At 43.7% G+C, this 62,765-nt stretch overlaps 1 protein-coding gene across 3 annotated transcripts; it reads right to left on the reverse strand.

The window, feature by feature from the left end:
- Positions 1–7,852: 7,852 nt before the first annotated feature.
- HDAC8 (histone deacetylase 8) lies at positions 7,853–60,581 on the reverse strand. 3 transcript variants are annotated; one of them, XM_044306645.1, is made up of 11 exons: positions 60,438–60,581; positions 56,622–56,674; positions 50,771–50,901; positions 48,393–48,534; positions 48,084–48,196; positions 43,445–43,522; positions 41,538–41,646; positions 37,573–37,745; positions 28,276–28,370; positions 15,635–15,740; positions 7,853–8,052 (listed from the first exon to the last, which is right to left on the reverse strand). In XM_044306645.1, exons 1-11 carry the CDS (start codon positions 60,522–60,524, stop codon positions 8,030–8,032), a joined length of 1,110 nt encoding a protein of 369 aa, XP_044162580.1. In that variant the 5' UTR covers positions 60,525–60,581; the 3' UTR covers positions 7,853–8,029. The 3 variants fall into 3 exon arrangements, 2 of the variants coding, with proteins under 2 accessions (XP_044162580.1, XP_044162581.1); XM_044306646.1 differs by lacking the exons at positions 7,853–8,052; positions 15,635–15,740; positions 28,276–28,370; ... (1 more) ...; positions 41,538–41,646; positions 43,445–43,522 and having other exon boundaries at positions 48,371–48,534; XR_006391264.1 differs by lacking the exons at positions 7,853–8,052; positions 15,635–15,740; positions 28,276–28,370; ... (1 more) ...; positions 41,538–41,646; positions 43,445–43,522 and having other exon boundaries at positions 48,090–48,196; positions 48,280–48,534.
- Positions 60,582–62,765: the final 2,184 nt, after the last annotated feature.

Genomic DNA, 62,765 nt, shown 5'->3' on the forward strand with positions numbered 1-62,765 from the left:
CAGAGACCTAAGGTAACCCTGGAGGAGCTGCAGAGTTCCACAGCAGAGACTGGAGTGTCTGTATATAGGACGACAATAAGCCATACGCTCCATAGAGTTGAGTTTGGGAAAAGGCATGTGGGAGACTCCCAAAATGTATGGAGGAAGGTGCTCTGGTCTGCTGAGACTAAAATTGAACTTTTCAGCCAAAGAAAAACGCTATGTCTGGCGCAAACCCAACACATCACATCAGCCAAAGAACACAGTGAAACATGTTGGTGGAAGCATCATGCTGTGGGGATGTTTTTCAGCAGCTGGGACTGGGAAACTAGTCAGAGTTGAGGGAAAGATGGATGGTGCTAAATACAGGGATATTCTTGAGCAAAACCTGTACCACTCTGTGCGTGATTTGAGGCTAGGACAGAGGTTCACCTTCCAGCAGGACAATGACCCCAAACACACTGCTAAAGCAACACTTAACTGGTTTATGTAGAAACATGTAAATGTGTTGGTATGGCCTGGTCAAAGCCCAGATCTCAATCCAGTAGAAAATCTGTGGTCAGACTTAAAGATTGCTGTTCACAAGCGCAAACCATCCAACTTGAAGGAACTGGAGCAGTTTTGCAAGGAGGAATGGGCAAAAATGCCAGTGGTAAGATGTGGCAAGCTCATAGAGACTTATCCAAAGCGACTTGGAGCTGTGATTGCCGCAAAAGGTGGCTCTACAAAGTATTGACTTTCAGCTGCATTCACAGCATCCCGATTTCTATCAGTGATATCTTCCCCTGTACTGAACATATTGCTATCATTCTGGTATTGTCTGAAAGCCTAGAATGCATCTTTCGAAGCTACCATTCAGGAGATAGCAGCATCTAAAGCAGCCCTCCCCCTCCAGTTAGTTACTTTTCCCACTGCTGGGGCTGGACTGGGGCAAACAGTTAGGGCTCATGCACACAACGGTATGGCTTTTTCAGTGTTTTGTGGTCCGTTTTTTATGGATCCGTTGTTCCTTTTTTATTGTTTCCGTATGCTATATACAGTATACAATAATTACATAGAAAAAATTGGGCTGGGCATAACATTTTCAATAGATGGTTCTGCAAAAACAGAAAGGATACGGAAGACATACGGATGCATTTCCGTATGTGTTCCTTTTTTTTTTTTTGCGGACTCATTGACTTGAATGGAGCCAAGCACCGTGATTTGCGGACAAGGATAGGACATGTTCTATCTTTTCACGGGACGGAAATACTGAAACGGAATGCACACGGAGACACTTCAGTTTTTTATTTTTTTGCTGAACCATTGAAATGAATGGTTCAGTATATGTACCACATACTGAACTAAAAAAAACGGCCAGTATACTGAACGCAAAATACTGTCATGTGCATGAGCCCTTAGGTGGATAAACTGAAATTATTTCCAGATTTAGATTTTCTGTTAATCACTGAACTATTATTTAGCTGTATAACCTTTATTTCTGATCACTGCTTTACATCTGTGTGGCATGGCGTCAACTAACATCTGACACCTGCAAACAGATATTCCATACCAAGCTGACTGGACTACGTTCAACAGTTCTTCTGCATTTTTGGGTTTGGCATTAAAAATTGCATTTTTGATGTCACTCCACAATCGGATTGAGGTCTAGGGATTGTGCTGGCTACTTCATAACATCAATCTTGTTGGTCTGGAACCAGGACATTGCCTGCTTGCTGGGGTATTTGGGGTCATTGTCCTGCTGAAACACCCAGGTCATTTCTTCTTCAGCATAAGGCAACTTGAATTCAGTGCTTGTGGGTTGTCTCACAAACGGTCTGCGGCTTTACACCCAATAAGAACAATCTTGCTCTCATGTTTTCTTTTCACGAGGGTTTCTTGCAAACAGTTTAGCGTAAGCGTCTGATTGTTATAGTAATCCCAGGTAACTGAAGATCTTCTTTGCCATTCTTCTTATTCCATGATCTACACGGAGGGTAGTATTTATTTTTCTACCACGTGTTTCGGGTTTTGTTTGCCATTGCAGAGCACTGGTGATCATTTTAGCCATTTCTGCACTTCTTGATCAAAGTTCCTACTTCTTCGGTACAGTGTCTGGAACGACCCATTTTACTCACTGAGCAAGGGCTAAAACCAGCAGGTCCAACATTTGCTGCCCTACTACTTTAAAGGGTTCCTGTCACCAGGTTTAACTCTATTAAGCTAGATGACATTAGGGATGGGCTAATGTCAGCTAAACCTAACTAGCCTATTCCTACTTTTATCTATGCCCCCGTTACACCAAAATCTAACTTTTATAATATGCTAATTTTCCTCTAGGGGGGGGGGGGGTTGATCCTGCTCCTAGAGGCTCCGTTCTCCCACCTTTGTCGCCTCCCTCCAAGTCCTGATTGACAGGGCCAGGCAGCGCTCGCATCTGTCTGCCAGCCCTGTGCTCTGGTGAAATCTCGCGCCGTTGAGCATTCAGCGCAGGCACGCTGAGGGAAAGACGCTTAATAGGGTTAAATCTGGTGGCGACAGAATACCTTTAAATAAGGACCATAATTGACACGTTTCTTCACAGAATTACCTCACTAATTGAACTTCACGCTGCTATTAATTTGACCACCTTTTATTATATGAGCCAAGTACACCCAATTAGCAGTGTGTAGGTCATGACTGTTGATTCTGTTGGTTGCCCAAGTATTATCTTTTCTGACAAGTAAACACATTAATGCTGTTAAACTATTCTTTTGCACATACCTGTATAATATATATCATTCATCTGTATCTATCTATAATTCTCTACAGACCAAACTTTACAGATGCCGATAATTATCCATTGATTGGCTAGATTTCACCATATTATTGACACTATGCATTTTTGCAGTGATATCCTAATGAACCACTTACTATACATATATCACAAGGCATGGCATTAAATTAAAGCACAGACCCCTAAAATAAATAATCTACTAAACAGACAAATTGGCGGGACCAGAGGGCATACACCCCCCGTATCCTAAGAGAATTAAGTAATGTCATAGCCAGACCCTTTTTTCTGATATTTAAGGACTCTATACTGACAGTGTGTTCCACAGGATTGGCACATAGCAAATGTGGTGCCAATATTCAAAAAGGGTAAAAAATAAAAATAAAAAGAAGAGCCCGGAAACTATAGGCTGGTAAGTTTAACATGTCGTGGGTAAACTGTTTGAAGGTTTTCTAAGAGATGCTATCTTGGAGTACTTCAATGAAAATAAGCAAATAACGCTGTATCAGCATGGCTTCATGAAAGATCTGTCATGTCAAACTAATTGATCAGTTTCTATGAGGAGGTAAGTTCTAGATGTGACCGCGGCAAATCAATTTATGTTGTATATCTGGACTTTTCCAAAGCATTTGACACTATACCACATAAAAGGTTAGTATATAAAATGAGAATGCTTGGACTGAGGGAAAATGTCTGTATGTGGGTAAGTAACTGGCTCAGTGATATAAAACAGAGGGTGGTGATTAATAATACACACTCAGATTGGGTCACTGTCACTAGTGGGGTACCAAAGGGGTCAGTATTGGGCCCTATTCTCTTCCATATATTAATTATCCTGTAAAAGGCTTGCACAGTAAAATATCACTGTGCAGATGACACTAAACTGTGTAAAGTAATTAACATGGAAGAGGAAAGTATACTACTACAGATAGATCTGGATAGATTGGAGGCTTGGGCAAAGAAGTGGCAGATGAGGTTTAACACTGACAAATGTAAGGTTATGCACATGGGAAGGAATAATACAAGTCACCAGTACATACTAAATGGTAAAACACTGGGTAACCCTGACATGGAAAAGTACCTAGGAATTTCATTGAACAGCAAACTAAACTATAGAAACCAGTGTCAAGCAGCTGCTGCCAAAGCCAATAAGATAATGTGTTGCATCAAAAGGGGCATAGATATCCGTGATGAGAACATAGTCCTGCCACTTTACAAATCACTAGTCAGACCACACATGGAGTATTGTGTACAGTTCTGGGCTCCTGTGAACAAGGCAGACATAGTACAGAAACGGTTCAGAGGAGGGCAACTAAAAGTAATACCTGGAATGGGTGGACTACAGTACCCAGAAAAATGATAAAAATTAGGGTTATTCACTCTAGAAAAAAAAGATGACTGAGGGGAGATCTAATTACCATGTATAAATATATCAGGGGTCAGTACAGAGATCTCTACTGTAAGAGCAATGAGACTAGACTAGAGAATATGGAACTTTCTGCCTGAGGAAGTGGTGATAGCGAGTTCACTAAAAGAGTTCAAGAGGGGCTGGATGTATTTCTGGAGTGTAATAATATTACAGGCTATAACTACTAGAGTTGAGTCATTGATCCAGGGAGTTATTCCGATTGCCTGATTAGGGGGGGGAAACAAAAATTCCTTCCCAACTCAAAAGTGGGGAAAATTGGCTTCTATCTCAGAGTTTTTTTTCTCCCCAGGAAAATCCAGCCTATTAGAATTAAATACCGGCATTCCCAATCGCTGCACGCGTGCCCTTCAGGGTTTTTCACAGTTTAGATGCCGTGATCACAATTTTTCATTGTAAATGTACGACGCTGGCAGTAAAACCTGAAGTATAAAAACATCGTCACAGTTATGATCACAGTAAGTCTGCCTGAGACCAGAAGTGGACCAGCACCCTGCTACAACAATCCATCAGAGCAGGGTGCTGGTCCGCTTCTGGTCTCAGGCAGACTTACTGTGATCACAACTGTGACAACCATGCTTTCAAAAGCCTGCAGAGGAGAACTCTTCTTGATGTGAGAACGCCCCCTTGCTGGCTGTAAAATTGTTAAACAGCATTCTCTGAATTAACCCCTTCCTGTCCTGATTGTGGCAGAAAGGCGTTAATGCACTTTTTTCATAAAAATACACAAATGCACACATCTTTTCATTGGCTTGTAATGTTTTAGCGCTGTACAACATCTGTTCTGTAAGTACAGTGCCAAAGAAAATCCAAAATGCTCTCCAATTGTGTTGGGCCCATCCAGTATATAGATTACACCAATAGCGTCCATTTTCACAGTACAAACATACGGTAATTGTTATTGAAACCTTCTGTAACAGAAAAAAAATGACAAGAAAGGAAAAATAGAAACTTTTCATTGTTTTTCCTTAAATATTTTTAAATATATTTGTCATCTAAAGACACAAAAGTTATAAGGTGTCCAGTGAAAAATACTAACAAACACAGATAGATTGCCTCAGAAATCAAAGGGCTTCTGTCACCACCCAAAAATCTATTTTTTTCTAGGCTAATTAAAATCCTTGTAATAGATGTAAACTAGTACGAGACAAAAAATCCAAGAAAATACAAGTTAAAGGCACACTGACAGGCCCAATAAGTATATTTAGGTATATATATGACAGTACAGGTCTTATAAAGTGTATTAAAATCATCTAAGTATCCCCCCTGTCCACCTTATAAATACAGTAAACTGAAGTTTTATAACCTGCTTGAATCGTCTTCTTTCTGCCCAAGGGGCGGCGTTTTTTATCTCCACTTCTGCCCAGCCAGCCTCGCCCCAACTGTCGTTTTGAAGCGCCGCCCAGCTCATAAATATTCACTTTGCTGGGCGGCTTCTGCTGTCCCCGCTCTGAAGCGCTGCGCTGAACAATGCCTGGCGCATGCGCATAATGCAGAGGCTGAAGCGGCCTCGAAGATGCAGACTGTACGCAGGCGCGATGCTTCCGGACAGTGAGGGTGCCGGGCGCATGCGCTGAAGATGAGACGGAGGCCGATGCCCATAGGATTGTATTGGGCATGCGCCGGATCTTGTGAAGTCGGGACAGTAGTAGCCGCCCAGCGAAGTGAATATTGATGAGCTGGGCGGCGCTTCAAAGCGGCAGTTGGGGCGATGCTGGCTGGGCGCAAGTGGATATGAAACGCCGCCCCTTGGGCAGATTGAAGACGGTTAAAGCAAACTTCAGTTTTCTGTATTTATAAGGTGGACAGGGGGGGAAACTTAGATGATTTTAATACACTTTATAAGACCTGTACTGTCATATATATACCTAAATATACTTATTGGGCCTGTCAGTGTCCCTTTAAGGACAATACAATGGTGAATGGAGAACACACAGGAAAAATTAGGGCACCACTAGGCAATCAACACATCGAGGCTGGCAAAATCCTATAGATATAGTATAATTTATAGGTGACCCAGACTGGGTATCTAATATATATAGCCAGCCACGGCTATTAGAACAGAATTGAAGTCAAAATACAATACATGGATGTATAAAGTGCAAAATGCAAAGATTACAGAGTACATGAATAATACATACTAAACTGTTTACTAGAAAGCCATGGAGTAAATACCTGAGTAGTGGCTGGCTATATATATTAGATACCCAGTCTGGGTCACCTATAAATTATACTATATCTATAGGATTTTGCCAGCCTCGATTTGTTGATTGCCTAGTGGTGCCCTAATTTTTCCTGGGTGTTCTCTATTCACCATTGTATTGTCCTTAACTTGTATTTTATTGGATTTTTTGTCTCGTACTGAGACTATAATAAAGTTTACATCTATTACTATTTGTGCTAGCCTTTTTCTTTTTTTGGTGTTTTACTTTGCGTGCAGGCTTGGCACGGGCACCAACGTTTGTGAGTCATTTATTGGTGTATATATAATTAAAATCCTTATACTGCGATTTTTCAATATATAGTGCTCTTACCCTTTTCTGTTGGCTAGTTTCTTTGAAAACGGCACTTTGACAGGGCCAGCGAGTGCTCTCCTCCTCCGGCTGGCCCCGTCTGCAATTTAAATCCCGCGCCTGCACCCCATTCGGCGCCGGCGCTCTGAGAGAAGGACGCTCGCTTCCTAAGCACTTCCTCAGTGCGCCTGCGCCGATGACGTCTTCTCTTTCGGGTTTAGAGGTGACGTCATCGGCGCACTGAGGGAGTGCTGAGGAAGCGAGTGTCCTTCTCTCAGAGCGCCTGCGCCGAATGAGATGCAGGCGCGGGATTTGAATTGCAGACGGGGCCAGCCGGAGGAGGAGAGCCCTGTCAATCAGCAGGAGGAGGGGGCGTTTTTTTTAAAGGAGGATGCAGCAGCTACCAGCAAATAACCGCCCTACTTGCTGGTAGAGAGGTAATTTACATATTATAAAAGTGCTGTTTTTAAAGAAACTAGCCAACAGAAAAGGGTAAGAGCACTATATAGTGAAAAATCGCAGTATAAGGATTTTAATTAGCCTAAAAAAAAAATAAAATGACTTGGGAGGGGGGGGGGGGGGGGGGGTGACAGAAGCCCTTTAATTATTTGCATTTAGAAAGACCCACTGCTAAACTAAAATAAAAAATTGGCCTGGTAAGGAAGGGGGGTAACCATGAAGTGGTTAACTTTGTTTTGGACCACTCCAGTACTAGGCAAGAGCTATGACTTAATCTCAAGCATACCCTAAAATATATATTGTATGGTACCCATTTAATTTATATCTCCCAGCATATACATTAGAATGGAGGGCATAAATGTGATATGAACAGAGCCAAGAGGTTGTCTCACTCACTAGGATATGCCCCCAATGTCTGATAGGTGCAAGTCCCACCTCTCGGACCCGCACCAATCTTTAGAACGGAGCCCACAAAGTGAAGGAGGGTGCATTGCACCTGCACGGCTGCACTCTATTCATTCTTAAGGGAGCGGCAAATATAGCTGAGCTGGCTAGCAATATGTCCCCAATGTTTGAAGTTAGAGAACCCCTTTAAGGTCTTACACTGGGTCCTGTAAAGCAAACATTTTTAATTACATTGGATTAGAAAGATGGTTATAATGCAATTCCCTTATACAGTACAAAAAAAGCAATGAAGATGCAAAATAACATGAAAATATTTTGTAAACAAAGTTTAATATGCACAATATAAAAAAATCATTCAAAGAAAGCATGTAAAAAACTGTATATTCAACATATGGGATGACACCACAATCCTGCAATACTGCGCCTTAATACTGTACAGGGAACTCGACCACAGATGGAAACATGGCAGCAGGAAATGCATCTGTCAGGGACACGTTAAACCATACGCTTCAGGTTACCTGTACAAGGGGGGGAAACAAGTAAAAACTACAATGCTTAAGTTGCTTTAAAAGGGTATTTTTGGTTTTAGCAAATACAACGTATTTATTGAATAATGAAAAAGTATTAAAAAAGAAAAATCACAGAACTGTATGATTTTCTGGTTTTTAAAATCTCTGCTTGCCATCGTTGTATGGGATCACTCTTTGTTTACTTTACCCGTAGTCAGGTGATGGTCACACAGGTGCTCATCACATGACCAAGAGAGCAGCAGAGATCTTAACCCCTTAGTGACCAGCCTGTTTTGGGCCTTACTGACCTAGCGTTTTTCTTCCTTTTTTCATTGTTGCATTCCAAGACCTTTTTTATTTTTCTGTCTATATAGCTTTATGAGGGCTTCTTTTGCTGGACAAATTGTAGTTTTTAATTGCGCCATTTTTGGGTACACATAACTTTCTGATTAACTTTTGTTAACTCTTTCTGGGAGGGAGATGGAAACACCGGAATTAGAATTACCGGTAATTCAGTTTCCATGAAATCACCATGACGGCCACAAGGAGATTGACCCATGACCTCTGTGGGGGCAGGAAACAGAGAAGAGGTTAAATTGCCCCCTCCCACCACCGCACCTCAGTGTTCCAAAGATATCAAGTGCCAGAAGTGTCCTAGTATTTCCCAGTATTACACCATACCAGAAAAATACCGGTGAAAAACAAAATTTCAACAAAAGGGGGGGGAATGTATGGGCCGTCATGGTGATTTCATGGAAACTGAATTACCGGTAAGTCTAATTCCGGTTTTCCCATATCATCACCATGACGGCCACAAGGAGAGTTATAAAATTATTTTTTATGGGTGGGGGCAACCGCTTGGAGAACCTTCTGACCAAAGGAGAGGCCAGAGGTTCCAGACAAGTCCAAACGGTAATGTTTCACAAATGTGTGAATACTAGACCAGGAGGCGGCCCTGCATATATCATCCAGGGAGGCCCCCGCTCTTTCAGCAAAGGTAGTAGATACAGCTCTGGTAGAGTGAGCTCTAATATTGGAAGGAGGATCCAGATTCTGGTTCTTATAACATAAGGTAATAGTGTCCTTAATCCATCTTGCAATGGAGGATTTTGAGGCCCTGGATCCCTTATTCCTTCCAGCAAATTGGACAAGCAGACTGTCAGACTTCCTGAAGTCCCTAGTGGCTTCCAAGTATCTAATGACTGTACGCCTAACGTCAAGGAAATGAAATTTCTCTTCCTCCTGATCCTTGGGATTGTTGAAGAAGGATGGAAGTAGGATCTCCTGGCCTCTGTTGCGGTCTGAGGCCACCTTTGGCAGGAAACCTGGGTCTAGTTTAAGCACAATCTTATCCTCAGTGATGGTAAGGTATGGTTCCCTAATGGAGAGAGCCTGAATCTCTCCCAGTCTCTTGGCAGAGGTAATTGCTATAAGAAAGGCAGTCTTGAGTGAAAGCAACTTAATTGAACAATCCTCCAATGGCTCAAATGGGGAACACATAAGATTGTTGAGAACTAAATTTAAGTCCCAGGTTGGGCTGCGGGACCTAAGCGTGGGTCTCAGTCTACATGCAGCTCTAATGAATCGTTTGATCCATCTATGGTCTGCCAGGTCGGAATCAAAGAAGGCGCTCAATGCCGAAATTTGAACCTTTAAGGTGGATGGAGAAAGGCCCATGTCCAGGCCCCTTTGTAGAAATTCCAGAATTTTCTGGATACTGGGCCCCACAGAATTTGGATTCTCATCGCCCGACCATGAGCAGAATCTCTTCCAGATCTTCAGGTATATCGCGGAAGTGACTTTTTTCCTAGAACATCTCAGGGTGGCTATAACCTGGTCTGACAGGCCCTGAGACCTTAAGAGGGAGACCTCAGGATCCAAGCCGTGAGCTTCAGGAACTCCGGATGAGGATGTAGCAAAGGACCCTGGTATAGGATGTCCCCCCTGAGTGGGAGTCTCACTGGTTCGTCTATTGCTAGTTTTAATAGAGGGGTGAACAAACTCCTCTTGGGCCAGAACGGAGCGATCAATATTACCGTGGTTCTCCCCTCCTGAATCTTCTGAATGACCCTCGGGATGAGCGGCAATGGAGGGAATGCGTACCCTAGATCCCAGCACCATTTTAGGGAGAAGGCGTCTACTCTCCAGGGATGGTCCCCGGCATTTAGGGAGCAAAATGTTTGCACCTTCGTATTTCTCCTTGATGCGAACAGGTCTATTGTAGGAAGCCCCCATCTTTGGGTTAGCATATTGAAGACCTCTGGGTTCAGTGCCCACTCTGTATGATCTACTACCTGTCTGCTCAAAAAGTCCGCTTCTAGATTCAGGGATCCCTTCAGGTGCATTGCTGAGATGGACTTTAGTTCCTTTTCTGCAAAGGAGAAGATCTCCTCTGAGATATTCTGGAGTCTCCTTGATCGAGTACCCCCTTGGTGTTTTAGGTAGGAGACAACAGTCACGTTGTCCGATAGGACTTTCACGTGCTGATTTCGTATCAATTGCTTGGCGGCGAGAAGGGCTTCTCTTACTGCATACAGCTCCCTGAAATTTGAAGACTGAGCAGATATCAGACGCTTCCACGTTCCTTGGAAATAGGCTCTGTCGATTTTTGCTCCCCAACCGGATTGGCTGGCGTCCGTGAAGACGGTAATTGACGGTGATCTGATCCATGGGACTCCCTGGGACAGATTCCTCTCCTTCATCCACCATGAGAGGGACCTCTTTACTAATCCTGGGATTGGGAGCTTGGAGTCCAGAGAACCCTTCTTCTTGTTCCAGTGGGACAATAGCCAGGTCTGAATCACACGGCAGTGAGCCTGTGCCCACTCGACAGAGGGTATACAGGAGGTTAGGAGGCCGATTAGGCTCATTGCTTCCCTCACTGAGCATTTTTTCCCCCGCCTTTTATTCAAACTGCTCTGCTCCTGCGCTTTACTTCCGGGTTGCGGCCGAACCCGGAAGCGACGTCACCGACGTCGGCGTGCGCACACGCCGGCCGCTACCAGCCCGACCCACAGGGGAGGAGGAAGATTGCGGCCCGGGAGCAGGCTCCAGACCAGCCGGAGCAAGTCCTCCCGATACCCCCCAGCCCAGCATGAGCACGCGGCGGCCGGCGGACTGGGGGAGCTCCGACGAGCCTCAGGTAACCAGGAGGCCCCTGGAGACAACGAAAAAAATAATAAAACAAAATCCTATCTTCATCTCCCTGCCGCCGCAGGGAGACTCTTCTCTGACCCTGGCCACAGTGGGGACAGGAACACTGAGGTGCGGTGGTGGGAGGGGGCAATTTAACCTCTTCTCTGTTTCCTGCCCCCACAGAGGTCATGGGTCAATCTCCTTGTGGCCGTCATGGTGATGATATGGGAAAACAGCATTGCTGCTTCCCAAGACCCATAACTTTTTTATTTTTCCTTCTATGGAGTTTTGAGAGGACGACTTGTGTTTTTCATTGGTATCATTTTGGATTAAATGGCGCTTTTTGATTGCTTATTACCTTTTTTTGGTGGCAACTAAGAAAATAGCAATTCTGTATATTTTTTTTAATGGCGTTTACTGTAGGGAATAATTTACATTATATTCATGTAATCCAGGTGGTTACAGACGCAGCAATATGAAAAATATACGAAGGAGATTTTTTTGGGGGAATTTTTTTTCATTCAAAAGCGTATTTTCAATGAAAAAAAAAAAGTTCATTTTTTTAATGGGATTTTGTTTATTGAATGTTTTTTACCACTTAATATAGAAAGCTTTTTGATTGATTTTAAAATGCAATGCATCATCCCTATAGTGCAGCATTGCATTTTAATGTCAGTGCTATTCTGACATTGACCAGCAGGCTGAGCCAGAGAGGAGCAGCCTGTTGGAAGTTACTCAAGGTTGGTCTGGGGCCTACATCAGACCCCTGCCAGCCTTCACAGACATCGGCACCCCGCGATCGCATTTGCGGGGTGCCAATGCGAGACAGAGGTAGTCCGCTCCCTCTGTCAGCACTTTACGTGCCGCGGGCAATGGCGCCGGCTGCATGTAAAGTGTTCAACAGCACGGATCAGCACTCCTGCCGGTCCGGGCTGTTAGAGCAGGGTCGCTGCTCTCATGTGAGAATCGGGCCCCCGCTCCCCACGGAAACCTGTGCAGTACTTAGACTGGGCCGCCGTAAAAAAGCGGTGGCCCAGCCTAAGGCCCCTTAGTGACTGCCGTAAAAAGGCTTATGGGTGGTCACTAAGGGGTTGTCCAGTTTCAGGAGGAAAACAAACAAAAAACTGAGGATCTGCATGCAATAAAGAAATGGTCATTACCTACTACTACAGTTCCCCCACTCAAGCTCTGTTTATCATGATGTAGCAATAATGTCACATGGACAACATGTAACCGCTACAGCCAATCACTGGCCTCTTCAGTGCACTGCTGAGGCAATTGCCTGCAGTACTCACATGTTCCCGACATTACGTCACCTTCAGCCTGTAAACAGATCATGGCTGGGAGAATCTGATCAGTAGCGCAGGATCTGCCAGGTAGGTAATGATCACTTATTGCATGTGTATGTATATCTTAGGGTTACACTAGATATCGAAGTATCGATACTTTTAGACCCAGATACTGTGGACAGGACAACATTATTTGTATGCACTGATTGTATTTTCCCATATATATTGTTGCACTTGCACTTTATATGTATGAATTGTAATTGCCATACACCTGAAGTCTGACTAGAATTTTTAAATATTCTTAATTTCCGTGAGGCCAGAAATGGTTGTAACTCTGTGAGTACTAATAAAATTGATGATTATTTAAAATGCAATTGTTGATGGGGATACGATACTGGGTCTTACTATTTAACGATACTAGGCTGTGCTGCTGCGCAGCCTAGTTTCAGTTAGAGAACATGGCATGTGCCGCTCTCACTAGTGAAGAGATAGCAGGGAGGAGGAGGGGAGAGACTGTGGCACTGCGCCAATGAATGTAAAACACATAAATTCGAGTATAGGCAGCAGATGCAGGCGGCAGTATCACAGACCCGGCCTCAATAACAGGGCATGCGATCTGCTGAACAATTAATCCCTCATGTGCCACACTTTAGGGGTTAATTGCCATGGTTCAGCATATCGCATGCCCTGTTATTGAGGCCGGGTGCAGGTATGTGATACCGCCGCCGGCACCCGCTACCTCCTATACTTGAATTAATGTGTTAATTACAATTATTGGTGGCGCAGTGCGCCCCCCCCCCCCCCAAGTATTATAAAATTGTAATCATTGGCGGTGTAGTGCGCCCTCCCTCCCCAGTATTAGTATAATTGGTGGTGCAGTGGCTACAGGCGAATACCCCCCTACCTATTGTTATATTCATTGGTGGCAGTGGCCACAGGGTCACCTCCCCTACTCTTCATTGGTGGCAGTTCCGATCGGAGCCAAAGCAGTGTAATATCGGTGCTCCGATCGGTTACCATGGCAGCCAGGACTCTACTGAAGCCCTGGCTGCCATGGTAACATCCCTGCTGCTGTGTGCACAAAGCCCAGGGCAGCAGGGAGAGTGTGAAGTCCTATTCACCCTAATAGATCTCTATTAGGGTTAATAGGACAAGGGTTCTAGCCCCTAAGGGGGCTGTTAGTAAAACAATAAAAAAAATTGCCACCTTATTATCGGCCGCACATTCCATAAAACATGGAATGCGCACGGCTTTTGTGAAGTTTTATTTTTTTCGCGTGGTATCGAGTAAAAATTTCAGGAAAGACCAACTAGAGCAGCTGAACTGTATTTGGGGTTAATCAGAGGCACTTTAAATGATGTCAGGTGTATGCTGACTCCTATTTATCGATTTTGAATTGCTTAATTCTGAACACAGCTACATCCCCAGTTACACTTATGCAACCACATTATTTTTGTTTATTTTTCTTCCCTCCACCTAAAAGATTTCAGTTTGTTTTTCAATTGAGTGGTACAGTTTAGAGGTCACATTAAAAGGTGGGAAACGTTCTGAGATGATTTATCTTTGTCTCATTATATATATAAAATATAAAACTTGTCCTATTATATATTGGCTTGTGGGTGAAATTTCAGGATGAACCTAAACTGCACTCTAATCTTTACAGGTGAACTTAATGTGACTTTCTCTAAACTTTTGAATGCACATGTCCAACTGCTCAATATTTAAGTACTTGCTGTTAACTAACAAGGAGCTTAACAGCAAAATTCACAACAGGTGTTTGATCCATGAATCGCCCAATAAATTTTCTGGTTCAATTAGAATTGGTATGTACACAGTCCTCCTCATCATGTTGTTCAGATTTCTACATCATGAAACCAAGATGACACCTAACAATCGATCAACAGTACTTCACCATTGCGAGGCTTCTAGTAGGATTGTTCTCAGACGGAAGTGGACACCGAGTGTCACAGAGTGTCATCAGCAGTTTCCAACAAAGATACAGAGAGATTGTAAGAGTCAAAGAAAGACATAGAAGTGGATGTCCTTTGGCCACATAGCACACTGATGACCTCTTCATTGTGAACAATGCCCTGTGGAATCGGATGATGAATGCCACACAACTCCAGGCAAACTTAAGGTGAGAGGCACCCAAGTGTCACCTCAGACCATTTGAAAATGTTTACATTAGCGTAGTTTATGTGCCAGATGGCCTGCAAGGGTAGCTGACCACAGACGTCAAAGACTTGCATTGGCCAGGGAGCATCTACGCTGGATGAGGCACCTGTGGGCCTCAGTGCTGTTCACTGATGAAAGTCAATTCACGCTGAGCAGAAATGATGGCAGCCAACGATGTTGGAGACATCAGGGAGAGCACTATGCATAAGCCATTGTTGTCCACAGATGAGCATTTGGTGGTGGTGTTAGTGTGGGGAGGTGTGTCTAGTCAATACAGAACTGTCCTACACTTTGTGAATGGTACAGTGAAAAGCCCAACTACTTGAATAACATCAATAATCCAGTCATTGTGCCTCTGCATGAACAACACAGGCCTAATTTCATCTTCATGGACGACAATGTGCCAGCTCATCGAGGTTGCATCATTAGGGAACTGCTGCTGGAGACTGGGGTACCTCAATTGGAGTGGCCTGCACTTTCTCCAGACCTGAATCCCATTAAAAACCTATAGGATCAGCTGAGTCGCCGTGTAGAGGCTCGAAACTCTGTACCCTAGAACCTCAATGACCTAAGGGCCACCCTTCAGGAAGAGTGGGATGCCATGCCTCAGCAGACAATAAGTCGACTTGTGAACAACATGATGTCAATGTCAAGCTGTAATTGATGCTCAAGGCCACATGACAAGTTATTGAGACATTAATATTTTTTTGTAGGGGTATAACCATCACTGTTGTTGGCTTTTGTTTCAATAAACTGTTTAAGAAGAGGAAATCAACCCTGCATGCTTCAACTTAAATGCCCTACTTTCATGATATAATATCAGTGCATAAATTTCACCCAAAAGCCAAATATTCCTAACTTTGAGTAGAGTGTGTGTGTATATATATATATATATATATATATATATATATTTTATATTTATATTTTAGCGCAAATTAAAAGTGGAGGTGTTGCCCAAGTCAACCAAATTGCATGGTTTTCCTAACGGTTACCTTTGATTGATTCCAAAATCTCTTGTACTCTTGGAGCATCATTTCGGTCAGGCCGACAGCTAGGTGTAATCTCCAGCACATAATCTGGCCCATACTCTGTAAAGAACTAAAGAAAAAAAATCTAATCAGGCCCACTGCAACCTCTCATCTTGCCTAACAGTTTAATTCCCTATGGTATACAAATTATACAGCATACTGTTTATCATAGAAAGCCAAATAACCTATGTAAATGCTTTTGGAAAACACAGGCACCCACAAGAAATTTGAACAAATATGGGAAGAACATACAAGCTCCAGGTGAAAGTAAACCCCGGCAGAATTTAAAGGGGTTTGCTCTCTTCAGCAAATGGTATTTACCCTGTAGACAAAGTTAATACAAGGCACTAAGGCTGGTTTCACACCATGTTTTTGTCACTATGGGGGACATTATTAAAGCTGGTGGCCACTAAGGGGGACATTATGTATACTGCAGGGGTTGGAAATTATACATACACACATATATATATGCCAATGGAATCCATCCATTTTTAAACGGCCGGATGGCCTGACAATAAATGCAAAAATGCGCGGAGGCGCAGTGCAGTGGTACTGCGCTTCCGCAGAGGCGCACACCCCCGGCAGTCACGTAGGGTAAGGAAATCTGACGAGTTAAGGTTTTCTGACAGAACACCGGCAAACAGAAAAGCCAGCACTTTTTCCAACAGTGAGCAAGCACGACGACCGCTGCTGGATTGCAGAGTGGTCATAACCATGGAAAAAAGATGTGTATAATGTGATGGTAAAATGAATAAAGCCAGCAAAGGAAACAATATGGACAATCACAATACATTGATACCGGTAACTGATTTGTATTCACTTTCTCTATATGATAAATGCAATTTGCTGAAGTGAGCCAACCCCTTTAAAATCCAGGACTAAGTGCTGCAAAGCAGCAAAGTATACCACTGAGCTACCATGCTGTCCAATATTAATGGCAGAGTTGTAAAATTAACAGGAGGAGAAGATGATCAGTAGTTGTGTATTACAGAACAGAAAATGCTAAAAGGGTTTTCAAAATTGTTGGTACCAGTCTGTTAAAAAAAAAACGCACAATGGTCACTGTAATAGCCTGACACTGTCAAAAGTAATAATAAATACTTGGCCTGCAGGCCGTTGCCATATTACAGTATCTATAGATCACCAGAGACTTGATTTGCAAACCATTTGTATTTTAGGTACTATTTTTGATTGAGTGGCTTAAATTTTATGTCTTTGTATCTGCTTCATTTGTTTTAATAAACATTTGAATGAGAAAAGTAATAAATACAATTTTCTGAAAATCAAACATTGCTTTTGAATTGTGTTTCAACAAAATACTTTTAAAGGCTGAAAGTAGTCTCTGTGCTGTTCGGTATCATGGTGTGTACTACACTGAACATGGACCAAAGAAAGTTAAAGGGAACCTGTCACCGCTACTATGCCACCCTCACTGAGCGTTTCTAAATGTTCATTGTGTTACCCTAAACATATAAATTACATTTTTCATTTCATTTGCAGACAAATTCAATAAGTATTATGCATTTTTGTACTTCCCGCCTTTTATGCAAATTACCATAACAGAGTCATATCTTACTTGTGTGACCAGAGAAGAGTCATATTTTCAAGCTCTGACTCATCTCAGGTTAATTTGCATATGTATCAAATAGTTTTTTTTACACAATAAAAGCACACAGAGCTATGGGGACTGGGTATTGCGGATGTGCTAGCGACCATCTAGCAACCCATGTCATCAGCTCTATACACAAAATCCAGGTGACAGGTTTCCTTTAAGGAGTTGTCTCAGGAGACTAGAAAGAACATTTTAGCCAAACTTGTGAAGGCTATAAGACCATCACCAAACAGCTTGATGTTGCTTGTACTACAGTTGCAAATATTATTCTCAAGTTTGTTGTGCTTTTTCATAGGTATATAGTATTTATATCTAAATATCATAATTATAGTGGATTTGATCTATATATATATATATATATATATATATATATATATATATATATATATATATATATGAATATATGAGAGAGAGAGAGAGAGAGAGAGAGAGCAGCACTCCGAATAAATTCAAGAAAATGGTGGTTTATTGGACCCAAAGTCAAGCGACGTTTCAACAGCTTGTTGCTGTCTTTATCAAGCACAGTGCACATGTGTTACAGACATACTTTAAATAAGGACATCAATCCACAATAGATTAACATCAATTGAAGAATATATGATCAAAATACAGTGATTGAACAGTGCATGTGGTTACAAAAATACATATGTCAGACTGCCAACATATGGCAAATACAGTGCATCAGCAAAATATAAAACATTAATTCAGCATCTCATGCTTTCTGTGAAATAGATCATAATGAGATCCAGTGATTACCCTAATAGAGTGAATTAAAAACACTCACTGTCAGGTGGGCAGCTGTATGTAGCGTTGATCGTGCTCCTTGGCGTCCCCATTCACTATCCGCGCATGTGCGAGAGGGCCAAATCTCGCGATACCTCCGGCATCAGGAGACTGAATAGCGACCACAACTAAGATGGCCGAAGGTATCGCGAGATTTGGCCCTCTCACGCATGCGCGGATAGTGAATGGGGACGCCAAGGAGCACGATCAACGCTACATACAGCTGCCCACCTGACAGTGAGTTTTTTTATTCACTTTATTAGGGTAATCACTGGCACTCATTATGATCTATTTCACAGAAAGCATGAGATGCTGAATTAATGTTTTATATTTTGCTGATGCACTGTATTTGCCATATGTTGGCAGTCTGACATATGTATTTTTGTAACCACATGCACTGTTCAATCACTGTATTTTGATCATATATTCTTCAATTGATGTTAATCTATTGTGGATTGATGTCCTTATTTAAAGTATGTCTGTAACACATGTGCACTGTGCTTGATAAAGACAGCAACAAGCTGTTGAAACTTCGCTTGACTTTGGGTCCAATAAACCACCATTTTCTTGAATTTATTCGGAGTGCTGCTGGCTGTTTTCCTATTTCTAGTTCACTGGACCTAGGTGCTGGTCCACATTGGCCAGATGTGCACCCCTCGTTTACATAGTGTGCTGCTTCCTTATTTTCTCAAGGCTATATATATATATATATATATATATATATATATATATATATATATATATATATATGGCCATATTGTGATATATTCACAATTTTTGTATGTATTTTTAAAGTTGCTGGAAATAGGTTGGAAAGGACACTGTTCATAAGGTTTCTTCTCTATAGATGTACCAGTCTGAGAGGAGTCATTCTTGTCTCCTTATAGATTTATGAGTGAGATAAGGATATTCTCCAGACGTATCTAGTACTAATTACCTCTAGATGATATCTATTGGTGAAGCAGAAAATCTGTGGTGTCTGTATACACATATAATGAACCTTCGTTTTTTTAGCATAAGATAATCAATAGGACATATGTATTGTTTTATATTGTTAAATATTATGAAGGACGTCAATGCATCTATTATCTTATATATTTCTCACTAGGAACGCATGTACTCCTAAAATATGATGAGAAGAATTTTAAGTATAGACTTTGTTAATGAGTCTCCATTCAGGGAAGGCGGTGTTATTTTAACTAACAATCACCCGTTGAATTGACAGAGGAGACACACATGTCTGTGAAAGTACAAGGTCTATTATATTCTTATCAAAACCATAAATTTGATAGTTTGGGAGATGTCTGACTTGGTACCTTAATGTCTATGCTTTAATTGGTACATGTGTCAAAGTTAATCCCTGTAGCTCTGATTTAGGATTCCATATTATATGGGTATGGAATGTACAATGAAGTCAGACCTGGACATTTAACCCTTACTGGTAATGATGCTCATAGCTTATGCAATAGTGCCACCTAGGTATAAATAAGTAACATTACATCAACAGCAGAAATGCATTCTGGTTAATACAGTTACATCACAGTCATTATCATATGTACACGCCTAACCGACAATGACTGGAAAACTCCAAGTTGGGAAAGTGTGTGTAACTGATAAGTTTTTGATAATAAACCACACACAAGAGAGAGAAAGAAAGAAAGACCCCAGGAGAAAAATCCCAATGATCAGAATGGACTTTAGAGCTGACTTCCTTTAGACTCTGCATATCATCTGCATTCTCAGGTAACGTATAACTATTTTATTTTTTATTTTTTTCAATATCTCTTTATTGGAACAAGAAATCACTCGTACAACAATCAATGACAAGACAGTGCATTGTACAAGAAAGCAGCAAAGCATAATGTACATTCAATACTGATGAAAATGTGATTTCTTAATTCACCTTTGTACAATTTTATACCCCCCCCCCCATCAACCCATACCCGCCCCCCCCCCCCCCCCCCCCATCCCTGAACACCAATCTAACACCACCGGACATGAAAAAGGGCACGGCCCACGACGCCTATCACCTCCTCCAATGGTGCACTCGGCCCAGCGCCAGCTCATAGATCCAATCGCCCTAACTTGCCTGCCAGTTGAGCCTGTAAATACCAACTCGTGAGCTTGAATGGGGCTATGAGTTCCTGAATTTCAGCATCAGACAATTGCTTCTCTACAAATCTCCTCCATTTTTTAATGAACTTCTCGACCAAACGCTCCTTATCCTGTTCTACCTCCAACCTTTCCATATAGAGAACATTTTTCATCGTCCCTATGACCTCTTCCCACACTGGTGCTTCCTTCCCTAGCCAATGTCGCAAGAGAGATTTCTTCACCGACATTAGCAGGAGATGAATACCCGGCTTAGCGACTAATGACCCCATCTCCTCACCCTGGTTCTTAGTAACATAGTGGAATATACATTGCTGCGGCGAGAAACCCACCACATCACCCCAAACGGCTTCTATAAATTCCACGGCCTGTTTCCATACCGGTTGCACTGTTGGGCATTCCCATATGGCATGTAATAATCCTGCCTTCGAGAGGCCACACTTAGGACATTCCCGTAGGTAATGAGCCGGGGCATCTGCATAGGAAAGATTAAAGGCGTACGTCGCTCTATGTAGAAGTCTTAGTTGCGTCTCTCTCCACTGTTCATTATACGTCGCACGCCTAACCAATTCCATCCCTTCCCTCAACTTCTTTGCTATATTTGGGTCGGATAATTCCCTTTCCCAGGGTTTGTATGCCCCTTTTACCAAACCTATTGTCTGAATGTTATGAAGTCTACGGTGCAGCTCAGAGAGGGGCATGTGAGAGCCATCTTTGCCCAACAAAGCCGCAAACCATGCTAACCTATCCGGGTCGCCCACGGAAGTCGCCTGTGCATTACAGTAACTTTTAATCTGCTGAAAGGGAAGATAATGGGCATCCTGTAATTCAAACTGCGCCTTTACCTGGTCCCAAGTCAACCATTGGAGACTAGGGGTGTGTAGTAGGTCTTGAAGAATCCTGATATTCTTTTCCCTCCATACCTGGAACATGCTACTCTCCCTGCCCTGAGAGAACGCCGGCAGTGCCCATAATGGTAATCTGGGTGACAAATAGTAGGGAAGCCCATAAATCTTCCTAATCGCCCTCCACGCCAATACGGTATCCTTTAATAGAATAGACTGCCTAATTGACACCGGTATGTCTTTCATCCTGGAGTGTAATAGGGCCTCTAGATTTTCCCCCTCCGCTAATTCCCTTTTTAATAGTAATCGCCGAATAGTGCCCTGTGCCCCACACCCAATCACGCACATGTCTGAACAGCGATGCCAGATTATAGTGACGAATGTTCGGCAATTGCAACCCCCCTTCATCCTTCAATAAAGTCAATTTAGCGTAGGCAATACGAGGCCTCTTAGTCTTCCAGAGGAAACGGTTAAACGCTCTCTGCACCCTGACTACATCAGTGTGCTTCAGCAACACAGGAATAGTCTGAAGTGGGTAGAGTAGCTTCGGGAAACTTACCATTTTGATTAAATGCGCCCTCCCACACACCGATAAGGGTAAGTCCTGCCATTTCTCCAATTCATTTTCTATTTTGAGGAATAGAGGGGGGTAATTCAACTTGTATATTGACGCAGGGGTGCGACCTATCCTAATGCCCAAATAGGTCAGATAGTCTCTCCGGACTTCCACCCTATTTTGTAGCCGTTGCGCTGCAGGCGACCGTTGGTCCAGGAAAAGGAGCTGGCTTTTCCCCACGTTAATCCTATACCCTGTAGCTCTGCCATACATATTCAAAGCCTCCAGAGTCCCGTCCAGCTGAAGTTCCGGAGAACCCAGATATAGCAAGATGTCGTCCGCAAAGCAACTAACTTTCAGCTCTCTTGTCCCTATCTTGATGCCCTCAAAGATGTCCGAATTAATCAGCAATCTCGCTAAGGGTTCCATCGCTAAGTTGAAAAGCAACGGGGACAAGGGACATCCCTGCCGCGTACCCTTCTCCAGCGTTATTGGTTTGGACAGAAAGCCCGGAACACTCACACGTGCCTGAGGGTTACCATAGAGTGCCCTCAGGAAATTCCGGAAGCTCCCCGTGATGTTGACTCTATCCAGAACCATATCCAACCATTGCCAATCGACATTATCGAATGCCTTCTCAGCATCTACTGCCAATAACGCTGGAGAAGGCCCACTTTTAGGACCCCCATATCTACTTAGGACTGCTAGGACCTTACGTATATTAGTCACCGCAGATCTACCCTTCATGAACCCTACCTGATGTGGGCCAATTAGGTCAGGTATACAATTGGCCAATCTATTGGCTAGAATTTTTGACAGGATCTTGACATCCTGATTTATCAGGGAAATCGGTCTATATGCGCTTGGCTGCGTCAAGTCTCTACCCGGCTTCGGGAGGACCTTAATATAGGCCATTTTGCCCGAATCGGGTAAGCTACCCCCGGCCATGATGTTATTATACAGACCAATCAGCGTTGAGGAAAGTTCCGGGGTCATGGCTTTATAGAATTCCGCCGGGAATCCATCCGGACCCGGGGCCTTACAATTTGACAGGGATTTGATTGTCGTCCCTAGCTCCTCCTCAGTGACGTCTCGACAGAGCGTGTCCACCGCCTCGTTTGACAATCGTGGCAAATCTACCCTCCCTAAGAGATCCCTTGCTTCTTGGGACCGGGGAGGATCCCCTGCATATAAAGCTCGGAAATAGTCTCCTAGTATCTCCACAATATCCTTCGGCTGAGAGCACAACTTTCCGGATTTGTCTTTTAGGGGGTGTAGGGCCGATTGTTTAACGAATGGGCGTGTCAAATTAGCCAATAGCCGACCAGCTTTATTGCCTACCCGAAAAAACTTAGCTTTTTGGTAGTCTCCAAACCACTTCTCCTTACTTTCCTGACAATAGTCAAAATTATGCTTGGCCGTAACCCATAAAACCTTGTTGGGGGTAGTGGGATTTTGTAAGAACTGAGTGTATGACTCCCGTACTCTCCGAGTGGCATCCTCAAACTTCTGTCTCGCCTCCCTCTTCTTCCCTATCGAATAGGACATTATACGGCCCCTAAGTACCGCCTTTGCCGCATCCCAGAACAGGTTTTGATTGGTCGCGTGCTCTGCATTATCCTGAGAGTATTCCCACCACCACCCCTTCAGCTTATCTAAAAATTCCTTGTCCCCAGATAAGTGCTGAGGCATCCTCCATGTAAAATCCTGTCCCCTAGGGACTGTATCCACTAGTTCCATTACTACTGGGGCATGGTCCGAGACTAACAGATCCAGGATCTCAACTAGTTTAACTCTGGACAACAGCCCCGGTGATGCCAGGAGATAATCAATCCGGGACCATGACCCCTGAGCATGGGAAAAGTGGGTGTACTCACGATCCATTGGGTGATGGTATCGCCAAGTATCGCAAAGACCAGTATTCTGTAACAAAGGGAGCAACGTCTGGGTCCGTCTGGGCTGAGTAGACTCCTCAAGGGCTCCACGCTTCCTATCCTCCTGCTCATTGTGCACCCTATTGAAATCTCCCGCCACTAATAGCATTGATGAATCCTCTCCCAGGATGTCCTTCTCCAAGGACTTGTAAAAGGCAGTCTGGGAGGCATTAGGGGCATAGACATTATGTACGACTATCTGTCCCACTGGGGAATCCATACATATTTGCATCCATCTCCCTAGATTGTCAGTGGATATGGAAGAAATATCATAACGTAAACGCTTGTGAAACAGGACCATAACGCCCGCCTTCCTACCCACTGAAGGAGAACCCACTACCTGACCCACCCATAGTCTACTCATCCTAGAAAAATCAGCCTCCTCCAAATGGGTCTCCTGCAGGAACGCCACATCTATATTGAGTTTTTTTAGGTGGCGCAGTACCGCCATTCGCTTCGTAGGGGATCGCAACCCCTTAACATTCCACGAGGCTACCCGCATACTAGTGTCACTTTGTTTGCGTTCTCTGCAGGAGAAGCCACCAGGAGCAGGTCAAAAACTTGCGTTGCATATTGGCACCAAGGCATCCGTAACCTAACCCCTTCAAGATTGGTGATCAAACTCCCCCCCCCCCCCCTAACCCCCCTACCCAACCCCACAACTTTAATAACTCAATTATCGACTTCACTTTTTTCGCACATCTAGCGGTGTAGTAGTTGTCACTACCCATTGCGGACCGCAACATTAACTCTCCCCTACAGTACCCCATTCACCGACCCTTAAACTTCGGCATAATCATAGGAATCGACACATTAACATAAACGAACTATAAGTCCAAAGGTATCTCACGTGACCCTCCAGGGCGAACTAGGTAATCAAGGATAAAACTCGGGACTGTCTATGTTCAACTCGGATCTCCTTCCCTAGGATCCAATTCAGCTGATCTGGGCTCCGGTCTCCCCGACCTCTGGTTAGCTCCTCTACCTCTGCCCGAGGAAGTGGAACGCAGGGAGGATGACGGCATAAAGTCGGCGAACAAGGGGTCCGACTCCAGCACCCCCATTGCTTCTCCTGGCGACAGGAAAGTGTCCACCGTCCCATCTTGACGAAAAACCCTCAGGGTTGCAGGGTAATGCAAGGCGAACTTGACCTTATTTCGAGCAAGAGCCGAGCAAACTTGCGAGAATTCCCTCCTGCGCTTGGCTACCTCTGCAGAGTAATCGCTGAATAGGAGAATCCTGTTACCCCGAATCATTAAGGGCCGCGCATTGCGTCGGAATTTCGCCAGAATAGCTTCCTTTGCGGCATAGTTCAAGTATTTTACAATCGCGGCTCTAGGTCTGGTGTTACTGTTCCTCTGTCCCGAGGATAATGGCGGCCCTAAGCGATGAGCTCTCTCCACCGTGCAAGTGCCCCGCAGACCCAGCGCTTGTGGGATCTCTACCTCACATATATCCGCCAGTTGCGTCGGAGGGATCGATTCTGGGAGGCCTATAATACGCAAATTGCTCCTCCTGGACCTGTTCTCTAGGTCGTCCAACTTCTCCTTCAGGTATTGGTTGTCACGCAGGAGGTCTCGGACGCTACTCTGGGTCTTTGCCAGATCATCTTCCACTACTGCCACTCTCTGTTCCACCTCTGCAATCTGTGAGGTATGTTGCGCAACATCAGACTGCAATTGCTGCAGGGCCGACGAGACTGTGGCTTCCAGCGAAGCTTTAATGTCTGGGGCGAGAAGTTTAGCCACTTCTATGGCCATAGACTTGCACGAGGCTGTTAACTCCTCAGCCGAAGTGAGACAGCACTCCCCATCTTCCTCCTCTGATCCTGATGCCTCTGCACTCTTCTGGGTCGACTGAGAGGATGATCGGGTGAACCTATGCCGTTTCTCAGTCGCCGGCGCCATCTTGCCCCTGACTTTCAAGTCGTCCCCTGGCGGGAGCGGTGTCCGCGGCTCCTTCTGAGAACCGCCTCTGACCACGAACTTCTCCATAAGTGACCCCTACAACTCTAGGGGAATCTATGGGTACCTTCCGGCCCCGAAGTACGGCGGTTCTCAAGGTGTTCGGGCCGGTCAAACGGAGAGCTCCTTACACGCGTCTCTCCATGTGCGCGCCGGAACCGGAAGTCCGTATAACTTTATTATGTGTAGAATTGATTGAACTAATTGGCCTGATATTTATTAACTCCCCACTTTAGTGCGGATGTATAATGTTAAAAGTGCTACATCAATATTATCACTATTCAGTAAAGATGCATATTACTGAATAAAAGATCTAATATTGATATCGGAGAAACTCTGATTGGAATATTCACATTCCATAGTCAATATCAGGCCTGATAATTTATAAGTTGTGTCACAATACTACACGATATCCGAGATTGGTCAAAGTGTGAGCAGAGCAAGGGTTCGTATCTACCCTAATCACTATTGAGTTTACTGTGTCAACTGATAGTATGTCTCATAATTGTGGTCGAGACGGTTATATTACATTTTATGTTTGAGAGGTAATAAGGAACGCTGGTATTTGTGTTAGAGCTATCTAGTGGCGAATTTAGGGCACCACATATTACTGCGTGTTATTGCATATTATAGAATTTTATATTAATTAAGCTTTGATTGTATTCTAAGTTATTGTATAATAAATCATTTATTTTTGCACAGACGCTTGTACTATGTTTTACTGATTGCACAATATAATTAAATTAACGACAAACTCTTTTTGAGGTGTTTTATATGTCCACCTCTAGGATCAATTCTCTTTAAAAAAAATTCCTTTGATCCTTTCTTTTATATAAAGCATTTGCTTGATATCCCTGACAAGTTTAAGGTCTACGGGACTGTAGCCAAACTCCATGCACGTGACCGCAAGAGAAAAATTGATGACAAATTGAAGAGACAGATAATAGGAATGGTAACCAAAGAGCCCAGAACAACTTCCAAAGAAATTAGGGATGAACTCCAGGTACATCAGTGTCAGATCACACCATCCTTCACTGTCTTAGCCAAAGTGGACTTAACGGAAGAAGACTGACCAAATCATAAAAAAGACTGGAATTTGACAAAATGCATATTGACAAGCCACAAAGCTTCTGGGAGAATGAAACAAAAGTGGACCTTTTTGGCAAGTCACATCAGCTCTATGTTCACAGATGCAAAAATGAAGCATACAAAGAAAAGAACAATGTACCTACTGTGAAACATGAAGGAAGTTTGGTTATGTTTTGGGGCTGCTTTGCTGCAGCTAGCACTGGGCATTTTGAATCTCTGCATGATACAATGAAATCTCAAGACTACCAATGCACCCTGGAGCAAAACGTTCTGCCTAGTGTAAGAAAGCTTGGTCTCAGTCGCAGGTCATGGGTCCTCTAACAGGATAACAACTCAAAACACACAGCTAAAGTACACAAGAATGGCTAAGAGCAAATAATTGGACTATTCTGAAGTGGCCTTCTATGAACCATGATATAAATCCTATCGATCACCTGTGGAAGGAGCTTAAACATGCAGTCTGGAGAAGGCACCCTTCAAACCTGAAACAACTGGAGTACTTTGCTCTCAAGATACCTGTGGACAGGTGCAGAATTCTCATTCAGAGTTACAGATCGCTTGATGGCAGTGATCGCCTCAAAAGGTTGGCCACAAAATATTAAGTTCAGGGTACTATCATTTTTGTCCACGCCAATTTTATTAGTGTGTTTTTTAAATGATTCTGTTGAACCAAAATTCAAAATTGATGTCCGATTTTCAGTAAATTTTTTATTTATTATTAATTTTGTCAGTTTCAAGTTATTTCGATGACCACTGTGTTTTTTTTCTTTTTTTTAAGGGCTCTTGCACACAAACGTATTTTCTTTCCGTGTCTGTTCTGTTTTTTTTTTTTTTTTGCAGAGTGTATGTGGAACCATTCATTTCAATTGGTCCGTTTCCGTATTTCCGTTCCGCAAAAAATTAGAACATGTCTTATTATTGTCCACATTACGGACAAGGATAGTACTGTTCTATTGGGGGCCAGCTGTTCCGTTCTGCAAAATACGGAATACACACAGATGTTATCCATATTTTTTGCGGACTGCAAAATACATACGGTCGTGTGCAAGAGGCCTAACGGAAGGGTACCAACAATTGTGTCCACATGTGTAGCTTCTTACTTGGCCACACAATTTTGCACGCAATTGGATGGTGTCACAAATTTGCTGTTTTTAGATGCATTTGTTGAAGAGATTGATTTAAAGTTGCATAACATTGTAAAATAAAAACATTCTTAGGGAACGCTTTTGTATTGCATTTGAGTGTTCTTACTGTAGTCTTGATGATAGAAATACAGCAAACAAAAAAAGCTAGAAGAAGCATGCAATTTTTAGAATCTAAAAAATAATGGCTAAAAAATTGTGTGAACACTGTGAAGAAAGCCATACTGCAGTTTTACAAGCCTCTTTCAATAGAGATGCGAAACTAATACCAGTTTGCAATTAAGAAAGAATCCACAGGTTTATTAGATTAAGAAAGACTTTGTAAAAAATGTAAAATGCAAGGAAGGCAGCCAGCAGATATGATGAAGAGGTAGATTACCAAGCCAGGAGAACAAGAAGTCAGTATGTAAGTCACATACAGAGGAGTCTTTGTTTTATAGTGTCTACTAACAAAACAAGCATTCACAGGCTTCGAAGGGCTAAAGTAATTCAAGATAAAATGTTTATCATTCAGGTCTCTCCCACCCCAAATGTTTGAAAGTTGGCCTACAAATACCGTGTACAGTACCTCATGGTCTGGGATTTCAGAAGATAAGGTACGGCCTAGGATTACTGCAGTCAAGTATGTCCAGCAGCGAGCTGTATTGGGAAGATGGTATCCCCCTAAAATGCAGAATAATAGTTAATCTAGTAGGTGCTAAGACATAAGTGATCTAATTAATAAACATATGACAAAGAATTCAAGCATTAAACCAAATAAAGATTTTCTAAAATATTAACTCCTAGAGTCGCAAAGGATTTTTCATGTTTGCGTTTCATTTTCCCTCCTGGCCTTCCAGGAGCCATAACTTTTTTTTTTTTTTCACATAATTATATAACTCTTTTTTTGTAGGACAAGTTGTGGAATTGAAAAAATATATATGCAATTCCACCACAGTTTGGTCTTTACCGTGTTCTTTATGCGCTAAAACTGACTTGTGCCCTTCATTCTGTGGGTTGGTACGATCTTTTCATATTCTGACTCACAATAACTTTCTTACAGTTTTGTCTACAGAGCTGTATGGAGTGTGTGTGACTTTTTGATCACATTTTATTCAATTTGTTGAATGAGCCATATTTTTTTTCCCATTACTCCATTTGCTGTATAGGCTAAATATTTTTATATTTTAATAGTTCAAGCATCATGGGGCGCAGTGATGCCCATGATAGTTATGTTTTTTTTAAATTGTTTTTTATTGTAATTCTGAGGAAAGGAATTTTTTATTTATTTTTTTTACCTTTTTTTTTTTTAGCCCTGCTAGAAGGCTAGAATATGTGATCTTTAGACTGGTTCTGGCTTCAGACTGCTTCTGGCTTAGATAAAAACAATCTACGCTTCATTTGTTTTTATCCTATGGAGCCCTGCCACTTGCAGGCCTCTATAGGAACTACAGCTCTGATACGCTAGGTCTCTTCAAACCCAGGTGACCGGTCTCACTGTCCAAGCCGTAGGAAAAAAACACTCCCACAGTACAATGCTACAGCTGCCATGCTCCATTGTAGGGATGGTATAGGGCAGCTTATGAGCATGGTTTCCTCCAGACATGACATTGAGAATTGAGGCCACAAAGTTTAATCTTGGTTTTATCAGACCAGAGAATTTTGTTTCTCACAGTCTGGTAGTCCTTTAGGTGCTATTTTCACACTCCAGGTTGGCTTACATGTGTTTTTTTTACTGGGGTGAGTCTACTTTCTTGCCACCCTGCCATAATGCCCAGATTAGTGGAGTGCTACCATAAGGGATCATACACATTGTATTTTCGTTCCGTGGCCATTCTGTTTTTTTTGTGGATCGTATGTGCAACCATTAATTTCAAAAGTTCTGCAAAAAAAAAAAAAAAAAAAAAGGGAACTACTCCGTATGCATTCCGTTTCCGTATCTCCGTTCTGCAAAAAAAAATAGAACATGTCCTATTATTATCTGCATTATGGACAAGGTTAGTACTGTTCTATTAGGGGCTAGCTGTTCCGTTGTGCAAAATACGGAATGCACACAAACATCATTTGTATTTTTGTGGATCCCTTTTTTGCGGACAACAAAATACATACGTTGTGTGCATGAGTCCTAAGGGTCATGTTTCTCCCTTCTACAAACGGGATCGTTGGAGCTTACCATTGGGTTGTTGGTCTTACTAAGGTCCTTCCCCCCAGATTATTTAATTTGATGGAGTGGAGAGCTCTATGAAGAGGTTGCTTCAAACTTCTTCCATTTAAGAATTATGGGGGCCACGGTTCTGTTAAGTGCAGTAGAAATTATTTTGTACCCTTCTCGAGCAGGGTTGCACTGGGTATTGAAGTCTCGATACTTTTTCGATACTCTGATACCCGATTCGATGTTATACCGGGGATTGGCATTTTTTCAATACTTGTAATGAACAGGAAGCGTCGCTCGCATGAAGCGCCGCATCCTCTAAAAACAGCTGATCGGCGAGTATGTCGGACCCCTGCCAATCAGATATTTATGACCTATCCTGAGGGTAGGCCATCAATATAAATCGCTGCACAACCTCTAACTTTATTTTGTGGCTCAATAAGAAAACGTATTGGTTTTGTTTTTCCTCTAGCCATTTAACCCCTTAGATACCATGGTCAACAGTGTCCACGGCACATAACTGGGGATTTACAGAGGGAGGCGCTCCTTCTTTACATCATTGGGCCCCTCCTGATAAGAATGCAGGGACCCAATGCCCGTTATGGAAGCTGGAGGCCTTACAAAGTGGAAGACTATTATGCCCTACCCTGGATCTTAGAATATTGCAATGCAAAACAACACTGATTTTTAATGTAAAAAATACATAGATTACACTTACTGGTAATCCATTTTCCATGAGCCCATGACAGCACCTGTGAGAGACTCTCCCCCTTTCAGACAGGAAACAGGAACTTCCTAGATCTTTAAAAAGGATCCTCCTCTCTCCACTCCTCAGTTTGTGACAAGACCCATAGGACTGAAATAATTCTATATACAGTGAAACCTTCACGCTATTACATACATATGTGCGCCTATATCTACATGCTTTATATTTACAGGGGATATAAAAAGTCTACACACCCCTGTTATAATGTCAGGTTTCTGTTCTTTAAAAAAAATGAAATATTTTAGGTGGAGGGAATAAAAAATTAAATAAAAGTGGTTGCATAAGTGTGCACACCCTCTTATAACTGGGGATGTAGCTGTGTTCAGAATTAAGCAATCATATTCAAAATCATGTTAAATAGGAGTCAGCATACACCTGCCATCATTTAAAGCGCCTCTGATTAACCCCAAATAAAGTTCAGCTGCTCTAGTTGGTCTTTCCTGAAATTTTCTTAGTCGTATCCCACAGCAAAAGCCATGGTCCACAGAGAGCTTCCAAAGCATCAGAGGGATCTCATTGTTAAAAGGTATCAGTCAGGAGAAGGGTACAAAAGAATTTCCAAGGCATTAGATATACCATGGAACACAGTGAAGACAGTTATCATAAAGTGGAGAAAATATGGCACGACAGTGACATTACCAAGAACTGGACGTGCCTCCAAAATTGATGAAAAGACAAGAAGAAAACTGGTCTGGGAGGCTACCAAGAGGCCTACAGCAACATTAAAGGAGCTGCAGGAATATCTCGCAAGTACTGGCTGTGTGGTACATGTGACAACAATCTCCTGTATTGCTATGGGGTAGAGTGGAAGAAAAACATCCAAGCCAGGCTACATTTTGCAAAAACACATCTGAAGTCTCCCAAAAGCATGTGGGAAAAGGTGTTATGGTCTGATGAAACCAAGGTTGAACTTTTTGGCTATAATTTCAAAATATATGTTTGGCGCAAAAACACTGCACATCACCACAGTGAAGCATGGTGGTGGCAGAATCATGCTTTGGGGCTGTTGATCTTCAGCTGGAACTGGGGCCTTAGTTAAGCTAGAGGGAATTATGAACAGTTCCAAATACCAGTCAATATTGGCACAAAACCTTCAGGCTTCTGCTAGAAAGCTGAACATGAGGAACTTCATCTTTCAGCATGACAACGACCCAAAGCATACATCCAAATCAACATAGGAATGGCTTCACCAGAAGTAAATTACATTTTTGGAATGGCCCAGCCAGAGCCCTCACCTGAATCCGATTGAAAATCTGTGGGGTGATCTGAAGAGGGCTGTGCACAGGAGATGCCCTCGCAATCTGACAGATTTGGAGTGTTTTTGCACAGAAGAGTGGGCAAATCTTGCCAAGTCAAAATGTGCCATGCTGATAGACTCATAACCAAAAAAGACTGAGTGCTGTAATAAAATCAAAAGGTGCTTCTACAAAGTATTAGTTTAAGGGTGTGCACACTTATGAAACAATATTATTTTATTTTCATATTTTTTCTTCCCTCTACCTAAAAGATTTCAGTTTGTTTTTCAATTGAGTTGTACAGTTTATAGGTCACATTAAAAAGGTGGAAAAAGTTCTGAAATGATTCATCTTTGTCTAATTTTTTTACATCACAGAAACCTGACATTTTAACAGGGGTGTGTAGACTTTTTATATCCACTGTATAAGTATAAAATTACCTTCAAATGAAGGGACCCCTCTTTACCTTCATTTTTTGGGATTCTAATGGAATGAAGGTATAATGATCTATGAAAAGCCGAAACTACCTTTGGTAGAAAATCTGGATCTGGCTTAAATTTGATCCTGTCATCCAACACAGAGGTATAATGAGGAAAGGCAGATAAGGGGGAAATCTCCCCCACACGTCTAGCTGAAGTAATTGCTACTAGGAAGGCTGTCTTGTATGATAACATTCTTACAGGGATGGAATCTACTAGAAAGGACCACATTAAGATCCCAAGCGAATGATCTGGGCCTAATGGACGATTCAGTCTGGAGGATGCTCTTATAAACCTCTTTATCCAGGGATGAACTGCCAATCTAACCTCAAACAAAACTAAGTGCAGAAACCTTAACTTTTTACAACAGGCTTTGGGGTAAGATGGGCTTAACTTCTTTTTGCAAATCCCATGCTCTCTGCCTTTTGTCTTGTGGGTGACCTTCTTTGGGGGCTCCTTAACCAGCATTAACACATAGCCCAAAGTGAATAAGATAAGAAACAATAATCTCCTAACCAGGAGATAGTGGGGTACAACCCCTCTTACCCCGCAGGTGTACCATGCCAGATTCAGAGTGCTGCTCCTGCCTTCGGTGCGCTGTGGTCCACCCCCCTCTTCCTGCAACATCATCAGTGGAATTACAGTGGGACTCTGGAAGGGCAGTGGTCACCACCGTACAGCAACCTGCCACACTGCTGCTGCTCCCTTCCATGATGGCTGGCCGGCGTTTCCTTTTGAAGGGCGTGCACCACCCGCCATGTTTCTGGCTCCTCCCCGTCACTGCACCAGCGTGGAAAGCACGCGTCACATCCTACGCGCCAGCTCAAAGCGCGCCGGAAACAGGGACTGCTAGTACCTGCCGCTCCGACGTCCATGGCACCGAAAGGAGACAACCCTGGCTTCATAGTGGCTCCTAGTGGAGTTTTACGCCGTCAGGTACCCTCCACTAGGTATATAATTTAACCCTAGAGGTCCTGCAGCCTGCAGAAACTTTGATCCGGGAAAGATCCATACACCTGTCCTATGGACAGGAAACAGGAAGAAACTGAGGAGTGGAGAGAGGAGGATCCTTTTAAAGATCTGAGAAGTTCCCGTTTCCTGTCCGGAAGGGGGAGGATCTCTCACAGGTGCTGTCACGAGGCGATGGAAAAGTGATTTATGATGCAAATTGAAAACATAAAAAAAGAAACCTAAATAAATTTGGTATTGCCATAATCATACTAACACACCGAATAAAATTATGTAATTTATACAGCACGGTGAACCCCATAAATATTAATTAAAAAATACTAACAGAATAACGTGTATTAAACATATGGCACCTGCTGCTTATGGAGCATGTAGGCAGCAGTGCCAGACAGAGTCCAGGAGCGCATTTTAAAATCTTGCCCTGATCAATTAGCGGGAGTTTTACCAGTATATTAAATCTTTCACTTCAGTTGGAAATACGGTAGTCCCTGAATGTTTGACCATCCCTGTGCCCAAAAAGCAGGTTTAAATTATTGGGTGCTTGAATGATTATAGACCAGTGGCCTATGAAATGCTTTGAGACTTGTCCTGTCCCATACGAAGGCCAGTATTCCAGGTGAATTGGTTAGTTACCAGATTGCCTATAAGAGCGCAATAGATCAACAGAAGATGCAATTTCAATAGCATTCCATTCTGTCCTGTCTCATGTGGAAAAACCAAATACGCATGCAAGGATGTTATTGATTTTAGTTCTGCTTTCTATGCTATAATACCCGAGAAGTTCATTGAGAAGCCTAGGAAACTCTGCTAGTCTATGTTTGGGGATTTTGAATTTCCTCACAAATAGACCAAAGAAAGGAAAGAGGGGAGGGGGTGAGTCGGCTACTTTAATGCAGGTGCTCCACAAGCATGTGTCCTCAGTCCGGCTCTCTTTACATTGTTCATTCACGACCGTGTATCTACTTAGGCTACTTTCACACTAGCGTTCGGCTGTCCGCTCGTGAGCTCCGTTTGAAGGGGCTCACGAGCGGACCCGAACGCTTCCGTCCAGCCCTGATGCAGTCTGAATGGATGCAGATCCGCTCAGACTGCATCAGTCTGGCGGCGTTCAGCCTCCGCTCAGCAGGCGGACACCTGAACGCTGCTTGCAGCGTTCGGGTGTCCGCCTGGCCGTGCGGATCCGTCCAGACTTACAATGTAAGTCAATGGGGACGGATCCGTTTGAAGATGCCACAATATGGCTCAATCTTCAAGCGGATCCGTCCCCTATTGACTTTCAATGTAAAAGTCTGGACGGATCCGCTCAGGCTAATTTCACACTTAGCCTTTTTTTGCCAATTTAATGCAGACGGATCCGTCTGCATTAATATGATCGGATCCGTTCAGAACGGATCCGATCGAACGCTAGTGTGAAAGTAGCCTTACTCATCTAACACCATAGTGAAATTTGCCGACAACACTACAGTTATAGGATAGATATCAGGGAATGATGAGAGTTGTTGCAGGGAGGAAGTCCAGAATCTAGTTAGGTGGTGTTGAGAGAGTTGATTTAAGGAGGAAGGCTCCTTCTCCTCTCTATATAAATGGAGAGGAAGTACAAAGAGTGACTGACTTGAGGATTTTGAGGCTTTAGATCTAACAAAGACCTGACATGGAGTGTTAATACATCATATCTGGTAAAGAAGGCCCTACAAAGGCTGTTTCTGAAAAAATGTGATGGAGAATATCCTATCTTATTGTATTACGGTTTGGTACGGTACTATGGAAAATAGAAGAGATATAGGTAGGATCGTCAAGACTGAACAGAAAATTGTGGGTGGTCGAGCTCCCAAGTTTGGATATGGTGTATGCTGATCACCTTCACAAAAGGGGCAGGCAATATAAGTCGAGATCCAACTCGCTCCCGGAGCGTGATCTCTTTGTCCAGCAAAAATACAGGACCCTTAAAGGTAGTTTTACACGAGGCGATGATCAGTGCGATTGAGCGACAAACTAGTTGTATCTTGGTGTAGTGAACGGTTCAATAATAACCCTTTAGACGAACTGATTATTTCGATCACATATCGCACTGTTTGTAAAGCAGACTGTTGCATTGTGTTGTGGACAAACTAATGGTCTATAATCATGGAAATTCCGGTTTACATGTATTAAATCAATGTCAAATGATGAGTTTTGTGCCCACACAAACGATCCAACCAACGAGAAATCTAACGATTGTCGCTCTATCGTTCATTAGTTTTACACTGCTCGATAATAGTGCAGTTTTGCACGATTTAACAATATTTTACACAATAATCGTCTCAACAGTTTTTTCCCTAGGGCTTTTGTTTCAGCTATTACGGCTAGCCCGCTGACACTTTAAAGGGAACCTGTCACCGGGATTTTGGGTATAGAGCTGAGGACATGGGTTGCTAGATGGCCGCTAGCACATCCGCAATACCCAGTCCCCATAGCTCTGTGTGCTTTTATTGTGTAAAAAAAAAACACGATTTGATACATATGCAATTTAACCTGAGATGAGTCAGAGCTTGAAAATATGACTCTTCTCTGGTCACACAAGTAAGATATGACTCTTTAATGTTAATTTGCATATGTATCAAATCGTTTTTTTTTTACACAATAAAAGCACACAGAGCTATGGGGACTGGGTATTGCGGATGTGCTAGCGGCCATCTAGCAGACCATGTCCTCAGCTCTATACCCAAAATCCTGGAGACAGGTTCCTTTTAATGGGATTAGTGATAAAGAATATCTGGTTATTGCTGTTTACGTATACAATTTTTAGGCTTGGTATTGGATTGTAGGATCAGGTGTTAAATGGTGGGGGGTTTGGGGGGTAATTATTTAGTATATTATGGTAGGTATGTATTTTGTTTTGATTATGCATGCTCTATTACGTATGTGATCCTGTATATTGCTGCTAGAAACTTGTAAACTACAAAACAAATGTTTTATTACAAATGGCTAAGGGCTCTTTCACACTTGCGTTGTTCTTTTCCGGCATAGAGTTCCGTCGTCGGGGCTCTATGCCGGAAAAATCCTGAATGGAGAGAAATCAGCATCAGGATGTCTTCAGTTCAGGACCGGAACGTTTTTTGGCCGAAGAAAATACCTGCGCTTTTTGCTCCAGCCAAAAATCCTGAACACTTGCCGCAAGGCCGGATCCGGAATTAATGCCCATTGAAAGGCATTAATCCGGATCCGGCCTTAAGCTAGACGTCGTTTCGGCGCATTACCGGATCAGACGTTTAGCTTTTTCTGAATGGTTACCATGGCTGCCAAGACGCTAAAGTCCTGATTGCCATGGTAAAGTGTAGTGGGGAGCAGTATACTTACCGTTCGTGCGGCTCCCGGGGCGCTTCAGAGTGACGTCAGGGAGCCCCACGCGCATGGATGACGTGATTGCATGGATCACGTCATCCATGCGCATGGGGCGCTATGACGTCACTCTGGAGCGCCCCAGGAGCCGCACGGACTGTGAGTATACCGCTCCCCACTACTACTATGGCAACCAGGACTTTAATAGCGTCCTGGCTGCCATAGTAACACTGAACGCATTTTGAAGACTGATCCGTCTTTAAATGCTTTCAGTTCACTTGCGTTTTTCCGGATCCGGCGTGTAATTCCGGCAAATGGAGTACACGATGGATCCGGACAACGCAAGTGTGAAAGAGCCCTTAGGCTACTTTCACACTTGCGGCAGCAGGGTCCAGCAGTGAATGGGGCCGGAGCAGACTTCTGGTGGCACGGTGGGCTAGCGTTAGCATGGATCCGGCAGGCTGTTCCCCACCAGAACAGCCGGCCGGACCCTGCTGCCGCGAGTGTGAAAATAGCCTAAGGCTTGTTTCCGACTTCTAGTTAACGGGACTGGACAGCATTCTGATCGCGTCCGGCAATTCCAGATCTGGAAGGCTGCTGATCGAGAAACGCAAATGTGAAACAAGCCTTAAGCCTCATGCACACGTCCGTGAAACACGGTCCATGTGATACCGGCCTGGATTTCTTCTGAGTGCAAGAGCGCACGGCGTCATTGGTTGCTATGATGCCGTGCGCTTCCTGCTGCTGCAGTACAGTAATACACTGGCATATATCATACTAGTGTATCACTGTACTGTGGCGGCAGCAGGAAGCGCATGGTGTCATAGCAACCAATGACGCTGTGCGCTCTTGCACTCAGAAGAAATCCAGGCCGGTATCACACGGACCGTGTTTCACGGACGTGTGCATGAGGCTTGACACCCAAAAGGTTTACAACAATAGCAACATAAGAATATACAGACTTTACCTCCTCCTAGGATCAGAATTGGCAGCTGCCACTGTAAGATGTACTTTAGGCATTTCCCAATGCCCTCAGGTGTCATGTTAAATGAGCACATAGGGTCTCCTGCAATCGTATCAGCCCCCAACTGCAGGACAACGGCTTCTGGGTTAAATGTTGTAAATACTTCCTTCAGAACACTGGAAGACAAAAGGACATTTCATACAAGAAACCTGACTAACTGATTGCTTATTACGGTTGTACGACTCATTGATATACTGATGGGGGTCCGACTCCCAGAACCCCCGCTGATCAGAGCCTGTGATGTTTATCTGCACGCCGCCTACTTTGTAGTGGTGGCCCTCTGTAATTCCAGCTTCTTCTGCCATTCTAGCTTCAATCGATATTTCAAGCAGCTGACCAGAGTGGCTGCCGGTAGTCTGACCCAAACCGATCTGATATCGATGACCTATCCTATCATGACACTGCACAACCCCTTTAAAGAGACAGCAGTTATTAGTGATAAACAAGTTCTATGATAGTAAGTCAATGCTCTCATCAGTAAAATAAACTGGACTTGATAAAATACAATGATTCATTGAAGGGGTTTTCCAGACCCAACCCCAATTTTAATTAGGCCCCAGGCAGTACTGCACATAAAGTAAATAATACACTCATCTACTCCCTAAACTCCAGCAGTGAGGCTCTAATCCCCGACATGTAAAGTCATGTGGCGCTTGCAGACATGTCACCTATGAGGCCAGAGAATGGCTGCACCACTGCACATGTTTGCACACTAGAGACTAGAAGTGGGCACCAAGGCCTCGGCACTGGAATGCAGCAGCAGGAAACAGAGTGGATTTTTTTATGCATAACACTGTCCAGGGCCTAATTAAAATTGGGGTTGGGGGTGAAAAACCCCTTTAAGACCTGTATGTGTAATGCGCCCCCTTTAACTGCGGCAGCATATTATACCTGGCAATCTGTTATGAGAATAAGCAGCAGAATTAGGGTCCATTCACACGTCCGTAAGTGTTTTGCAAATTGTGCATCCGCAAAAACACTGACACCGGCCATGTGCACACGGAACAGCACTATAATAGAAAATGCCTATTCTTGTCTGCTATTGCGGACATAAATATATGTTCTCTTTTTTGCGAAAGCCATGGAACGGAAGTTCGGGGCCGCGGAACGGAAGTGCGTATGCGGACAGCACACCGTGTGCTGTCCGCATCTTTTCCGGCCTCATTGAAAATGAATGACAGATACAGACGTCTGAATGGAGCCTTACACTGTAAAGGCTTAGAAAAACATGACTGCTTTCTTCCAGAAAAACAACCACGCCTCTCCACTAGTTGTATGGACAGTTAGGCCTTATATCTCAGAAAGCTGTGCTTGTGTATGGAGGGCCAGAAAGAATAGCCATACGCTGAAAAATCAGTCCCCCACATACACATTTCTCAAATGGAAAAGTGATCAGACTTCAACTACAACAACTGCTTTCCACTAGGACTCCTAACATGAGGTTTGTGACTGGTGTAGACCAAATGGGCAAGAGGTGTGAGAAGGTCTTGTGAACGTCCAAAATAACTCTGGCATAAATTTTAATGAACATGAACCATCAATATACGCCTACCTAGTAGCGTAGAAAAGATGCCAAACCAAACCCATGATGTACTTCTCCTTTCTGTGCCACCATCTCTAACAATGTCCATCTAGCTTATAGCTTTTTTTTTTCCCCCCCCCCCCCGCTGTTCACCTGAGGTTAGGTCATGTGATATTTTAACAGACTTGGGTCTTATGGACACGGTGATACCTAATATGTTTTATTTACATTTTTTTACACTTTTAAACACAATTAAAGCATTTTTGAAATTTTTTTATTGTCTCCATATTCTGAGAGCCATAGTGTTTTTTTTCCCCGAATGTTTTATGTATGGGGCTCATTTTTTTGCGGGATGAGGTGACATTTTGATTGGTACTATTTTGGGTGGCATAAGCCTTTTTGAACGCTTGGTGTTGTACTTTTTGTGATGTAATGTGACAAAATAAATGGTTGTTTTAGCACAGTTTTATTTTATTTTTTCTACAGCGTTCAGGTGAGGGGGTGGATCATGTGATATTTTTATAGCGCTGGTCGTTACGGACGTGGCAATAGCCAATATGTCTGTGTTTCTTTTTCTTACAATTTTATGTGTTATTTTGGGAAAGGGGCTTTGTTTACTTGAAACTTAATTTTTTATTATGAAAACCCCTTTTTTTTTTTTTTTTAAATATTGGCGCTGGTCCTTAAGTCACGTCCACCAGCGCTGTACGGCGGAGGTCCTCTACGGGTTAAAGGATGTTGATGCAAACCGAAAACAACTATTGTGCACAGTATACCACTTCAGTGTATAATATAGCACAATGCAATAGTTTAGTGACAGTGTCTAGTCAGCCAATATTTAAAGTGTACCTTATTAAAACCTAAAGTACAAGTGTTAAAAAGGATATTTGTAAAATACATTCCCCCCCCCCCCCCCTAGCGAAATAGGCATCTGATGTTCTCTAGGCCTCTCACACGAGCGTGACAGATTAGGTCCGGATGCGTTCAGGGTGCATTCAGTTAAACCTGAACCATTTTGCAAGCAAGTTCAGTTTTGTCTGCGATTGCGTTTAGTTCCACGTGAGAGCAATGCGCTTTGATACTTTTTTCACGTGCGTGATAAAAAACATCTCCTAGCAACCATCAGTGAAAAACGCATTGCATCCGCACTTGCATGCGGATGCAATGCATTTTTCACTGAAGCCTTATTCACTTCTATGGGGCCAGGGCTGCGTGAAAAATGCTAAATATATAGAACATGCAGCGTTTTTCACGCAACACAGGCCCCTTTCACATGAGCGAGTTTTCCACGCAGGTGCAATGCGTGATGTGAACGCATAGCACCCTCACTGAATCCTAACCTGAAATATTTTTCACGCATCAGTTCTGTGTTGCGTGAAAAACGCAGCATGTTCTATATTCTGCCTTTTTCACTCAGCCCTGGCCCCATAGAAGTGAATAAGGCTTCAGTGAAAAACGCAAGCAAGTCCAGATGCAAAGCGTTTTTCACTGATGGTTGCTAAGAGATGTTGTTTGTAAACCTTCAGTTTTTTATGACGCGCATCAAAACACATTGCACCCAAAAAAACGGAACGCAATCGAAGACAAAACTGACTGAACTTGCTTGAAAAATGGTTTGAGTTTCACTGAATGCACCCTGAACGCATCCGGAGCCAATTCATCACGCTCGTGTGAAAGAAGCCTAAAGTGCAATAGGAAACGTGAGGTGCCTATTTTGCTACCATAGGTTAAAAAAAATAAAGAGACTGATTTTTTGGATTATAAGATGCAATTTTTAGCAAAAAAATATATCTTTTTAAAATCCGCAGTCAGGGTGATCAATGATAGAGGTGTGTGTCTGACAAGGTGCCAGAAAATTAGTTTTTTTATTAAAGATGTACCCTATGTCTATGTGTTGTCTCACGTGTGTTTCAGAGCTGTGTCTGCATGGTTGCGTGCACGTGGCAGCGCTGTGTTCGTTGCGTGCACGTGGCAGCGCTGTGTTCGTTGCGTGCACGTGGCAGCGCTGTGTTCGTTGCGTGCACGTGGCAGCGCTGTGTTCGTTGCGTGCACGTGGCAGCGCTGTGTTCGTTGCGTGCACGTGGCAGACCTGAGTGTGCATATAGTAGAGGTTTTTTTTTTTCTGTTGTCAAAACATGTGCGTCTTATACAGTAGTTAAAGTATATTACAAACATGTTTTATCACATGTACTTTAGGATTTAATAAAATGTTAAAGTTTCTGTACACTTGAATTACTAGTTTGTAACGTATGGTCAATACATAAGTACAGGAGAGGAGGAGCACATCCTGCATACTGTGTGCCCCCTCCTGTGTGTAATATAGAAAATGTTCTGTGTTATGCAAAACTTAATCACAAAGCAATCCCAGTCAAGTGAGATTTCTTACCCTTCACAGATCTGGTAATATTTGTCATCTGTGATTCCATCCTGTAAGGGAACATTTACACTGTAGTAGCGTCCCTTCCCTAGGCCAATGTCATTTACATCACCTGTCCCTAGAAAACAATAAACTGAGTTATAGATTTTTCAGAGAGAAATAATGGACTAGTAGGCACACTTTACAACCCTACCCCTGGGCAGCTTTCAGTTTAACAACAAAACGATATATTCTTCCATTTCCAGTCAGGACACTGGGGTGGACCTGTCTGCACACAGGTAAACATAACTGGCTGTGGACGATCCTCTAACCTAAGTTATGACCAAATCACGTTGTACTGTGACTTGGCAATAAATGAGCTAAGCAGATTGTTCAAAGTCTGACAGTTATCACTGAATGGCAATCTGAAGTTGCTATGTACAGTGAAACAGAGAGGCTGCTGAGGACAAATTAAAGGGGTTGTCCGGTTCAGAGATGAACCTGGACATACCCAGAATTTTTCCCCCGGCAACCCCCTTGACAAGAGCATTGGAGCAGTTCATGCTCTGATGCTCTTTTTTGCCGTGCGAGATTCAGCAGGGCGTTTTGTGGAGCTCCGGTGACTAATCAGGATCTCCTTCGAGCTACCAGGCTGAGATTTCCATCCAGCAGTGAGCCCGGGGACGTCACCTGTAAAATGGCTAGGGCAGCACTAAAGCGGGCCAATCAGAGCCGGTGACAGGCGGAAGCCTACACCTGGCAGTGTCTTATACTAAATAAAAGAGCCCTTGCCCTGTGCGATCTTGCGCAGGGCAAGAGAGAACATTGGAGCACGAACTGCTCATGACGGGGTGGGGCTGCCTGGGTGAAATTATGGGTATGTCAGCTCTGAACTGAACATGTGAACACGGACAACCCCTTTAAGCAAATATTTAAACTACTTTTCACTCTAAAGTTTAAGTTCATCAAGTGCTCTAGCTCCCTTCCTCCGTTTTTTTTCTTTTTTATTTACCTTAATTGCAGTTTTCTCTTATCTGCCATGCTTGAATCCTACTTCCTGGTTTGTCACGTGACTACTGTCCCTTCATGCCTTAGGGCAGTGAGATGTGTCCCGACATCAGCAGATCATGTGACACTAACCCTGCCCTTTGTTCATACCAATGAGGGTTCCTATGCCCTACATTATAAGGCTCCAATACAGGTTGTAACCACCAATCAAAACAAATTTTCCACAGGGTGTAACGGTCGGCTAATTTGAAAAAAGGCAGTTTTTTTATAAACTGTGATATTTGGGAAAAGTAATATATATTGAGCAGGATAAAAAAAAAAAAGAAAAAAAGGGGTCATGGCACCTGGTTTACCCTAGCGATATGCCATCAAAGTCAGATAGGTGTAGGTCCCACCTGAGGACCCACACCTATCTCCAAAACGGGCCCCAGAAAGTTAAGGAGAGTGCACTCTATTACTTTCTATAAGAGTTCTGAAAAAGCAGAGCGACTGCAGTTGGCCATTTCTATTGGAATCTATTGGAAACAGCCAGTGCTTGTCTATTTTCAAACCTCCCATAGAAATTAATGTTCACTTCGGGGGTCCAATTTTGGAGACCGGTGTGGGTCCTACCTCTGGGATCCTAGCAATATCTCACCAATGTCTCAGAGAAGCCAAACTAACCCTTTAAAAAAACTATTACAAAACCTTCAGCCAAAAATACATCTAAATGAATATCTCCAAAACAGTCAGCCATCTTAGTAAAAGAAAAAACGAGTCAGATTAGAGTAGCAATGAGTCACAGAATACAAGTAAATACATATAAAATTAATAAAAGTATAAATACACAAGTGTACGTGCAAGCACATGCGCAGTGGGAAATTGCATTGACAGTAAGGAAGATAAGAAGACAATAGATAAAATTGGGATTTCATTTTTAAACTACATACCTGGAAAAAAGCCAGGAGAAAATTTGTGCAAAGATACAGTCATAACCTTAGACGTAAAACTAAATGCATCTTCTACTCCTGAAACAAAACAGAATATCATCAGCTCTTTAACATCAATACTAATAATACACCCTCTGTTACGAGAAATGGTGGGGAGAGCAGAGGGGCACTAAAAGGGATCTGTCAGACCCCAAACCGAAGTAAGAGGTGTATATTGGAAGTGACGCCGAGTCCGGTTATGTCCTTTTTATCCTCAAACCCACTTGCATTCTGACGCTGTGCGCCCACAAACCAGCAGTAAAACACATTGAGAGGACTACTCTCCATTATGCGAGTACAATAGTCCTCTCACAATGCATTTAATTCTGGTTTGTTGGAGCACAGTGTCAGAATACAGAAGATAAAAATTACATATCTAGACTCGGCAAAACTTACACTATACACTGCTTACTATAATTAGGAAGGGGGGTGTTTCAGAACTGGAAACTTCCCTCTAAAGGAGGGCATTAGATTATTCTATTTTTGATTGCCGATTTCCCCTGTAACTTGGCCAGTGCAGTCTCCGTGGGCTTCACCTCACTGCTCCCCTCTCAGCACCGCAGGAAATGACACTCAGCCAATCACCGCCCATTTCCTGCTGTTTCAAGATGTCAGCTGGAAGTAGAGCACAGCAGGAATATGGGCACCGTTGAAGTAGCAGCAGTGGGCGATCAGTGTGTATCAGCTAATTTTGATTTATTTTTTAACTATTTCCAGACCATAGGACTGGAAAACCACTTGAAGACCCAGCAACTCCTGCAGTTACAGGCGATCACCATGGCAGGAGTATCATGACTACTTGCCACGTATGCAGTGATTAGAAAGTTAGGGAGGTGAATAAACAGTCTTTGCCTTCTCTATGGGAAGTCCGGTGGGCACCGACAACTGGCTCCCCGCTCAACCCACAAGTAATTAAGTCAAAATGAGGAATGGATGAAAAATCTAAAGAAAAGTATCAATAATTGCAATTTTATATTTTCTGGGTTAAGGATCTACCCCTACGGAGGAGAATGTCTGAGCATCTCTTGCTCTGGAGGACCTGTCCAGTACACAAACTAGGCTGGATGCGTGTCCTCCAGAACTGTATTTGGTCTTCTCTGTCATGCGAATATAATGGGATATCGCAACAGCCAAACACAATCACTCTGTCATGTCTCCTGCACAAACAAGAGGACATAATAGGAAAAAGGCTTGTGGTGGCCCAAAAAATATGCCATATGTCATCACTTGCTGATGCTAAAATATATGATATGTATACAACATGGTTTATATTTGGTTATGTACCGGTATATCATAGGATATGGGTATAATAAATGTATGATCATTATTTAACCAGTTCCCGACCACTCATAGACTATGAACATCCTGGACGTTTTAGAACATCCGTTCAGAGATCGCAGCTGCGCGCTAATCATGTATCTGCTGAGCGGGGGGCCACTGTCAGTGACAGCAGAACTCCCTATAGACAAGGCAGGGATGGTTCCTCAGTGTTCCTGCCTTCCAGATCACTGTATACACAGCAATGAACAAGCGCTAAGCCACTTCTTGTCTCGGCCCCAGCGGTCATGTGACCGCCAGGGCACAGAAGTCTGCAGGACCTTCATTAGACCTCATTCAGCTCTACAGTATACAGGGGCTACTGTGATCAGCTTCAGAAGAAATAATCAATAAATAAAAAAATATGTAGTGTTAAATGTCCCCCAAAGGTCTTGTATGATCTTATGGGGGGCACAAAAAAAAAATCAGCTCTATAAAAAGTTTACATAATCTACACAGTAAGATGAACGCTGTAAAAAAAAAAAATATATATATATAAAAAGGTGCTAAAAAATCAATTTTTTGGTCACCTTGCCTCACAAAAAGCGTAAAAGCTAACCATCGAAAACTACTATGTACCCCAAAATGAAGACAATGAAAAAGTCAACCCATCCTACACAAAAAGAGCCCTCACAAAGATCATTTCCAGAAAAAAAAAAAATATAATACATCTCAGAAAATGGAGACACAAAAACATAATAATTTTTTCCAAAAATACTTTTATTGTGCAATAGTGAAAAAAAATATTAAAATATAAATATTTGTTAACGCCGCGTCATTAAGGACCTGCTCTAAAATATCACATGGTATAACACCATGAAAAAAAGACTGTGCCAGAACGGCAATTTTTTTTCCTCATCTCCCAAAAATCATATCGATCATTTACACCAAAATGGTACCAATAAAATCTACAGTCTGTCCTGCAAAAGGCAAGTCCTCAGAGACCTATGTGGGCAGAAAAATAAAAATGTTACGGAATACATGGCGATGCAAAGTATAACAATTTTTTTTATCAAATTTTTTTTTTTTATATAAAAGTAACATAAAAGTTTAACATAAAAAAATATATATACTTTTGGTGTTGTCAATCTTATCAATCTGCAGAATTAAGTTATTAAATAATATATATCACATGGTGAACCCCATAAAAAATACTGACAATGGCAATTTTTGCCCACCTTACTTCCCAAAAAAATGGGATAATTTTTTTTTTTTTTTTAATCCAAATGTACCCCAAACTGTCCCACAAAAAATTAGCCCTCACACAGCTCAGTCAACAACAAAATTAAGTTATAGCTGTCAAAAAACTATTTCAGCAAATTCCAGGTTAGAAAATCCAGATGCCACTCCTTTCATTCTGAGCCCTGGGATGTCCCCAAACAGCAGTTTATGACCACATATGGGGTGTTGCCATATTCAAGAAAAAATGTGTAACAAATGTGGGGTGCATGTTACCCCTTGTGAAAATGAAAAATCTGGGGCTTTTGTTGTAAAGAAAATGTAATATTTTTTTTTCACAGCCAAGTGTTTTTTTTTTATTCCATGAAAACCCTGTTGTGTCAAACCACTCACTATACCCCCTTGATAAATTGTTTGAGGGCTGTGGTTTCCATAATGTCAATTTTGAGGAGTTTTCACTGTAGGGGTACCTCAGAATCTCTTCAAATGTCAGTTTTTTTTTAAAATATATTTTGGTTTTACACAATAAAAGCATTTTAGAAAAAACTAAAATCATGATTTTTGTCTCCATTTTCTAAAAGTAATTTTTAATATTTTTCCATCTATTTTCTTATGTAGGGGCTCATTTTTTGCAGGATGAGGTGACCGATTGGTACTATTTTGGAGTACATACGACTTTTCTGATCGCTTAGTATTACATATCTTGTGATGTAAGGCGACTAGAAGGTAGCACAGTTTTTAATTTTTCTTTTTCTTACTGTGTTCACCTGACGGGGTGGATCATGTGCTATTTTTTATTTTATTTTTATAGCCCGTTGTTACAGACGTGGCGATGCATAATGTCTGTTTTTTTCCTATATTTTTTTTAATTTTATGTCTTTTTTTATGGGAAAGGGGAATTTTTTTTACTTGAAACTTAATTTTTTTTATTGTTAAAGAACACTCATTTCACTTTGTTTAATTTTTGTACCACTATGGGACTTCAACATTTCAGGGTTTCACCCTTGTTTCAATGCAGTACAATATATCTGTGCTGGGTCCGTAGCTGCGGGCTTGGGGCTGCCAAGGCAACCATCGGGTGCCCGTCATCACAGAGCAAGAATCTGATGGATAAGGAGAGGGAGCGCAAACCTTCCGTATGGTCAGCTCTGACCACAGCACATGAGGGGTTAAACCACCAGCAGGGGTCCGAATGTCAGTAACAGCTGTGCCCCTGCTGCTAATGAAGACAGGGCAGGGGCAAGTTAAGGTCCGCAGGACGAGAATGCTCATCCTGGAGTGCCAAGTACTGCCAATTTAGGATGAGCATTCTCATCCAAGGTCTTTAAGGGGTTTTCCGCCAATTTAGTTTTTTTACTGATGACCTATACCCTGGATAGGTCATGTGCATCTGATCGGTGGGGGTCCGACACCCGGCACTAGCACCGCACCCTTCTCTCCTCTTACTAGGCACAGTGCCCTACATTGAACAGTTGCTGTGCTTGGTACAGCAGCTCAGCTCCATTCACTTGGGGCTGAGCTGTGTCTAGGCCATGTGACCAATGAACGGGACGTCACATAGCCCAGAGAAAGCCACAGCACTACTGAGAGCGCCGCTGCCTTCTCAAACAGCTAATCAGCAGGGGGGTCCTGGGTGTCGGACCCCCACTGATCAGATACTGATGACCTATCCAGAGGATAGATCATCAGTAAATAAAAACTGTTGGAAAACCCCTTTAATGCTATATGAATGTGAAAATACAAAATTATTAGTTTAGAACAGGGGCGCACAACGTTTTCTGGGTGGGGGCCACATTGTCAGACTGAACCAACGTCATGGGCTGAAAATAAAATTTAAAGGGGTATAAACAACTGAAATACTGTATTTATGGCATATCGAACATTCAGTATATGCCATTAATGTGTAGTTACACTTCCAGGACTCCCATCTAATGGGAGAATACATGAAAAATACATGTGAGCAGCCACAATACACAGACATACATGTTTGTTACTAGATGGTTGGGGGCTGCACAGAATGGTAGCAAGGGCCGCATGTGGCCCCCGGGCCGCAGGTTGTGCACCCCTGGTTTAGAACCACTGAAAGAACTGTAATACTTCTTACCATCTCCATGATGTAAATCAAGATCAATATAGAGTACTCGGTCATATTTTTGCCGCAGTTTCAAAATGCCTAAAACAGCATCATTAAGGTAACAAAATCCAGAGGCTTCATCTCTAAGAAGTAAGAAAAACACACATATGAAATCTTGTTTGGTTACCACAGTATAATTAGAAAAAGCAAAAAACTGCCCCCTTACCCCAAATAGAGAAAATATGACATCAATGTTCCCGATGTGAAAACTTTAATGATGTGACAAAACACATTTGACTTATTCAAATTGAATTTACCAAGGGCTCCCACAATGCCTACTTCTTAGCATGATGCCAACCACCTGGCCAGTTAATGGCAATGTGGGCTTTGTCTTCCATTAAGTGTTCAGCAGCAGTGAGTGTTGCTCCTCCTATGGCAGCAGCATAGTCGTAGATACCGTCAGTGATGGGACAATCGTAGCCTGAAACATTACATAAAAAAATGATAACATGGTAGCTTCAAGTTTATGTAAACAGCCCTCCCACTACACCTTTAATGGTTAGTAAAACTTTAACCCCTTAAGGTCAAGGTCCATTTTCATTTTTGCATTTTGGATCTTTCCTCCTCACGTTCCATTAACCATACCTTTTTTTATTTTTCTGTTCACATAGCTATACGAGGCCTTTTTTTTTTTTGCAGGACAAGATGCATTTTTATTGCTACTATTTAATTTACCCAAAAAATTGTTTGTGGCAAAATTGGAAGAAAAAAGAAAAAGAATTCCGCCAAGGTTTTTGGGGTTTTGACATCACAGCGTTCACTATGTGCTAAAAATTACCTGACATCCTTATTCTGCGAATATGAATGCAGCGATACCAAACTTGTATAGTTTTTAGGTTTTTTTTACTACTTAAAAAAAAAAAAAAGCCTTTGGAAAAAAAAAAATCTCAATTTTATTTGCATTGCCATATTCTGACAGCCTTAACTTTTTTATATTTAAGTCTACAGAGCTGTATGAGGGTTTATTTTTGCGTAACAAACTGTATTTTTTTATTGGTACAATTTTTGTAGCATGTACATCTATTTGATCACATTTTTTTTTTGGGGGGGACGGGGGGGGGGGACAAGATGACAAAAAAAAAGTGAACCGCGTGGTTTTAATTTTTTCCGTTACAGTGTTCACCATACAGTAATTTAAAAAAATATTTTAATAGTTCAAACATTTTCGGATGTGGGGTTACCTAATATGTTTATTTGCATTGCCATATTCTGACAGCCTTAACTTTTTTATATTTAAGTCTACAGAGCTTAAATACAGGGACTGGGTATTGCGGATGTGCTAGCGGCCATCTAGCAACCCATGTCCTCAGCTCTATACACAAAATCCCGGTGACAGGTTCCATTTAAATAGCCAGTCTTGAGGGCAGCTCAGTCCTTTGAATCCAGAGGAAAAAAGCAGCCTGGTTTGAAGCCGTTTGGGAGCTGCACTAATGCATGCAGACTAGGGATGAGCAAATCGCATAAAACTTTGTTTCAATACTGTACAGAGCGAGCACTCCGTACAGTATTAGAATGTATTGGCTCCGATGAGCCGAAGTTATTACTTCGTGAAGTCTCGCGAGACTGAGTAATAGCTTAAGAAATTCATTTATACTGTAAACCACTTAGGAACCGAACCAGAGTTCGGGAAATGTTTTTTTACAGTATAAATCAATTTGTGAAATTACGCAAAGTCTCATATGAAGTCGATTCGCTCATCCCTAATGCAGACAAACAACGCAAGTTTGTATTAAATGTGTGACTTTAGATAACGTGACGTCAGATTCAGGGAATTTAGGAGGAAGTACAGTAAGTCTGTTTCTTATCACTGCACTGTATTGTATTTTTTCTCTTTTGTTGCGTAATGCCCATTTAGTATGGGCTCCATTATTGACAGCGCAGTCCAGTGCACATCTTGTGTAATGTATGCAGTCCTGGAACAGCCGTTTGAGGGGGCATATCTTCGGTCAAAATGTGAGTAAATTGCCCATTTGGAATCATACATTGTGTATCTAACCAGGCGAGTTTCAACACTGAGAAGCGTTGACAGTTTGGAAAAGAGTTCACTGCTCACTGAGCAGGCACTCTATGGGGTAGATGGGGGGGTGGTAGCATGGAGGCTCAGGAAAGAGAGGTAGGTAGCTGGATAACAGTTAGAAAGCAAGGTAGAGGGAACAGTGCTCATATACCACACTGGTAGGGCCAATTGTTTTTTTATGTTGGAATGTTTCTGCCTCAAAATCAGCTCCAAAAAATGCCTCAAAACAGCAACCCATTAATTTCGATGGGAAGCAGCACTTTATTTTTACACGTCAAAAAAAGAAGCAGCTGCTCTATCTTGGGGAAGAATCGAAATGAATGGGAAGCAGAAAAAAAAACAGCTCCATGTAAGCCCATGCATTTTTGTGCATTTTCCAGGCAGATATGCTTAAAAAACTTCAAGCTGAAAATTCAGCTTTGCATTTATTGAACCTACAGGTTAAAAAAAAAAAAATGCATCAGAAATGCATTGTTTTCGCTCTGAAAAAAGACGTGGTTTCCATGCTTTTTACGTGTATTTTTCTAAATCAGTCATTGAACTGGCCCTTACAAGTGTACAAACTCCCTAATATTAATATGTACACAGCATTCGTATGTGTCGCCCCTGTAAACAATATTGAGACAAGCTTCCTACTCACCTAGTCCATACTCCGTAGTTTCAGGGTCATCATTGTCCCCTTCTTCGCTCACCTTTCGGAGGTGCTGTAAGTAAGCGTCAGTGTGAAATGCTGCCATCTCTTCCATGGTAGCAACTTTAGGCTTGACAACCCTTATGAAAAGAAGTCAGATGATTAAAAAAATATCACAAAACAAAGCACACGGACAGAAGACACCAGGAGGGGTGTACAGCAAAAAGCATTGATGGCGCTATTGGACCTGCTCCTTCCACTACACAATGGACAGAGCAACTGAGCTACACTCAAATAGCTGATTAGCAGGGTGCCTGGTATTGGATCCCCGCTACTTGTAACCAATACAAAAAAATCCTGGAATACTCCATAAAGTCCAAAATTGGCCTGGTCCTTAACCTCTTGAGGACATGTGCCATACACATACGTAACAGTGAAATAATGCTTGCGCAATGCGCCATACATGTATGGTGCTACGAAAACCTCCGCCCTGTAGCGATCATTGCACTGGTTGCACATACAATACAGGATTCAATTTAAACTGCTCATTCTCACCCACAAAGCCCTCCACAGTGCTGCACCCCTACGTCTCCTCCCTCATCTCTGTCTACCACCCTACCTGTGCTCTCTGTTCAGCCAATGACCTACAACTAACATTCACCGTAATCCAAACCTCTCACTCCAGTCTCTCTTTTCCCAAGCTGCACCAGTTCTCTGGATTGCCCTACCCCAAGCAGTTCACAATATCCACAGTTTTAGGTGCTCCCTAAAAACACATCTTTTTGGGTTGGCCTCTCACATCCCCTAATCCAGTGATGGCTAACCTCCAGCACTCCAGCTGTGGTGAAACTACGACTCCCAGCATGCTCCATTCATTTCTGTGGAGTTCTGAGAACAGCCAAGCAAGTATGCATCTTGGGAGTTGTAGTTTTACCACAGCTGGTGTGCCGGGGGTTAGCCATCACAGCCCACACTCCCACACTTCATCATCATTCCCCTGAACCTGTTCCATCAAAAATTTCAGCGCTCCAGATGGCAATGCACCTTAAAATTTTCAGATGGCGACAAAACTATTTAGCCTTGTTGCCATTTGAGTCAGGGCTGCCGCAATGTAGCTGAATATTACGGCGGAGCATGGGAGCCAATAATTCCTTGCCCCGCCGCCGATCACCTAATCCAGGGATGGGAAAACTGCGGCTCTCCAGCTGTTGCAAAACTACAACTCCCAGGATGCCCAGTCTGCCTACAGCAGAGCATGATGGGATTTGTAGTTTTACAACAGCTGGAGAGCCGCAGTTTGCCCATCCCTGACCTAAGCTACAGGCCTGAGGTCTATTTGGTCTGCCTCTGCTGCGGGGGAAGAACATCCTCCGGACACAGGAAATGGTAGGAGAGAGAGTGGAGAGGCCACGTGACTGGCCTGGGAGGGGCTTACTCCTGATGTAGCACAATGGGGGAAGGAGAAATCTGCGGCTGTAGGTCTGGTGGTGTGTAAATCGGAGAGGTAACAATAGCACTGCGGAGGAGGGGAGGAACTGTGGCCACTGCGTCACCAATGAATATAATTATCACATTAATCATTGGTAGCGCGCCCCCAACCCCCCCAGTATTATAACTATTATAAGCAGTGGCCACAGGGTCCCCTCCCCTCCTCCTTATTGGTGGCAGTGGTAGTTCTGATCGCAGTCCCAGCAGTGAAGTCACAGGGCTCCGATCAGGTACCGTGGCAGCCAGGACACTACTGAAGCCCTGGCTGCCATGGTAAGCTCCCTGCTGCTGTGTGTACTATGAACAGGGCAGCAAGGAGAGAGTGTGAGGTCCTATTCAACCTAATACAGCTCTATTAGGGTAAATCAGACAAAGGATTAACCCCTTCCTGCCCAGCGCCATATTAGTACTGCGCAGCGGGACATGACTTGTCGCCTAGCGCTGTACTATTACAGCACGACGAACACCCGACCCCCGGGCATAATCGCTCGGAAACCGGGGTGTAATGGCTGCTCTGCCGAGCAGGCAGCCGTGTTAGCTAAGGGCTGGGGGAGGTATTTCCGCACCCCTGTAGCCCCAATCACTGCTAGTGGCCGGATTCCGGCTGCGATACGGAGCTGTAGGGGGGATGGGGGGGCATGTGGAGGTGACCGGTGCTGAACAAGTCAGCACCTGTCTCCTCCTAGGTCAGGCAGGGGACACCAGTGTTTTGGGTCCCATGCCAGCGCTGCTATGGCAGTGCTATAGCTGCACAGGAAGAAGCTGAATTTCCCTGCATGCAGCCATTCGAACTAGTGACTGCATGCAGAGAGGTTTGGTGCTGCTTGTGGCTTGTTGGGACTTGTAGTCCACACCACTGCAATTTTAACCACTTTCCTGCTGAAAAGAAGAAAGAAGAAGAACATCTGGAATAGCTGCACAGATTTATTTATTTTTATTTGCAGCTGTTCTTGATCCCTATACCACCCTCCGTCCCTGTCCCAATAGCACTGATCAGTAGTGTGCTCAGTAGCATCTGCACATTTTTGAGGTTTTGTTGTTTTTAAAAAAAATTGGGGTGTGAAAAAAAGAACTGCAGTTAGATGTGCAGAAGACTTTTTGTGCAAAAAATATTTTTTTATATTTTTTTTTTTTACAACTTTTCTTCTAAATTTAATTTCTAAATTATTACAAGCCCCTTCACATGTGAAAACACTAAATACACACTAGGGATCGACCGATTATCGGTTTTACCGATATTATCGGCCGATATTCAGGATTTTGAACGTTATCGGTATCGGGATCTATTTTGCCAATATTCCGATAGCGTATGGGGAACACAGATCGCGCTGCTGTCAGCGCTCTCCGTGTTCCCTCAGCAGCACAGGGGAGAAGGAAGCAGTGTCTCCCTCCCCCCTGTGCTGCTGCTGCCACCAAGGAGAGGAGGGAGGACATGAGGGGCTGTGACCACTGCGCCACCAATGATTAATACTTGGGGGGGGGGGTGCACTGCGCCACCAATGAAGATAACTCTCTCATTAATTAATATACAGGAGGCAGGAGCTGCAGAATCACACAGCCGGCTCCCGACCTCTATGAGCGGTAGCTGCAATCCGCGGCAGTTAACCCCTCAGGTGCCGCACCTGAGGGGTTAACTACCGCAGATTGCAGCTACTTGTCATAGAGGTCGGGAGCCGGCTGTGTGATTCTGCAGCTCCTGCCTCCTGTATATGAATGAATGAGAGAGTTATCTTCATTGGTTGCATAGTGCACCCCCACCCCAGTATTAATCATTGGTGGTGGAGTGCGCCCCCCCAAACCCAGTATTAATCCCCCCCCAGTCACCTCGCTTGCATATCCACTTTCCAACAACCACTACATATTCTTTTCTGTGAGACAACAGTTAGGTCAAAAGAACCCTTTCCACCCCTTTAAATTTTCAAACGGGGGTGCTCCCTTAACAGTGAGCTCCACAGCGGCCCGCCCCCTTAACAGTGAGCTCCACAGCGGCCCGCCCCCTTAACAGTGAACTCCACAGCGGCCCGCCCCCTTAACAGTGAGCTCCACAGCGGCCCGCCCCCTTAACAGTGAGCTCCACAGCGGCCCGCCCCCTTAACAGTGAGCTCCACAGCGGCCCGCCCCCTTAACAGTGAGCTCCACAGCGGCCCGCCCCCTTAACAGTGAGCTCCACAGCGGCCCGCCCCCTTAACAGTGAGCTCCACAGCGGCCCGCCCCCTTAACAGTGAGCTCCACAGCGGCCCGCCCCCTTAACAGTGAGCTCCACAGCGGCCCGCCCCCTTAACAGTGAGCTCCACAGCAGCCCGCCCCCTTAACAGTGAGCTCCACAGCGGCCCGCCCCCTTAACAGTGAGCTCCACAGCGGCCCGCTGGGGATCAAAACAGGTCCAAGTATCTTAGGGGGGAGTTTACCGTTCCCTCACACCAGTTTTCTAGCAATAAAAAGTTTAAAATGTCCCCGTATTTTAACCCCACCCTTGCCAGTTTCCAAAAGAGGACGAGGCGGTATATTTATTATCTCTGCCAGAAGCTGGAGTGAATAATGACTGAAATCTACGGCAGCTCTGTGCCGGAGAAGAGTTCAGTCTGCACCTCGTCATAGGACTTGATAAATCAGGGATTTGTGTTACTTTTTTCACTCTCTGTCTTTCCCGAGTCATAACTTTTTTATTTTTACGTGTACGTGTACATAGCCATAGGAGGGCTTGTCTCTTGCTGGACAAGTTGTACTTTATAATGGCACCATTCAATTTTGTAGATGATGCAGTGGGAAGCTGGAAAAAAAGATTCCAAATGTGGTGGAAATGGGAAAATTATGGGTATTATTTTTACAGTATTCACAATGCAGCAAAATCCACATCCTTCATTCTCTTGATCAGTACAAGTATAACAATACGTCATTTATATAGTTTTTCTTGTGTTTTAATACTGAAAAAAAAAAAAAAAAAAAAAATAAATAAAAAGTTACATTTTTTTCCCATTACCCTATTCTGGTGATGAGGTCTCATTTTCTGGAAAAAAAAAAAAAAACGGGAAAAAAAAATTTTACTTTTTATTTTCATTACCCTATTCTGGTGATCAGGTCTCATTTTTTGTGGGACAATCTGGATACCCAGGGGTGGATTGGGAACCAGCAATATCCTAGTGCAGGGCAATATACCGCCCCAGCTGAACCAAATACCACAGTGCAGCACAAAATACTGCCACCTGTGCCACAGGATTTAACTGTTCTGCTGCCCTGAAGATGTCTATACAGTTGAATTCAGGAGGGTAACTGCAGCTGCTGGCCAGGTGCATAGGAGAGAATCAGATCATTATGTACCCAGCTGACGGCATTGAGTGGCCCTAGGTATCGCGGTCTATGGGACAATCCGCTCCTGTTGATACCATTTTACATATGACTTTTAATTACATTGTTTGGGGAGGTGAAGCAACAAAAAACAGCAAATCATCCATTGTCATTTTTTTCCATTAAACCATTCACTATAGGGGATAAATATTTTCATCACTATAGGGGATAAATATTTTCATATTTTAAGTAGTTCTTAGTACGGACATTTTCAGCCTGCGATGCCTATGATTTTTTTATGTTTACTTTTATTTTAATTTTTAAATTTTAGGGAAAGGGGGGGTTTTAGAATTTTTTTTACTTTTTTTTAAGACCCCAAGAGGACCCTAACATGCAATCATCAGATTGCCATTTGTACTTAGTAATGGAATTTTAGCCATTACGGAATACAAAAATCAGTATGTTCCAATGCAGTTCGGCCACATGCAGGCCTACATTGAAATATACCAGTAATAGGCCTAGGAGCTTTGGATAAGGCTCTGGCCTATTACTGCTCAGGAACGCCTTTCCCCAACTCAGCAGGTGGAAGGCACCCCTACCCAGGAAGAGCGTGCTTCTGAGTATTTTGCCTGTCAGATACCATGGTGGTCACATTTGACCATGGTATCTGAGGGGTTAACGTTATCAACGTTATCACCAATCACAGACGTCAGCCCTGGGTATCTGCTGTGTAAATGGAGCGGGGGGGGGGGGGGGGGGGTGAAATTTCTAAAGACCCTACCGCTGACATATACAGTTGTACACTGGTATAGAGGTGGTTAAATACGGACATGTATGGTCACCTTTAGGCCTAGTTCACACTTCAGTGTTTGGTCAGTGATTTCCATCAGTGATTTGTGAGCCAAAACCAGAAGTGGAGCCTCCACAGACATGAGGTAGACGGGAAAGATCTGCTCCTGTTCTATGTTTAGAGCTGCACCTGGTTTTGGCTCACAAATCACTGATGGAAATCACTGACCAAACACTGAAGTGTGAACGAGGCCTTACTGTACATACAGACGTCACACTGACATGACACACATCTCACCTCATTTCCCTGAGCAGTCCATAGGCTTCTATCAAGGAGTGCACCATGCTGGCCTAAAAATGACCAGACACTAATTATTACAGCATGTACTGTGCGGATCAATGAAGACGTCTAGCCTAAATGCATTAAAATGTATGGCTTTCCTGAAGAAGTGCGCCTGGAATACCTGAGAACAAAATGCCAGTCTTAAAGGGGTTCTCTGAGTTTTTACCAAGTGCATGCAGTCTGCCTCCGTAAATAAAGATTCAAACTTAGGGTACATTCGCATCTGATCCGGCATAAATGCTGGCTGTGGGCACTTGCTAAAGGCTCAGTATTCCTGGAGAACCCCTTTACAGAGGACTTGTCATGCCCCCACAGATCGGCAACTAGTGAATTGTCAGGGTATGTTCACACGGCTAAAGATGACACGTAGATGTCAGTGGCAGATCAATAGACTGCCCGTGTCAACAGATACGTCACCATAAGGCCTCATGCACACGAACGTTGTTTGTTTCCGTGTCCGTTCCATTTTTTTTTTTTGCCGTGTGCTGTCCACATCAGTATGTCCGTTCCGTAGCCCCGCAAAAAAATACATGTCCTATTCTTTTCCGTTTTAGGCATTGTTACAATGGATCCGCAAAAAAACGGATGGCATACGTGTTTTTTTGCGGATCCACAATTTGCGGACCGCAAAACACATACGGTTGTGTGCATGTAGCCTAAAGATTTAAAAACCTCTAGCTACTTTAGCCCTTCCCCACTGACTTCAATGTAATAACATGTAGAAAAAAATACTAGCGTCTGTACATGGTGGGAGGTTTCAGATGGAGGTCGATGTAAACTGTTGGTTTTAATAGAGGCTTCTGTTACAGAAAACCACCATTTTCCGAGAAAAAAATCTGCAGTGGATTTTAGCCATGTGAACATACTCTCAATGGGCAGCGTCAGCACTGTCAATGGCGGAGGTGACGTCCCACAGACCATGAGCAGTAGAGACCGTGTACCTTCACTATTCATCAGAATTGGGCACAAACAAAAAAAGAGCGTTCGGGTGTTGTCGCACACTATTTATGCCGGTTTGTGAGCCAATCCCAGAAGGAGTTGAAAGGAATGAGAAATATAAAAGGAAGGATGTTTACTTCTTCCACTACTGGATCCACCTCTGGATTTGGCTAAAAAAAAAAACTGCATCAAAACCTGCCACAAAAGGTGTGCGACACCAACGGAAGGACTCATACATTCTGGTCCATTATGCAGACATTCCCATTGATGGGAGTGAGAAAATGTGGAATGCACATGGTACGTGCCCGTACATCACAGATCCATGGTATGTGGATACCGTTGTACATGGTACGTGTCCATACATCACAGATCCATGGTATGTGGATACCGTTGTACATGGTACGTGCCCGTACATCACAGATCCATGGTATGTGGATACCGTTGTACATGGTACGTGCCCGTACATCACAGATCCATGGTATGTGGATACCATTGTACATGTCCATACATCACAGATCCATGGTATGTGGATACCGTTGCACATGGTACGTGTCCGTACATCCCAGATCCATGGTATGTGGATACCGTTGTACATGGTACATGTCCATACATCACAGATCAATGGTATGTGGATACCGTTGTACGTGCCCGTACATCACAGATCCATGGTATGTGGATACCGTTGCACATGGTACGTGTCCGTACATCCCAGATCCATGGTATGTGGATACCGTTGTACATGGTACATGTCCATACATCACAGATCAATGGTATGTGGATACCGTTGTACATGTCCATACATCACAGATCCATGGTATGTGGATACCGTTGCACATGGTACATGTCCATACATCACAAATCCATGGTATGTGGATACCGTTGTACATGGTACGTGCCCGTACATCACAGATCCATGGTATGTGGATACCGTTGTACATGGTACGTGCCCGTACATCACAGATCCATGGTATGTGGATACCGTTGTACATGGTACGTGCCCGTACATCACAGATCCATGGTATGTGGATACCGTTGTACATGGTACGTGCCCGTACATCACAGATCCATGGTATGTGGATACCGTCATGTGCAGGAGATGCAACTGCAATGCTACATCATCAGATCTGTGAGAACACGTTCTCTTTTCATTCATATTCGTGACAAAAATACTTAAAGGAAATTGTGTCAACACAAAATTACCTATTGTTTAAATGTTTTAATGTTTATGACATTTCAAATTTTCCATGTCAATATCTATACTTAAACAAAAAACATAAAATCCTGCAGTTTTCGCACTGGCCACTAAGCCTGATAATAGGTGCCACTTCTTGGTCTGTACAGATATCTGCTTATCCTTACAATGACAGATAACACCTCTACATATAGATAACAGAAGATCCACCATTCACAATAGATGATGTTACAGCTTAACTACTCCCTCCTGACCTCTGCAGAGGACACAAAGCAGGCCTAGAAAACTCTCCTATAGAAAACAATTGTGTCTTCTCCTGAATAGTGATGAGCCAACTTGGTGATTCAAGTTCGGCGTACATGGTTTGCGTTATCTAAGAATTCTATTATGGATTCCGTAATCACGGACCATATAAGTTATGGTCCATGGTAGCGGAATCCATTACGGAATTCTTAGATAACCCGAACCCTGTACGCCGAACTTAAAACACAAAGTTGGCTCAACACTACTCCTGACCACTGTGTCTATGGACCATGTGGACCAACCACAAAGCAGTTTTCTTAAAGGGGTTTTCCAGGCTTTTAATATTGAGGACCTATCCTCAGGATAGGTCATCAATATCAGATTGGTGGCATCGGGCACCCCCGCCAATCAGCTGTATGAAGGGAAAGCACGCGTTGTCTCTTTTCCTGCTCGCTGTTGATATAGCAGAGGCGAGCAGGAAGAGAGACAGGAGAGGACACGTGCGGTCCTTCCCTTCATACAATTGATCGGCGGGGGGTGCCAGACCCACACCGATCTGATATTGATGACCTATCCTGAGGTGATAGATACTAGATCAGTTGGGGGCGCGGGGCAGCACTCCGCATACAGAGGGGGGCGCGGGGCAGCACTCCGCATACAGAGGGGGGCGCGGGGCAGCACTCCGCATACAGAGGGGGGCGCGGGGCAGCACTCCGCATACAGAGGGGGGCGCGGGGCAGCACTCCGCATACAGAGGGGGGCGCGGGGCAGCACTCCGCATACAGAGGGGGGCGCGGGGCAGCACTCCGCATACAGAGGGGGGCGCGGGGCAGCACTCCGCATACAGAGGGGGGCGCGGGGCAGCACTCCGCATACAGAGGGGGGCGCGGGGCAGCACTCCGCATACAGAGGGGGGCGCGGGGCAGCACTCCGCATACAGAGGGGGGCGCGGGGCAGCACTCCGCATACAGAGGGGGGCGCGGGGCAGCACTCCGCATACAGAGGGGGGCGCGGGGCAGCACTCCGCATACAGAGGGGGGCGCGGGGCAGCACTCCGCATACAGAGGGGGGCGCGGGGCAGCACTCCGCATACAGAGGGGGGCGCGGGGCAGCACTCCGCATACAGAGGGGGGCGCGGGGCAGCACTCCGCATACAGAGGGGGGCGCGGGGCAGCACTCCGCATACAGAGGGGGGCGCGGGGCAGCACTCCGCATACAGAGGGGGGCGCGGGACAGCACTCCGCATACAGAGGGGGGCGCGGGACAGCACTCCGCATACAGAGGGGGCACAGGCCCCGCACTGACTGCTGGCGATCACCCTTCTTCTGCTAGATTCCTATCGCAATCAGTGGCCCCCATACTTCATCCCCTGCCTGGGGCCACGGATTACTGCTCACCCGGCGCGGCACTTTGCTGTTGACATTGTCGCACAGCTGAACGTATTCAGGGCTGTAGATATAGACCGGCAGCAGTGCTTCCTCCATGCCGTCCAGCCCCCTAGTGTTCTTTGCAACCGCTCCCGCGATGTCCGTTTACCTAACCCTTCCCTGCACAACATTGCACAACACAAAGGTTCCGTTCCGCTCTCCTCCCTGTTTAGTACAGGACTATGGTACGAGGATTGTGTGTAAACAACGCCGCCGTCACGTGACCTGGTACGTTAGGTTCGGATACCTCAGGGCTCAGACGTGGCAGAGTGTCTCCCTGCGGCCCATACGTTCTAGCTCGTTCAGCAGTGGAGCGCCTATGGCCTCCTTAGATTATCCACCTTTCCCAACAAAAAATACCCCCCAAGTTTACAGGGGGTGTGGTTTGGGGCGTGGCTTAACACCAGCTGTTATTTGACCAATGGTTTGATCATAATTTGAGCTTTGTGCCATGTTTAAAAATAAAACAATTTTTATTTTATTTTTTATATTAAAGGGGTTATCAGACCCCTGAAATGCCCCCTATATGCCCAGACCCCTCACACATAATGTACTTCACTAGCTCTCTGGCACCCATGTCGCTTCTGAAGCCTGCACGGTCGCCGCTGCATCTCCCCGTCTCGCGGATGAAAACATCCGGCGCCAGGAGGGGCAACCAATAGCAGGCAGTGATGGGGACGAGCCTCCCTAACATCACGTGCGATAATAGGTAGGCTCGTCCTCGTCACGGCCTGCTATTGGCTGCCCCCGCTGAAGCTGGAAGTTTTCATCAGCGCGACATGCAGTGGTGGCTGCGCGGGCTTCAGAAGCGACGGTGGTGCCGGGGAGAGAGGTACGTTCATTGTGTGCGAGGGCCCAGGCGTATGGGGGGACATTTCAGGGGTCTGATAACTCCTTTAACCACTTCCCATCCACCCATTAACTATAAACACTGACAGAATTTCAATTTTTTTCCCACCTCACCTCCCCAAAAAATAAAGATAAAAAGCTATCAGAAAGCCAAATGTACCCCAAATGGTGCACCGTTTTCTTGTAAAAAAAAATATATTTTTCATCTTCACAGCCAATTGCCTCCTTAGGCGGTGTAGTTTAAATAATGTGGTCACTTTTTGGGAGTTTTCACTGTAGGGGTACCTCAGGGTCTCTTCAAATGTAACATGGTGCCCAAAGACCCTTCCAGCAAAATTTGCCCCCCATTTATGTGGCACTTGAGCTCTGCAGTGTACCCATAGAGAAATTTACGACCACATATGGGGTGTTTCTGTAAACTGCATTATCAGGATATTAAAGGGGTTATCCCATCTTAGACAATGGGGGCATATCGCTAGGATATGCCCCCATTGTCTGATAGGTGCGGGTCCCAGCAGAGAACGGAGCAGTCGGACCCCTGATACAGAAGTATTAAAATGCATTGCAAAGGGGATCAGACCCCCCAATGTAAGCTCGCAACCCACATCAGGGGTCCTCATTATCTTGCGAGTCCCTAACTAAAAAAAAACAAAAAGTAACTAAACTCAAACCATCCTGGTTATGAAAATAGACTGGCAAACACAAAAGTCCATGAATTGAGGACTACTGTTGAAAAGGAAAAGAACCGATAGGGGACATAAAATAATCCAAAAAAAATTCCCGCACTCTGAGTCCAGCATATCCAGATCGTCCAAGTAGTAAAGTGTCTCTTGGTGATGGTGTACTGTACACTTGGGCGTCTTCATCAGGTGTGGCCTCATAGGTGCGTATGTAGTTATGCAGCGCTACACACGCCTTGATGACCACATTGACATTTTGTGGTGCCAGCTGTATTGCTGACTGGAAAACCCGCCATTTATTTGAAAAAATGCCGAATGTGCACTCCACAAACCTTCTGGCTCTACTTAACCGATAATTAAAATCGCGCTTCTTGGCATCCAAACTGCGTGGAGGATAAGGACGCATCAGGTGGCTAGAAAGGGCAAATCCCTCGTCCCCTACAACCACATAAGGCGCAGGTGGCCCAGTAGAGCCAGGAAGGTTTGCTGGCTGTGGTACATCTAGTTGGTTGGACTGAAGCCAGCGACCCATTCTGGAAGCCCTGAAGATGCGAGTATCTGCAGAACTTCCATAGGACCCAATATCTACAATTATAAACTGGTAGTTTGTGTCAGCCAAGGCCAACAAAACTACAGAGAAAAACTGCTTATAATTATAGTATTGGGACCCTGAGTTTGGTGGCTTCTTAACCCGTATTGTGCTTCCCATCAAGGGCACCTATACAATTAGGAAATTGAGCCCTCTCCTGGAAGCCCTGGGCTATATCAA

This window comes from Bufo gargarizans, chromosome 9 (genome assembly GCF_014858855.1).
Source record: "Bufo gargarizans isolate SCDJY-AF-19 chromosome 9, ASM1485885v1, whole genome shotgun sequence".
In the NCBI taxonomy this organism is placed as follows: Eukaryota; Metazoa; Chordata; class Amphibia; order Anura; family Bufonidae; genus Bufo; species Bufo gargarizans.

Excerpts from the sequence above, each read along its gene's own strand:
- HDAC8 (XM_044306645.1), bottom strand. The coding sequence starts at position 60,524 with ATGGAGGAAGCACTGCTGCCGGTCTATATCTACAGCCCTGAATACGTT. Across the intron at positions 37,746-41,537 it reads TATTACCAGATCTGTGAAGG|TGTTCTGAAGGAAGTATTTA; the intron begins GTAAGAAATCTC and ends TTTGTCTTCCAG. Across the intron at positions 8,053-15,634 it reads GATTTTGGAATCAATCAAAG|GTAACCTGAAGCGTATGGTT; the intron begins GTAACCGTTAGG and ends CCCCTTGTACAG.